Consider the following 72,089-nt stretch of genomic DNA (forward strand, 5'->3'; position numbering starts at 1 on the left):
CAAGGACAGACATTGTAATCTCATCACTTCACATCTGACTGTGATACCAGTCTCCTGAGGGACATCTCTGCCTCTGGTTTCATTCCCATTTGGATCCATCTTAAACACCAGTGCTAGAATAACTTACAGAACCAAGACCTCACATACGTCCAAACTGCTTACCAGGCTGGCTAGAACCCTTTTGCAATCCTCGTTTTCAGTCTCCCTACTAGTATGCCTCTTAGGGCAAGGATTTTGCCTTACTCATTTTATTCCTAATACCTGGGATAGTGCTGATCATTCATTCATAGGTTTTGCCCATTCAATTTATATTTATGGTGTTCAGCAAATATTGAATAAGTAAATAAATTATTCAATGAATGAATAAATCCATGACCTGACTTTTACCAGCTTGTGTCGTTTTTCTTTTTCTCACATGAATCTTTTGTTGAGAGAACATCAACAAAATACTCACTCATTGTTCCCTGACCACATCATGTACTTGCCAACCACCCCTGTGAATTTACCCACACAGTTTCTCCAGTTTGTCATGTTCTTCTCTCTCTTCTCTGATAATCAGAGACCTACATTTCCTTTAAGGCCAAGACCAAATCCCACCTTCAATGTGAGTGCTTCTCAGTTATCCAAGGCTTCAGTGACCTACTCTCTCATCATCTATGATTTTTACAGTCTGTATCTACTCAGCACACATTTTATATATATTTTCTTTTAAGTATATATTATCTTTTAAGTATCTCCCCAGTTAGTATTTAAACCCCTTGAATTCAGGAATCCTGTTTTATGTCTGTTTTTATTTCCAATACCTAATCTAATACTACAATAAATATAAGTTTCTAAGGATGGTCGGATTTTTTTGCATTGATATAATACATCATACAAAGTCTGGGGCTTCTTTAAACCTAATTGAGATTATAAGTGAAAAATTAAGCTCTTAAAATTAGAGAGTAATATTTCCATTAAATTTAATCCTAGTATATGTATACATTGTGTACCCGTATATCCATTTACCAGAATATACACAGAGCCACAATTACATCTGGCTGTTGTACTAGGTTGATGACCTATGGTCACTTTTCAAAGGCAAATATTATAGTGTATCCCAGGACACCTGTGTTCATAGGATCAGCCCTTTGAAACTATATTTGGATGTACAAGCTATTAAAAGCTTCTTGTACTGAGTGACCTTTCAGGCAGAATTTAGATCGAATACTCACACTGCTGCTGCCTGTTGCTGAGTGGAAGAGAGCAGAAAACCCTGGATTCAAACCTCTATTGGGTTTTTGTTTTGCTTGTTTTCTTTTTCATTTTGCCTTAAGAAGATGAACAATGAAACCACAACCCTGATATCCTTAAAGGAGGCAATGAAAAGGTTGCTAATGGCTACAGGGAGGGAGCAAGCATGGGTCTGCTTTTCTGGGAAGATGAGTAAGAGAAGAATGAAGAATAAAAATAAGCAAAGAACTACGGACATGCTAATTAGAATTCTTTCTCTGTTAACGTGTTCAGGTTCAAAAAATGTCAATTAATAATAAAGAAAAATCTACTTCCAGATGCTATAATTCCATTCAATTAATGCATGTGCTATATAACAGGTTTGCAAAAATAAGTAACGTGTGGTTTCTGCCCTCAAGGAGCTCACAGCCTTAGGAATAACAGAAGTATTCAAAAATGCTTACAATTTAATGTGACTGACATTATAATGGTGATGTTCCTAAAGGGCTATGAGAACATGAAGACAGGAATGAATTTTGCCTTTGACACTAGGAAAGGGAACCCTTCATAGAGGGACATTTAGGCTGGATCTGAAAGTGTGAGTAGGAGTTTACAAGAAATAAAAATACGGTAAGGAATTCTAGGCTGAGGAAACAGTACGTGGAAGCATAGAAGCTTGGAATCGCATACGGTATTCTGTCAGCAGCTAGATGTCTCATATGACTGGTGACTAGGATGTGTGAGAGAACTGGTAGAAGATGGGGGCGAAGGGCAAAGAGCCTGTTTCCTGCTGAGGAAATCCAACTTGGCTCCAGCAATATCACTGGGCAAGTCGGCAGCATAAAACGTATATAATAGTCAAATTATAAAATCAGAATTGTGTTTTAGAAGAATATCTCTGGAGAATGGATTGGACGTGAAAAGGAGGAATCAAGTTAGACTACTGTAATCCTAGGTCCAAGTGAAAGATGGCGATTAACTGGCTTACTGGAGATAGAGAGGACGGGATAGATTAGAGACACGCTGATGGAGAGAAAGGGAAAAAATGGTGAGTTATTCTGAGATTTCTAGTTCGAGGAATTGGGTAGATGGTGATGCCATTAACTGAGCTGGAGAATTGTAGTAGAAACGCAGATTTGCAGACATGTTGTTTAGGATTTATGTGGAATGATCAGGAATGCCTTTTGGTGAAAAGATTCCAAAGAAATGCTCCAATTGTAAACCTTTATACTGAATGACAAGCTAGAGTTTACCTCTAGGGTTCAAGCTGGAGATGACCTAAAAGCAATATCTTCTTAAAGGTCTAAAAGTTAATACAGAGACTTTGCCAGATATCATAGTTTTGACTTGCAGACAGAGATTACTGGCATATTAGGTCATGCAGGCCTATACTACAAAAATGCACATTTCGTACAGAGCCTTATCTATATGTAAATAGAATCCAAAGCAATGAGAAAATTCCATTGCCGAAATTTCTGAAGATGGGGTGCGAGAGGAGGGAGGAGGGACTTAGTAGATTCAGCTTAAGACAGTTGAATTTGACATCACCATCCAGGTGGAGATGTGCAAAACATAGTTGAATATACAGGTCTAGAGCTTAGGAGAGGGGTCGTACCTGAAGCTAAATTAGCCTTGGGAGAAAATAAAGACCAAGAAGAGAAAATGGTCAAGGATAGAACCCTAGGCAACCACAACAGTATTCGGGTGACTGGGGACATAGAAACTCGGGGAACTGGCTGTGTGCGTATCATTTCCTTCGTGAAAGACAATGTGGGTGGCTTCAGGCAAGTGAGTTGTGTGGTTCAATTCTTTGTGGTTCAGTTAGACATAATTTTGGTGCCACAGCGCCCTCTAACGATCAGGGCTGTTCAGAGCTACTCAGATTCCCCTTTTGCTGTTACACTGCTTAGCATTTCACTAACATCAAAAATGTCAATCATAGGAGACACATTGTATTACTTCTGTGTAAGGCCTCTTATAGGTATTGGGGGACAGGCATAAAGATGTCCAAGAAATAGTCTCTGATCCTCTCCCTCCAAGAGCTTACAACTTAGATCATTAAAAAGTAACTCTTTGAGACTCAATTTCTTTATCCGTAAATAGTAAAAATGACTGCTTTACTTCTAATGGTTGTTGTGAGAATCAAATTAAAGCTTGTATAAAATATTTTTTAACGTATAAAGTATGGTACGAAGACAAGACATGGCATGTAATTGAGGTAATTAGACAATTCACATGTTTGGCAATATAAGGAATGCCAGAACTAGGATGATGACTAGAGAGAACAGCAAATGGGAACAACTGTTCATAATCTTAAAATGTAAATAGCTACTCAAATTTGATAGTGGTTATAAACAATGTATTATAGCCTTATATTAAGACAGAACCTTAGTTTTGTGCCCTGACCTAAATTTTTTTTTTTTTAACATCTTTATTGGGGTATAATTACTTTACAATGGTGTGTTAGTTTCTACTTTATAACAGCCCTGACCTAAATTAACCCTTGATTCTTTTATCCTATAGAGTAGGCCACAAACTCCAAGCATTAGAAGCACAGTTTAAAGAACTGGACTTCACCAAGGATAATCTGACACAGAAATTTGAACATCATAGCAAGATTCTGGCAAACCAAGCTGCCCAAGATGAGCTGTGGACAGCAGTTCTGTCATTCAAGTGAGTATCCAATGAGAAATCAGTGGAATTTTGTGGTTTTGTGAGAGCTTGCTGTGGTCATTCTAAAATTGGGTTTCTTTTTTTTTTAAATAAATTTATTTATTTATTTTTGGCTGTGCTGGGTCTTCGTTGCTGCATATGGGCTATCTCTAGTTGCAGCAAGCAGGGGCTTCTCTGGTTGTGGAGCATGGGCTCTAGGCACGCAGGCTTCAGTAGTGGCAGCACATGGGCTCCGTAGCTGTGGCTCACAGGCTCTAGAGCGCAGGCTCAGTAGTTGTGGCGCACAGGCTTGGTTGCTCCGCAGCATGTAGGATCTTCCTGGACCAGGGCTCGAACTCGTGCCCCCTGCATTGGCAGGCAGACTCTTAACCACTGTGCCACCAGGGAAGTCCCTAAAATTGGGTTTCTTAATATGGTTCCAACAATGGATTGTGAAGAAGTTACATTTTCTTAAGCTCATTCATTCAAAAGAGATTAATTTGAGCACCTGTTTACTTGCCAGAACTGTGGTACACATCTCAGAGTCCCTTGCTTGCCAAAGTCTTACTAACATAGAGATGGATAATATAACTCCTCTGCCATGGAGAAACTTACAGTATGAGTGGCCTGAGATCTAAGCTGTCCAGTTTAGAGCAAGCCCTATTTCTTTTTTTTTTTTAAATTCTTTTAATAGTGTGTATCTGTTAATCCCAAACTCCTAATTTCTCTCTCTCCCCTTCCCCTCTGGTAACCGTAAAATTGTTTTCTATGTCTGTGAATCTGTTTTGTAAATAAGTTCATTTGTATAATTTTTTTAGATTCCACATATAAGTGATATCATGTGGCATTTGTCTTTGTCTGACTTAATTATGATAATCTCTAGGGCCATCCATGTTGCTGCAAGTGTCATTATTTTGTTCTTTTTTATGTCTGAGTAACATTTCTCTGTATATATGTATCACATCTTCTCTATCCATTCATTGGTCGATGGACGCTTAGGTCGCTTCGATGTCTTGGCTATTGTAAATAACTACTATGAACACTGGCAGGCCCTATTTCTAAAGTAAGCATTTTCTAAACTGCAACAGCTGGTTCTTACCTGAAAACTGGGTTCAACTCTTGGTGGGCATTGAACCAAAAGACAACCAAGCCAAAGACCGGGACAAGAAAGGATGTATTACTTGCAGCAAGTAAGGAAAACACCAGGGATCTTCCCCAAAGCAGCGTCTTCCCAAACAACAGAACTGGGGAAGTTTTAAGCTAAGGGTACATGCATAATCATGAAGGGGCTTGAATAGAGGAGAACTCAGCAGCGAATTGGGGCAAAGGTTGACAGAGTCCAAGCTTTAGTTGACTGAAGTCATAAGGGTCAGAAAAGGTCAACATCATTATTCCATCTTCCACTGGGTGGGGACCTCAGTTCCTGCAGAACTCAAAAGATATGTATCAGATTGTTACATATATCCCTTGAGGAGGAACTAGGACTCTTATCACTAAACTACTTTTTCTTGACAGCTTTTCCTTTGTCCCTGCATTCCCTCACTTACCATTAAGATCATGAATTACTGAGACCTGTTCAAGGTCAAGCACTGTGGCCAGGCTTAGATCACAAAATGGCTTAGGTCAAAAATGGCTTCTCTTGGGCTTCACTGGTGGAGCAGTGGTTGAGAGTCCGCCTGCCGATGCAGGGGCATGGGTTCGTGCCCCAGTCCGGGAGGATCCCACATGCCGCGGAGCGGCTGGGCCTGTGAGCCATGGCCACTGGGCCTGCGCGTCCGGACCCTGTGCTCTGCAGCGGGAGAGGCCACAACAGTGAGAGGCCCACATATCACAAAACAAACAAACAAACAAAAAATGGCTTCTGTTATGTCAAGAGAGCCATGCCTGGTTCTCTTTCTCTGGGGACCTCCTACCGTATCTGCTTACAGTTCTCCTAGTAGGTATATACTTCTTTGAATTATCCTAAGAAAATTCATTTTATGTTTGTATGTAAAGAGTTCTAATGCTTAAGAAGCTCTCCACATTTTTTGTAGGTTCACTCCAATGGAATTGAATATTTTATACAGCTACGTCATTGAAGTACTCATCCGCTTGCACACTCGTGTGCTTGAGAAGCTGCCAGATCTGGTGAGAGGTCTTCCCACCTTAGCCTCCATCCTTAGACGAAAAGTCAAGAACAAGCGCATTAGAGTTGTATGGGAGTCTGTTCTGGAGGAGCATGGGATGCAAGAAGAAGATATCACAGCACTGTGCACCTTCTTTGTAGCACATGGTAACAAGGCAGAACACTACATTGCTAAAGTAAGGCAAATGTATATAAAAGATGTCAATTTCATGATCACTAATATGGTAAAGAACCAGGCTCTGCAGGATGGTTTGCTAAAGGCCGTTCAGGTCATTGAGAAGGGAAAAGCAGTGAGGGCCCCTGAAGAGCAAAAGTCATCCCTAGAAGAGTTGATACCATCAGCCAAAAGCTAACCTGTTACCCTAGACCCAGAGATTACGCTTCTAGTAATTTATCTTGCAAATGGGAAAAAATACATACATGCAATTTATTACAGGGTTATTTTTATAGCAAAAGTGAGGAGAGTGTTAAATTATGATATACTGATACAGTGGATACTTTCTGTGTAGCAATACAAGAGAATGAAGAAGCTCTTCATGTAATCGTATAGTAATATGCAGTTATCACCAAGATGTGTTGTTTTAAAATATTCATTTCCAGGGCTTCCCTGGTGGCGCAGTGGTTGAGAGTCCACCTGCCGATGCAGGGGACACGGGTTCGTGCCCCGGTCCAGGAAGATCCCACATGCCGCGGAGCGGCTGGGCCCGTGAGCCACGGCCGCTGAGCCTGCGCGTCCTGAGCCTGTGCTCCGCAACGGGAGAGGCCACAACAGTGAGAGGCCTGCGTACCGCAAAAAAAAATAAAATAAAATATTCATTTCCAATATATATTGCTAAATGGAAAAAACGGGCAAAAACAAACATATAGGCTACTATATCTATAAACTTCATAAACTTCTTCTGGAGAAATACATTAAAAAGTGGTAACATTGGTTTTCTTAGGGAAGAAAACTGAGAAGCTAGGGATCAAATGTAGGAGGAAGTCATTTCAATGTTAATCTATTTGTACTTTTTGAATTTTGAACCATGTGAATGTATGTACTAAAAGCAATAAATAAATAAAACATCTAATATATTTTGTATGTTGATGTGCATTTTCTCTCTAGTACAGTTCCATAGTTACTTGTACTAGAAAGGGAATTCTCACACACTGACCATATATTTATAATTTAAAAAAAATTTATTTATTTGGCTGTGCCAAGTCTCAGTTGTGGCATGTGGGACCTTCGTTGCCACGTGTGGGATCTTTAGTTGCGGCATGCGAACTCTTAGTTGCGGCATGTGGGATCTAGTTCCCTGACCAGGGATCAAACTCATGCCCCCTGCACTGGGAGCGTGGAGTCTTAGCCACTGTACCACCAGGCAAGTCCTATTTATAATTTTTTTTTTTTTTTTTTTTTGCGATATGCGGGCCTCTCACTGCTGTGGCCTCTCCTGTTGCGGAGCACAGGCTCCAGACGCACAGGCTCAGCGGCCATGGCTCATGGGCCCAGCCGCTCCACAGCATGTGGGATCTTCCCAGACCGGGGCACGAACCCGTGTCCCCTGCATCGGCAGGTGAACTCTCAACCACTGCGCCACCAGGGGAGCCCTATAATATTTTTTGAATAAATGCCATGCACTAGGTAGTGTGAATAACAGAAACATTTTAAAATGTGGATCCTGCCCTACAGGTAAAAGTTAAACACTGACGCTTTATTTGGGAGGTACAAATTCAGGACAACCAGAATGAGTAACACTTTGGAAGGCTGTTATGTAGAGAAGGATGAGAAGTAATACAAGATGATGTGTTACCTTGCTGGCTCCTCCTTGACAATAGGTTGCTTGCTAGATCCATGCACTCAGTCTTGTCCTTCTCCAGACACATTGTTTAGAGACACCATGCCAAATAAAAAAAGAGAGAGAGAGAGAAACCATGTGTTGGAAGTGTTACTGAACCAAACTTGGTCTGTTTGCCCGCCATGCAGCAAAGCCAACCTACTGACATGGGGGTGTGTTGAAGGAAAGTGCAGCGTTTATTGCAGGGCACCAAGCAAAGAGAACGGGTAGCTAGTGCTGGAAAGACGACAGGAACTCCTCTGTGGCTTCCAGAGAAGGGTTTTAAAGGCACCTTTTGATGTGAGGGTTGCAGCTCACGGATTTTCTTTTGATTGGTTGGTTGTGAGGTAACAGGGTGATGTTTCCGGAATCTTAATCATCAACCGATTTCTACAAGTTTAGGGTCTAGTGCTTATGATCAGCATGTAGTCACCATCCTCCACCTGGGTGGGGTGAGCCTTAATTTCTTCAGAACAACTCAAAAGATATACATCAGATCGTTTTGTACATCCCTTGAGAAGGAACTAGGAGTGTTTTATCACTGAAGTATTGTTTAACCTATTATTAATTTTTCTACTCGGCTGCTTTTCCTTTGTTTCTGCATTTCCTCCCTTCCCTAATTTGTAACGGCTTGAGTCTGCTCTTTGGAACTCAGGGAAGGGCTAGGAAACAAAAGCCTTTGTTTCCTACAAGAAACAGGAAACATGGAGGGGCCTTTGTAGCCAGAAGGGCCCTGCAGGGTCCTGCTTGGTTTCAATCCCCCCTTTTCTTTGATACTCCTCAATCCTACTGGAACAAAAAAGGGAATAAAGTTTTCTACTGAGAGGTTAATCATAAACTTGGCAGGGAAACTCGATTTTAGAGGGGCTTGGTTTCAATAGGAAGAAGGAAGGAAAATTTCTCTGTTGTGCTCACAAAGTCTACTGTTTTCAATTGGTCAAAATTGGCTCTGTGGGGAGTGACCCCCTCATACTTCCAGGATGCATCATCTAAGCCCTCCTAGCAGCCACTGGGAAGCCAGTGACTGCATTGTTCAGTGCAGTGTTTCACAGGATCCCAGAAGTGGCAGGAGAAGCCAGAGATTCCAGAAATGCAACTGGTCAGCCCCAGGCAGAGGAAAGGACTGTGGGTCCGCAAAGTAAACGAGGCCAGGGAAATCTGAGGAAGCACATAAAATGTATCCATTACACAAGACACAGGTACCGGAAAATAGAAATCAAAATGCAAGAGTTAAAATAAGATTACAAAAAACCCCATAATCACTAGGCAATATACAAATGAGTGAGTTCAGAGGAGGGGTATCATTGTGTGGTGGAGAAATATCTCCTAGAGGAAGTGCCTTGAACTGATCCTTGAAGGAGGCAAAGCCATGAAGCAACTCATTTAGGATGAACTGAGATTTCAAGCAATGACCCCAAAACACAAGATTTGTATGACAGTGAATAGATCATAACTGAATGTTTAAAAGAATAATAGGAGATTCCACTGGAAAAGGAGGTTGGGATCACATTAGGGAGCCTGGAATTAAGGGATTGATACTATGGACAACTGGATGACAACCAGTTTTTTGAACTCGAGTTAAAAAAAAACGAAACTTCCAAAGCTCTCTAGAAAGGATCCACACCTCCTAGTTTTGCCTTCATCTGTAAACCACTCATCTCCAGCACCTAAATGACCTCAGCAAACCTAAAAGACCTTAATGACTATTTACATGCACAGTGACTTTCTTTCCTCTTCGTCCACAGCTATTTAGCATTTCCTCAGAAAACTCAGACCTGTTTTTTTTCCAAAAATTTTAAAATTGAGGTAAAACACACATAACATAAAATTCACCACCTTAACCATTTAAAAATTTTTTTATTATTTTTTTAAGACTAGTCAAGTGCAGTAGTGAGAACCACCTTAACCATTCTTATGTGTACAGTTCAGCAGTATTAAATATTTACATTCATAAAATTGTGCAACCATCACCACCATCCGTCTCCAGAACCTGTAAAACTGAAACTCTATATCCATTAAATAATAACTCTACTTTGTCTCTATGAAGCTTGGTTCTTAAGTACTAGAGATCACAGTCTTTATATAATCCCCACCGTTTTCTTAGCCAAAATCTACTTTTTCATACAACTCAATTCAGTAGGATCAGTTGTCAGTAAAAGAACTCAATACCAAAGTAGAAAAACTTATTCCAAAAGCATAAAAAGATGAAATATTTTCCTTTTGACTTCCTTTGTAATTCTGACTGCTCTAGACTGAAATTTAACAATAAAGTAGTTAAGCCCAGGATCGTGGCAGCAGCACCAAAGTTTGATTCCCAAGTGCCTGTTAAACTGCAGCAAGTTTGTGGATTCTCTGACCACAGCCTTTCTCGGAGACGCTTTTCCAAGAACTTTGGAAAGCGACCTAAGAGGCTTAGTTACAAATTAACGAAAACAGAAGTGTATTCTGAGGAGTACTGACGAAAGAATTTTTTAAACTACTATTCGGTTTTTAGTTTGTTTTGAGGTTTCCCATTTTCTGCCCAGACACTAACCTTGCGACACTGCCGGGCTTCCGCAGCCTCCGGAAGCAAGAATCACGCGGGAAAAGTGGAGCCGCAGGGGTTGCGACGCAAGGGGAGGGCCCTCTCCAGGGGGCGGGGCGGGCGGCGCGCGCGCAGGCCCGGAAGTCCCTCCCGGCCAAATGTTAGCCGTCTCTGCTCTTGGTCGGTTCTGTAAGGTGGGAGGGGCCGTTTTGGCGGGCAGCTGTGACGTCACTAGCCCTTGTCGGTTTGCTACAGCACTGCAGCCAAGATGAGGCTTTCTGGCTGACCGGAGAAAGGCGAGGGGTGGACTCAGAGCCCCGGGAAATGCTCGCTTGCGGCCCCACAGCAGCGGTAAGACTGGAGTCCCGCTCCAGCAGAGCCCGGCGTCTGGGGGGAAGCAGCGTTCTTTCTCGAGCGGTGGCCTGGTGGTTGCGCGCCTAGGCGGCCTCGGGCTTGGCTGCCTGGAACTAAGAGAGCATCCTCACCTGGTAAGAGGGAGGAGGGGAACTTGGTGCGAGCCTCCTGCGGCGCCAAAGAGCCAGAGCCCACCGTTCTCCTTGCCGCAGCGGTTGTTAACGCCTGGGAGCAGCCAAGGTTCATTTGTTTTCTTTCCGGATGTTTGTCTTAAAAATGGACAAATACACCGCCTTCCAGGGTCGTACTGTTTACCTTGCCAGCAGAACATCTTTTTACTTCAAGACGTTTGATACTCCCAATCTCTGAATTCTGGTAGGCTGCTGAGCATAATATTTAAACACAAAACTGTTAATTTGCTTTTTCCTTACTTGGGCTGGAAATACGATTCTTTCTCTTTCAGGTGTTGATGTTGAATATGCCTTATTAGCATATTAAAATGGCTGTACCCAAAGACGCCATCCCTTCCTTGTTGGAATGCCAGTGCCAGATCTGTGTGGAAATCCTAATTGAGCCTGTGACACTCCCTTGTAACCACACGCTCTGTAAACCATGCTTCCAATCGACTGTCGAAAAGGCAAATTTGTGCTGTCCCTTCTGTCGCCGCCGGGTCTCTTCGTGGACTCGGTACCATACCCGAACAAATTCTCTTGTCAATACGGAACTGTGGGAGATAATTCAAAAACACTATACAGAGGAATGCAAGCTGAGAGCCTCTGGGCAAGAATCAGAGGAAATTGGTGAGTAAAACCCAGCGCGTTTGTTATCTAAAATCAAAAATCCTTTTAAAAGCCAATCACCACTAATCCATTTTTTTAAATTAATTAATTATTTTTTGGCTGCGTTGAGTCTTCGTGGCTGCGTGTGGGCTTTCTCTAGTTACCGCGAGCGGGGGCTGCTCTGTGTTGGGGTGCACGGGCTTCTCATTGCAGTGGCTTCTCGTTGCGGAGCCCGGGCTCTAGGCGCACGGGCTTCAATAGTTGCGGCACGCCGGCTCTAGAGCACAGACTCAGTAGTGCGAGGCCTTCGTTGCTCCGCGGCATGTGGGATCTTGCGGACCAGGGGTCGAAAGGGATCGAACCCGTGTCCCCTGCATTGACAGGCAGATTCTTAATCACTGCGCCACCAGGGAAGCCCCTAATCCATTTTTTTAAAGAATAAAACAGAAAGCCCGGTTAGTGTTTGTCTAAATTTTTCAGGGGTATTTGGGTTTTATGGGTCCCAAAATGTTGATTAAGGTCAGTGGCACGATTTTGTTCATTGTCACAGCGCAGGCTGTATTCAATTGATATTTGCTGGATTAAAAATGGAAAGAAAAAACCCAGAACAAAAGAATTGCCTGCTAGAGTCTTAAGTCATGTGAAAAGTTATATAGTCACAGATGAGCAGTAGTGTAGTATAGCAACAGCAGAAGTAAGGAAACTACTGGATTCTTGTGTTAATATCTTTTTCACTTTAAATTACTTTCTCTAACTTACTTGCCGTGCATCGCCATTCATTTAATTCTTCAGCTTGCAAGTGTTAACAGTATACAAGCTCTCTCTGCTCCCTGGCGACAGGCCAATAAATCAGAGACGAGGTGTTGAGGAAAGGAATACGAGTTTATTTGGAAAGCCGGCAGACCAAGAAGATAGCCGACTAAAGTCTCAAAATAACCATCTAACCGGGTTTGGATGCCAGTTTCTTTTATAGCACAGAGAGGGGGAGGAGATGAGGAAGTAAAGTAAAAAAGCCATAAATTTTGCAAATATCCCAGATGTTTCCTTGAGCAAAGGCACTTTGGTTTAACATTCAGGCAGAGAGGCAGGGTTCCCCCAGGCAAGCCATTATGTGTAGACAGTATCCTTTTAGTGAACAAAAGCAACAGGAAGCAAAGGTTAAAGTAAAAAACAGATCCTACATCTAGTCTGATTTGCCTCTTCCCTGTTACACTGGGAGCCTAAAATAGCTTTCTGTGGCCAGTTCCATCTAGTTCATCCATTTTTATTCATAGCTCTCCACAGTATGTACTATTCATTATGCTCCAAACTGAACACTGGACTCTAGCAGCCTGATCACTCACGTGATCAATAAGTCATGCGGTGTTTCATGTTTAGGCTTTGAATGTGGTGCTTATGCTCTGGTCTACTTGCCTTATTTTGGAATTCTTTTTATTGTGGTAAATAAAATTTGCCATTTTAACCATTTTTAAGTGTACAGTTCAGTGTTGTTAATTACATTCACAATGTTTTGCAGCCATCACCACTGTGTTTCCAAAACTTTTTCATTACCCCAGACAGACTCTTCAACCATTAAGCAATGACTCTTCCGCTCCCCTCCCCCTTTCCGGAGTTTCTAATCTCTATGAATTTGCTTGTTCTAGGTTTTTCATATAAGTGTGTTCATTCAGTATGTGATCTGTTGTGTCTGGCTTCTTTCACTTAGCATAATGCTTCCAAAGTTCATACAAGGTTATATCAGTACTTCTTTCCTTTTTAGGGCTGAATAATTTTATGGATATATTTTTTTCACTCATCCATTGATGGACATTTGGGTAGTTTTCATCTTTTGGCTGTTCGAACAGTGCTGATATGAATATTCATGTACAAGTATTTGTTTGAATATGTTTTCATTTCTTTTGTGTATATATCTAGGAGTGGAATTGCTGGTGATTCTATGGTGATTCTATGTTTAGCTTTTTGAGAAACTGCCAAACTTTTCCACAGGTCTGCACCGTTTTACATTCCCACCACAATGTGTAATGGTTCCAATTTCTGCACATCCTAACCAACACTTGTTATTTTCTGGGTTTTTTTTTTTTTTCTTTTAATTTTTTTACAGCCATCCTAGGAGGTGTTAAGTGGTAGCTTAGTGTGTTTTTTAAATTGTTGGTAAAGTATACATAACAAAATTTACCATTTTAACCATTTTTAGGTGTGCAGTCCAAGGTATTAAGTACGTTCACATAGGTGTGCAACCATCACCACCATCCCTTTCCAGAACTTTTTCATCTTCCCAAACTGAAACTCCATACCATTAAACAACAGTTCCCCAATTCCTTCTTCCTTCAGCCCGTGGCAACCACCATTGTTACTTCCTGCCTCTATGAATTTGACTACTTTGGGTACCTCATATAAGTAGAATCATAGTAGCTGTTTGTGCTTTTGTATGTGGCTTCTTCCTCCCCTCCCCTCCCCTCCCCTCCCCTCCCCTCCCCTCCCCTCCCCTCCCCTCCCCTCCCCTCCCCTCCCCTCCCCTCCCCTCTCCTCTCCTCTCCTCCCCTCCCCTCCCCTCCCCTTCCCTTTTCTCCCCTCCCCTCCCCTCCCCTCCCCTTCTCTCCCCTCCCCTCCCCTCCCCTTCCCTTCCCTTCCCTTATCTCCTCTCCTCTCTCTTTCTTTTTTCCAGGAGGGCAATTGGGCAGTTTTTTTAAAAATTGAAGTATAATTGACTTACAGTATTGGTTTCAGAGGTACAGCAGTGATTCGATATTTTTATACACTACAAAAAGATCACCACCTTCTTTCACTTAGCATAATGTCAGAGTTCATCCATGTTGTAGCATGGGTCGGAATTTCATTCCTTTTTATGGCTAAATAATGTTTCATTGTATGTATTTACCATGCTTTGTTTATGCATTCATCTGTCAATGGATCTTTGGGTTACTTCCATCTTTGGCTTCCACCTTTTGGCTATTGTGAATAATGCTGCTATGAACATTGGTGTACAAGTGTCTGTATCCCTGCTTTCAACTCTTTTGGGTATGTACCCAGAAAGGAACTGCTGGATCACATGGTAATTCTATGTTTAATTTTTTGAGGAACTGCTATACTCTTCCATAGCAGCTATACAATCTTAAACACTCCCACTAGCAATGTGCAAGGGTTCCTTTTTAGGATATCTTGGTCATTTGTTACTTTATGGTTTTGTTTTGTTTCATACAGCCATCCTAGTGGGTGGGAGATGCTATCCCATTGTGGTTTTGATTTGCTTTTCCCAAATGACTAATGATATTGAGCATCTTTTCATGTGCTTATTGGCCATTGCATATCTTCTTTGGAAAGATGTTTATTTAGGTCCTTTGCTCATTTTTTAATCAGGTATTTGTTTTTTTGTTATTGAGTTGTTAGTATTCCTAATATATTCTGGAGTTAACCCTTATCAAATATGATTTGCAAATATTTTCTCATTTCATAGGTTGCCATTTCACTTTATTGATTGTGTCCTTTGATGGACAGAAGTATTTAAGTTTGATGTAGCCCATTTGTCTATTTTTATTTTTGTTACTTGTGCTTTTGGTGTCATCCAAGAAATCATTGATAAATCCCATGTCATGAAGCTTTTCCCCTGTTTTCTTCAGGAGCTTTATATGTAGTTTTAGGTGGCCGTTCGGTAAGTATGACTAAAAAGTGGTGATGGGTAATTAACTGTCATTGTATAGAAGTGTCTTGTGTAAAATGTTTGAGGTTAAGGTGGTAAAGATAATAACGTAAGTGGTGGACAGTTACAATTTGTGGCTGCACAACATCTTATGTTTTGATAGTTTCCTACCTAAGGGTTCTGTCTTCTCCACGAAATTACAGGATTCATACTTCCCATCTCCTAGGGTCAGGCATGTGACCTAAGACCTGGATTTAGAAGTAAACAATATGAATATGTAGCAGTGAGCAGGAAGACTGACCTGCAAGCCTGGTGACAGAGAAACCCACTTCTTCAGGGGCAGCACCGCTTGGACTTTTGGAATCCAGGTCTGAGCAGCAGCGGAAATGGTATTTTTGCTAGAACAACTCTCATGGTGTAATTGGGCATTATTGCTGGTTACATACCTTTAGGACCTGGGTCTCAGGCCCACCCAAAGATTATTTCTATGTTTGATTTCTATAATATGCTATTACTAGGCAGACCTGTTTGATAATTGATAGCAAGATTAGTTGCAAGTAGGAGACCTTCAGAGATGTGGGAATCTCACATTGGTTGTAGCAACTGTTTGGGTTTGATGGCCGTGAGGATAAAATTAGTTACAGAGGATGTGACTTTAGCAGTCCAATATCATGCAGTGATGAAACAGTTCCTTAAGTTATTACCTAGAATAAAGTGCCCACTTAAGGAGAGGCTATGGATGCTTGCCATGGGTTTGTATAGAATTCTTTTTTCCCCCCCTCCATTACTCAGAAATTTTACTTAAGTAGAATTCTTTCTTAAGGCATTAAAAAACCCAGGAAGTTTCTGTGATTTCCCTAAGAGAGTTTTCTCATCTTTTGCAGTCATAGGCTGATACTGTCAAAAACCAGAGCCTGAGCTTGTGAGTTGATGAATTACAACATAAATTGAGTTTAAAATCTCACTAGATCTCTTATAAAAGTTAAAGGACTTAGTAGGGAAAAGAGTGGGACCATAAAATTGGACAGTGACATAGCGCTGATTTGGGTGACTAGTACCTCAGACCCCACTTCTGAACTAAATTCTCTCACTGTTACAAATTTTGATCAACTATGTGTAAGAGACACAGCAACAAATAATGGCTTAAACAAGGAAAACATCTTTTCTCAACAAGTTCAGAGGCAAGCAATCTAGGACTTGACTCATGTGGATGTCATCAAGGAACCAGGTTCCTCCCCGTTTTTTCCCCCCTCCATCCTTAGTATTGGCTTTTGTCCTCGTGGTCACAGTACAAATGCTGTGCTCCCGTATTCCAGCATGGACATGGAGGGAAGTGGGTGGCGTCTCTGTTACAAAGGTAAAACAGCCACAGATAAAGAGTTCTGCTTGTTTTAGCTGGACACATTTTCTTGAACACAGTTGAGGTTCTTTTAATAAGGAAGCAAAGAAGACTGGGTGTGAAATAGGAAACTAACAGAGTCCATCATAATGTCATTCTTTAAAATCAGCCTTCATGATACACAGTGTTATTATCTGTAGTCAGTCCAAGCCATTGCATGTCACGTGAGCACATCTGTTTGCTTTTCTGTGAGTGCTATTTAAGTTTATTTTTTAAAATTTCATAGCTTTATTGAAGTATAATTAATGTGCAGTAACTGAGTGTATTTAAAATTTGCAATTTGACAAGTTTTGATATGAGCATCTTTTCATGTGCTTTTTTGCTGTCTGTCTCTTTTGGTAAAGAGTCTGTTCAGATCTCAGGCTCATTTTTTTCTTATTGGGTTGTATATCCTTTTTTTTACCGCACCCCCCACCCCCTGTGCTGTGCAGTATGTGGGATCTTAGTTCCCTGACCAGGGATTGAACCTGCCCCCCTTCATTGGAATCGCAGAGTCTTAACCACTGGACTGCCATGGAAGTCCCTAAGTTTTTAACCCATTTTGAGTTAATTTTTGTATATGGTGTGTGGGAAGGGTCCAACTTCATTCTTTTACATGTGGATATCTCGTTTTCCTGGTGCCATTTGTTGATAAGACAGTTATTTTAAAGTTTTTGTTTAGTAAGTCTGATGTCTAGACTTCCTTAGGGATGGTTTCTGTTTCTTTGAATTGTCCAAACGTTCTTGTTTCTTAGTATGCCTTGTGGTTGGTTTTTTGGAGAAAATTGAACATTTGAATATTACAATGTGGTAACTCTGGGAATCAGATTCTTCCCTTTCCCTGGGGTTTACCATTTTTTTGATTGTTTAAGGCTATAATAGGCCATTTGTTACTGAGTTTCCCAAACTATTTTTGCAAAGACTGTGTTCCTTAATGTGTGTGATCACCGAGTCTTTGTCTTAGTTTGTGTTTGGTTAGTGTTTTGACAGATTTCTTTGAATGTCAGGAGCTGAAAAAACAAGAAAAAGAAACAAAACAAAGAAGCACTTCTCTGTCTTGACACATTGGCTTGGTGCCAAGGCTGTCCTTCAGCACTTAGCCAGCCTTGAATTGAGCCTGGGATCAGCCCAAGGTGAAAGCTTAGGGTCTTCTCAGATGTTTTCTGAGCATGTGTCTTGCCCTGAGTCTGCTCATTTCCCTCCAGAACCAGGAACAAGTGTCCCAATCTGAGAACGTGAGTTTCCCTCTTAAAGACTGCCAGTATGCTGAGGAGTGTGTGGGGCAAGAACAAGTAAAGTGTCCCCAAAATTTTCCTACTGCTTTTTTTTTTTTTTTTTTTTTTTTTTTTTTTTTTTGCGGTACGCGGGCCTCTCACTGTTGTGGCCTCTCCCATTGCGGAGCACAGGCTCGGGACGTGTAGGCTCAGCGGCCATGGCTCACGGGCCCAACCGCTCCACGGCATGTGGGATCTTCCCGGACCTGGGCACGAACCCGTGTCCCCTGCATTGGCAGGCGGCCTCTCAACCACTGCGTCACCCGGGAAGTCCCCTACTGCTTTTGAGATTGGCTTTTTCTTTTTCTTTTCTTTTAAACATTTAATGTTATAATTCACATTTACTCGGGTTTAGAAGAATAAGAAAGGTACAACACTAGGATCTCCATAGAGATATATCTTAGACAAACCACTAAAAAACCCCATTGGAAACAGCAAGACATTTTCTTTTGAAGTTTTCTATTTTATTTTATTTATTTTTTATGCAGCAGGTTCTTATTAGTTATCTATTTTATACATATTAACTTATATATGTCAATCCCAATCGCCCAATTCATCCCATCACCACCACCCACTGTTCCACTTTTCCCCCCTTGGTGTCCATATGTTTGTTCTCTACATCTGTGTCTCTATCTCTGCCCTGCAAACTGGTTCATTTGTACCATTTTTCTAGGTTCCACATATATGTGTTAATATACTATATTTGTTTTTCTCTTTCTGACTTACTTCACTCTGTATGACAGTCTCTAGATCCATCCACGTCTCTACAAATGACCCAATTTCGTTCATTTTTATGGCTGAGTAATATTCCATTGTATATATGTACCACATCTTCTTTATCCATTTGTCTGTCAAAGGGCATCTAGGTTGCTTCCATGTCTTGGCTATTGTAAATAGTGCTGCAATGAACATTGGGGTGCATGTGTCTTTTTGAATTATGGTTTTCTCTGGGTATGTGCCCAGTTAGTGGGATTGCTGGGTCATATGGTACTTCTATTTTTAGTTTTTTAAGGAACCTCTGTACTGTTCTCTATAGTGGCTGTATCAATTTACATTCCCATCAGCGGTGCAAAAGGGTTCCCTTTTCTCCACACCCTTTCCAGCATTTGCTGTTTGTAGCTTTTCTGATGATGCCCATTCTAACTTGTGTGAGGTGATACCTCATTGTAGTTTTGATTTGCATTTCTCTAATAATTAGTGATGTTGAGCAGCTTTTCATGTGCTTCTTGGCCATCTGTATGTCTTCCTTGGAGAAATGTCTATTTAGGTCTTCTGCCCATTTTTGGATTGAGATGTTTGTTTTTTTAATATTGAGCTGCTTGAGCTGTTTATGTATTTTGGAGATTAATCCTTTGTCCGTTGATTCGTTTGCAAATATTTTCTCCCATTCTGAGGATTGTCTTTTCATCTTGTTTATGGTTTCCTTTGCTGTGCAAAAGCTTTCATGTTTCATTAGGTCCCATTTGTTTATTTTTGCTTTTATTTCCATTACTCTAGGAGGTGGATCAAAAAAGATCTTGCTGGGATTTATGTCAAAGAGTGTTCTTCCTATGTTTTCCTCTAAGAGTTTTATAGTGTCCAGTCTTAAATTTAGGTCTCTAGTCCATTTTGAGTTCATTTTTGTGTATGGTGTTAGGGAGTGTTCTGATTTCATTCTTTTACATGTAGCTGTCCAGTTTTGCCAGCACCACTTTTTGAAGAGACTGTCTTTTGTCCATTGTATATCCTTGCCTCCTTTATCATAGATTAGTTGACCATAGGTGCGTGGGTTTATCTCTGGGCTTTCTATCTTATTCCATTGATTTGTATTTCTGTTTTTGTGCCAGTACCATATTGTTTTGATTACTGAAGCTTTGTAGTATAGTCTGAAGTCAGGAAGTCTGATTCCTCCAGCTCCGTTTTTTTCCCTCAAGACTGCTTTGGCTATTCGGGGTCTTTGTGTCTTCATACACATTTTAAGAGTTTTTGTTCTAGTTCCATAAAAAATGCCATTGGTAATTTGATAGGGATTGCATTGAATCTGTAGATTACTTTGGGTAGTATAGTCATTTTCACATGATTGATTCTTCCAATCCAAGAACGTGGTATATCTCTCTGTTGGTATCATGTTTAATTTCTTTCATCAGTGTCTTATAGTTTTCTGCCTACAGGTCTTTTGTCTCCTTAGGTAGATTTATTCCTAGGTTTATTCCTATTCCTGAGAAGAAAGTGTAATCTGCTGTGTTTGGATGGAATGTCCTATAAATATCAATTAAATCTACCTGGTCTATTGAGTCATTTAAAGCCTGTGTCTCCTTATTAATTTTCTGTCTGGATGATGTGTCCATTGGAGTAAGTGAAGTGTTAAAGTCCCCCATTATTATTGTGTTACTGTCAATTTCCTCTTTTATATCTGTTAGCTGTTACCTTATGTATTGAGGTGCTCCTATGTTGGGTGCATATATATTTATAATTGTTATATCTTCTTTTTGGATCGAGCCCTTGATCATTATGTAGTGTCCTTCCTTGTCTCTTGTAACATTCTTTATTTTAAAGTCTATTTTATCTGATATGAGTATTGCTACTCCAGTTTTCTTTTTGATTTCCATTTGCATGGAATATCTTTTTCCATCCCCTCACTTTCAGTCTGTATGTGTCCCTAGGTCTGAAGTGAGACTCTTGTAGACAGCATATATATAGGTCTTGCTTTTGTATCCATTCAACGAGCCTGTGTCTTTTGGTTGGAGCATTTAATCCATTCATGTCTAAGGTAATTATCGATAATTATGTTCCTGTTACCATTTTTTTAATTGTTGCAGGTTCGTTTTTGTAGGTCCTTTTCTTCTCTTGTGTTTCCCACTTTGAGAAGTTACTTTAGCATTTGTTGTAGAGCTGGTTTGGTGGTGCTGATTTCTCTTAGCTTTTGCTTGTCTGTAAAGCTTTTGATTTCTCTGTTGAATCTGAATAAGAGCCTTGCTGGGTGGAGTAATCTTGGTTGTAGGTTCTTCCCTTTCATCACTTTAAATATGTCATGCCACTCCCTTCTGGCTTGTAGAGTTTCTGCTGAGGAATCAGCTGTTAACTTTATGGGAGTTCCCTTGTATGTTATTTGTCATTTTTCCCTTGCTGCTTTCAATAATTTTTCTTTGTCTTTAATTTTTTTCAGTTTGATTACTGCATGTCTCGCCGTGTTTCTCCTTGGGTTTATCCTGCCTGGGATTCTGCGCTTCCTGGACTTGGGTGGCTATTTCCTTTCCCATTTTAGAGAATTTTTCAGCTATAATCTCTTCAAATATTTTCTCGGGTCCTTTCTCTCTCTCTTCTCCTCTGGGACCCCTATAATGCGAATGTTGTTGTGTTTAATGTTGTCCCAGAGGTCTCTTAGGCTGTCTTCATTTCTTTTCATTCTTATTTCTTTATTCTCTTCCATGGCAGTGAATTCCACCATTCTGTCTTCCAGGTCACTTATCTGTTCTTCTGCCTCAGCTATTCTGCTATTGATTCCTTCTAGTGTATTTTTCATTTCAGTTATTGTATTGTTCATCTCTGTTTGTTTGTTCTTTAATTCTTCTAGCTCTTTGTTAAACATTTCTTGCATCTTCTCTATCTTTGCCTCTATTCCTTTTCCAAGGTCCTGGATCATCTTCAGTATCATTATTCTGAATTCTTTTTCTGGAAGGTTGCCTATCTCCACTTCATTTAGTTGTTTTTCTGGGGTTTTATCTTGTTTGTTCATATGGTACAAAGTCCTCTGCCTTTTCTTTTTTTTTTTTTTTTTTCTGTGAATGTGGTTTTTGTTCCACAGGCTGCAGAATTATAGTTCTTGTTTCTTCTGCTGCCTGGCTTCTGCTGGATGAGGCTGTCTAAGAGGCTTGTGCAAGCTTCCTGATGGGAGGGACTGATGGTGGGTAGAGCTGGGTGTTGCTCTGATGGACAGAGCTCAGTAAAACTTTAATCCTCTTGTCTGCTGATGGGTGGAGTTGGGTTCCCTCCCTTTTGGTTGTTTGGCCTCAGGCGACCCAGCCCTGGAGCCTACCCAGCTCTTTGGTGGGGCTAATGGCCGACTCTGGGAGGACTCACGCCAAGGAGTACTTCCCAGAACTTCTGCTTCCAGTGTCCTTGTCCCCACGGTGAGCCACAGCCACCCCCCGCCTCTGCAGGAGACCCTCCAACACTAGCATGTAGGTCTGGTTCAGTCTCCTATGGGGTCACTGCTTCTTCCCCTGGGTCCCAGTGCACACAGTACTTTGTGTGTGCCCCCAAGAGTGGAGTCTCTGTTCTCCCCAGTCCTGTCGAAGTCCTGCAATCAAATCCCGCTAGCCTTCAAAGTCTGATTCTCTGGGAATTCCTCCTCCCGTTGCCGCACCCCGAGGTTGGGAAGCCTGACGTGGGGTTCAGAACCTTCACTCTGGTGGGTGGACTTCTGTGGTATAAGTGTTCTCCAGTTTGTGAGTCACACACCCAGCAGTTATGGGATTTGATTTAATTGTGATTGTGCCCCTCCTACCATCTCATTGTGGCTTCTTTGTGTTTGGATGTGGGGTATCTTTTTGGTGAGTTCCAGTGTCTTCCTGTTGATGATTGTTCAGCAGTTATTTGTGATTTCGGTGCCGTCGCACGAGGGAGTGAGCACAACTCCTTCTACTCCACCATCTTGAACCAATCTTCCTGAAGTTGCCTTTTTCTTGGTTCACCATTTTCTTGGTTGCTCTAAACCTTTGTTTTCCAGAGTTCTGGAAGTGTTGGCTCTGGTAGTTTCTCCTTGCTTTTTTGACGTTTCTGTGGAGGGATGAGAGCTTGGAGCTGCCTGCTCTGCCATTTTGCTGACATCACTCCACCCTGCCTTCTCTTTTTAAAAAAAAAAAAAATTATTTATATATTTATTTTTGGCTTCATTGGGTCTTTGTTGCTGTGCGCGGGCTTTCGCTAATTGTGGCGAGCAGGGGCTACTCCTTGTTGCAGTGCACGGGCTTCTCATTGTGGTGGCTTCTCTTGTTGTAGAGCATGGGCTCTAGGCACGTGGACTTCAGTAGTTGTGGCACACGGGCTCAGTAGTTATGGGTTACAGGCTGTAGATCGCAGGCTCAGTAGTTGTGGCACACAGACTTAGTTGCTCCACGGCATGTGTGATCTTCCTAGACCAGGGCTTGAACACGTGTCCCCTGCATTGGCAGGCAGATTCTTAACCACTGAGCCACCAGGGAAGTCCCACCCTGCCTTCTCTTTAAGTGTTTACCACTAAAATTGCTATTGTTTTCAAGAGTGCCTTTAGGCTTGAACTAATTCACATTCTGTTCCAAATAAAGTCATTTTCTTTGAGGGAAATCTTTGGAGCCCTCAGTTCTTACGGCCTGTCTCTTTCCCTTGGCAAAATCTCTGAGCCACTGCTCTGGAGCTGGAGGCAGAGACAATGGCTTACCTCTCTCTTTAGGAACAGGCCAGTGGACAGGCATGGTAGTCTATTCTCCTTGGCTTGCCTCTCCTAGAACCCTTGGCCCTATGAGTGAGCTGTGATGAGTGCATTGGGGCCCCGTTATTGTTCCACATTATGCCTGAGTGGGAAGTGGAGAGAAGAGCAGAGCCCACAGTCAGCTCCACTTAGCTCTGCAGCACTGAGCTGGAAGTGATAAGAAATGCTGTTATGCTGCTCCTCCTGGAGGGATGATGTACCCCTTGACTGGGAGCTAGGGAGACAGGGAGCCCTGTCTTCCTGTCTTGACACACCCACTTGGAGTGGAGCTTCCTTCTTGTTGAGTTAGGGAGGGGGCAGAGCAGTTGTGGCTGCAGTGCCACAGATTCTCACTTTTCTTGCTGAGATTTAGTAAATTTGGTGGGGTGGGGGAAATACTTCTTTTGCTGTGGGCTCTTAGGACAGTTTTCGGGAACTTTATTCTACCAGATTTTTTATACCTTTCTCCAGTTATGGTTGTTTTGTTGAAGAAAAAGTCTGCAGATCTCCTTACTCTACGATTCTGGAAGTTGATCCTCTTTGCTTTGTTTTTCATGTAAATTTTATTGACAGGTACATGCAAAAGTGTACAAATCATAAGTCTACAGTTCAGTGAATTTTCAGAGTGAACATGTCTGTGTAACCAGTACTACATTCAAGACCCAGAACTTTGCCAGAACTCCTGAATCCTCTCTTGCAGAATCTATTCACTCACCCGTTCCTGTAACTGTTGATTTTATTCTGGCCTGTAACACCATGGATCATATTTGCTTGTTTCTGAACCTTTTTAAAAATGGAATCCTGTACTCTTGTGTGGGGTTTCTTCAGCTCATGGTTAGATTGATGAGATACATGTGGTTATGGTTTATTTTCATTGCTACATAGTACTATGTTGTATAAATATTAAATAGTGAAAGCAATGAAAAATTCTGTATCCTGTTAGGCTGTTATGAATAGTGTTACTGTGAACATTTTTATACTTGTATTTTGGTGAACATATGTCTACATTTCTGTTGGATGTAGAGTGGGATTTGGGGGTCATAGAATGTGGATAAAGAGTTAAATCTTTTCCTGTGCTATATGAAAATCTGTCCTTTGATGAAATCTCTAGCTTTGTTTCTCCCAAAACAGAATGAGGGTAAGAATGTCAATGATGTTACTAGGTAGCAAGCATTGATTGTGGTAAAAATTATTTCTGATTGACAAATTACGTCTTTATTGGGAGGAATGATAATGCTGATTGGGATACTATGCTTTGTGCTTCTCTTGAGTGTAGTGACCACTGTAACTGGGCATTTTTCTTGTGGGGAACCTGTGCCTGTATTGTTGCCACAAGAGATGTTGGCTTCTGTGGGGTAGGGGTTACCTGGCTTGCTGGCTTTCATGCTGTTAGATTGATGCCAAACGTGGCCTTATGGTCATTTTCTGAGTTTGAATGTTTAATAGAACCTAAGACTATCCCTTGGTGGGTATTACAGGTAGGGTAAGCCTTAGGAGATACTGCCAAGCAGTTTTCCAAAATGGTTTTACCAATTTACGCTCCTACCAGTAGTGTACGAGAGGTGTAGTTACACCTTGCCAACCCTTGGTTTTTGTTTTTGTTTTTATTTCCCTCCCTCCCTTCTTTCTTTCCTTCCTTCCTTCCCTCCTTTCATTGTAAAAGAGATTTTGGTAGTATGCTTACATTTTTTTCAGCATGTTATTATGAAAAAAATTTTAATATAGAGAAAAGTCGAAAGAATTCTATGGTGAACTCTCATATATCCATAACCAGATGTGGCAATTAACATTTTGCTATACTTGTCATATATCTTTTCATCTATCCATCCATTGATTTCCTATTTTTTTATTTCATTTCCCCTTAAATATACATATAAGTATATATATTATTTGCTTTGTTTTGTTTTTTGGTTTTTTTAATATCTTTATTGGAGTATGATTGCTTTACAATGGTGTATTAGTTTCTGCTTTACAACAAAGTGAATCAGCTATACATATACATATATCCCCATATCCACTCCCTCTTGTGTCTCCCTCCCACCCTCCCTATCCCACCCCTCTAGGTGGACACAAAGCACTGAGCTGATCTCTCTGTGCTATGTGGCTGCTTCCCACTAGCTATCTATTTTACATTTGGTAGTGTATATATGTCCATGCCACTCTCTCACTTTGTCCCAGCTTACCCTTCCCCCTCCCGTGTTCTCAAGTCCATTCTCTATGTCTGTGTCTTTATTCCTGTCCTGCCCCTAGGTTTTTCAGAACCCCTTTTTTTTTTTTTGGATTCTATATATATGTGTTGGCATACAGTATTTGTTTTTCTCTTTCTGACTTACTTCACTCTGTATGACAGATTCTAGGTCCATCCACCTCACTACAGATTAACTCAATTTCGTTTCTTTTTATGGCTGAGTAATATTCCATTGTATATATGTGCCACATCTTCACATAGAAGTATACATATTATTAAAGATAAATATTAGCTTATAACTTTTTTCTTTCATTGTAAAATTTACATATAATTGAAATGTACAAATCTTAATTGTAACTCACTGTGTGTTCACATAAGTATAACCCTTTGTAACACAAACCCCTATAAAAATGTAGAACATTATCATCACACCTGAAATTATCCTCATGTCCCTTCCAGTTAAGCCCTCCCTCCACCCCACAAACGTCAACAATTGTTTTTATTTTTTCCCACCATAGATGAGTTTTGTCTGCTCTAGAACTTCATGTAAATGGAATTCTATTAGTTTCCTAGGGTTGCCATAACAAACTACCACAAATCAGGTGGCTTAAAATAACAGATTTTATTTTCTCACAATTCTGGAGGCTAGGAGTCCAGACACATGTTCTCTTGAAGTCTCTCGGAGAGAATCTGTTACATGCCTTTCTCTTAGCTTCTGAGTGTTGCTGACAGTCCTTGGTGTTCTTGGCTTGCAGCTGCATAACTCCAGCCTCTGCTTTCATAGTCACATGACATTCTCCCTATGTGTCTGTACAAAGTCATATCTTCTCTTTGTCTCTCTTTCAAGGACACCAGTGATATTAGATTAAGGGCCCACCCTTCTCCAGTATAAACTCAGTTATGTCTACAACAACCCTATTTCCAAATAAGATCACATTCTTGGGTACAGGGGTTAGCACTTAAGCATATCTTTTGGGGGCACACAATTCAGCCCGTAACAGTAATCATACAGTGTGTATTCTTTTGTACACGTTTCTTTTACATAGTATAATGTTCCAGATTTATCCCTTTGTGATTATTAGTAGTTTATTTCTTTTTAAGTATTGTTCTACTATACTTTTTTTTTTTTTTTAATCTTTCTTATTTTTTTGGCTATGCTGCACAGCTTGTGGGATTTTAGTTCCTCCACCAGGGATTGAACCCAGGCCTTCGGCAGTGAGAGCGTGGAGTCCTAACCACTGGACCGCCAGGGAATTCCCTTGTTCTCTGCAGCCACAATTTGCTCTCCTCCCTCCCTAACTCAACAAGAGGGAAGCTCCACTCCAAGTGGGTGTGGCCAAGACAGGAAGACAGGGCTCCCTGTCTCCCTAGCTCCCAGTCAAGCATCCCTCCAGGAGGAGCAGAATACCAGCATTTCTTATCACTTCCAGCTCAGTGCTGCAGAGCTGAGTGGAGCTGATTGTGGTCTCCCTTCCTCCATCCACTTCCCTTGTTGGTTCTCCAGTTCGTGGTCCCTCAGCTGTTTCCAGCTTTTGGCTATTTTGAATAAAGTTGCTGTGAAGATTCTTGTACAAGTTTATTTTTGTGGTCATATGTTTTCACTTTTCTTGAACAAATACTTAGGAGTGGAAGTGCTCTGTCATAGAGTAGGTATGTGTTTGGTTATAAAATAAACTGCCAGGTCATTTTCCAAAGTGGTTGTATTATTTTCTAATCCCAGCAACAACATATACAAATCCTGGCTTCTGCTCATCTGCGTTAGTTAGTTTGGGCTGCTGTAACAAAGTATATGGAGTGGGTCACTTAAACAATAGATTTGTTTTTCACAGTTCTGGAGCTGGGAAGTCCAAGATCAAGGTGCTGGCCAATTTGGTTCCTGATTTGGCCCTCTTCCTGATTATGTTCTCATATAGTGGAGAGCTAGCCAGCTCTCTGGCCTCTTATTAGGGTGCTAATCCCATTCATGGGATCTCTACCCTCGTGAGCTAATTAGACCTCCCAAAGGCCCCATCTCCAAATACCATCACATTGAATTAAGATTTCTACGTGAATTTCGAGGGGACACATTTGGTTCACTTACAGTATACTCACCAACATTTGCTGTTACCTGTCTTTTTAATTTTAATCCTTCTGATGGATTTGTAGTAGTATCTCATTGTAGTTGTAATTTCATGTCCCAGGTAACTAATGATATTAAATCTTTTTTCATTTTTTATTGTCCGGCCACTTGTATGTCTTCCATTGTGAAGTGCCTGCTTGAATCTTTTGCCCCTTGAGTTTTATCTTTGTATTATTGAGTGTAGGAGTTAAGTAGTGATATGTATCAGTACTTTGCCAGATGTGTTTTGTGAATATTTTCTGTGGTCTGTGGTTTGCATATTCATTTTCTTTCCTTTTTTTTTATAAATTTATTTTTTATTTATATATGGCTGTGTTGGGTCTTCGTTGCTGCACGCGGGCTTTCTCTCATTGCAGCGAGCGGGGGCTACTTTTTGTTGTGGTGCAGAGGCTTCTCATTGCGGTGACTTCTCTTGTGGTGGAGGCTCTAGGCGAATGGGCTCAGTAGTTGTGGCTCACGGGGTCTAGAGTGCGGGCTTCAGTAGTTGTGGCACACGGGCTTCATTGCTCTGTGGCATGTGGGATCTTCCCGGACCAGGGCTCGAACCCGTGTCCCCTGCATTGGCAGGGGGATTCTTAACCACTGCACCACCAGGGAAGTCCTTAATGGTGTCTTTTTTTTTTTTTTTTAAATTTGCTTATTTTATTTATTTTTGCGGTACGCGGGCCTCTCACTGTTGTGGCCTCTCCCGTTGCAGAGCACAAGCTCCGGATGCGCAGGCTCAGCGGCCATGGCTCACGGGCCCAGGCGCTCCGCGGCATGTGGGATCTTCCCGGACCAGGGCACGAACCCGCGTCCCCTGCATCGGCAGGCGGACTCTAAACCACTGCGCCACCAGGGAAGCCCCTTAATGGTGTCTTTTGATGAGCTGTAATTTTTAATTTTCATGAAGTCTAATTCATAAACTTTTCCTTTTATGGCTATTACTTTCTGTGTCCTATCTAAGAAAACCCTAGGAATATGAAAATATTCCTCTTTTTTTCCCCTAAAAACTTTACAGTTTTAGCTTTTATGTTTAGGCTTATGGTCCATTTCAAATTAATTTTTGAATAGTGGATGAGATAGAGGTTAATTTTTTCCTTATGAATATTAGTTATTCCTTTATCACTTGTAAAAGCTTTTCTTGTAAGTGTGGGTCTATATTCCACTGACTTTTTTAAAAAATATTTATTTAGTTTATTTATTTAGCTGCACTGGATCTTAGTTGGGGCATGTTGGATCTTCGTTGTGGTGTGTGGGATCTAGTTCCCTGACTGGGGATTGAACCTGGGCCCCCTGCATTGGGAGCATGGAGTCTTAACCACAGGACCACCAGGGAAGTCCCACCACTGATTGATTTGTTGATTCTAATGTTTAAATCACAGTGTCTTCATTACTGTAGCTTTATGGTAATGAGATGACCTGGGCCATGAGACCCTTTACTGGAGTGCTTGTGCCTGGACAAACATCTCCTCAACCAACAGAATAAAACAAAAACTATAAGGGACTAAAAATAATAACTACATTCATGGGCATTTGGGGCAAATTATGAACAATGAAACACAAAAAGGCCAAAACCCAACTGCCACTTTTGAGGTGCCAGGAGCAATAGCAATAGCGTGCTCCCTGCACACAGCACCACCAAGGGGGTGGGCAGACCACCTAAGCCACCCCTCTGGCCCAACCCACCAGTCCACTCCTACCCTCACCCCATCTAAGGACCCAGCTTGCGCCCCTTGGGGAGCGAACGGGGGGCACCTGTTACTTGTTCTTGCTCCATTGTGCTGTAGCACAAGTCCCAGTAAAGGCTTGCCTGAATTTCTCATCTGGCCTCTTACCACTTTCTGTTGATTAAAGAGTCCAAGAACCTAGGTCAATAACAGTAATAGTTCTCCAACTTTATTATTCTTTTTCATGTTTGCTTTGAGTATTCTAGGTCCTTTCTATTTCCATGTAAATTTAAAAATCAACCTGTCAGTTTCTACTGAAAGCCTAGTGGGAGTTTGGGGTTGCATTGAATCTATAGATCAATTTGGGGAGAATTGACATCTTAACAATATAGAGCCCTCGTACCCATGAAAATAGTATATTTCTCTACTTATTTAGATCTTTATTCCTCTCAGTAGTGTTTTTTAGTTTTTCAGTGAGGATGTATTACACATTGTTACATGTAACGTAACAGAAAGATATATTTAAGTTCTAACCTCTAATACTTCTGAATGTGACCTTATTTGGAAATAAGGTCTTTACAGAGGTAATCAAGTTAAGGTCATTAGGATGGGCTGCAATCTATTATGACTGGTCTCTTCATAAAAAGGGGAAATTTGGACACAGACACACACACACAGAAGGAAGATGATGTGAATTCACACAGTGAGAAGACTATGTGAAGACAGAGGGTTGGAGTGATGCGTCTGTAAGCCAAGGAACACCAGAGATTGCTGGCAAACCACCAGAAGCTAGAAAAAGCCAAAGAATAATTCCTACAGGTTTCAGAGGGAGATTGGTACTACAGAGCAAATTTAATTTAATTGGGAGTAGAAACTGTTTCCTTGATGATGGAAGCGGAGTCAAATTGAGGGATGGAAGAATAATTTTATAAACAGCCTGATTGTTCTAGTTAGATTTTATTATTTGTTTTTATTTTTGGTCCAGTATTGGACATTTAGTTCTTCAATTAACTTGGATTTTTCTTTCAGAGTAAAATAAAAAATATGGGGATAAATTTCCTTTAGTGAATCTTGACTTCTTAAGAAGAACACTCACCGTAAGAAAGCAATATTAAGTACAGTGGGAACATTTAATTTCAGTAGTTTACGAGAGAAATTTTAGAGCTAACTAACACAAATGAGTGTTGTGAGGTACTTCAAACAGATGGCACTGACTGTCATAGTCGCTTCTAGTCTATAAAACGGATTTTTTAAGATTTGTCATACTCTTAGAAATTGTTTAAGAAACAGCAAATAATTGCTGCATTTAGATTATTGGAAGCATATTAAGGCAATTTAAATTTGTTGTGTTTTTGGTTGAAAAAGTTACTGATCTTAGTTTAGATTTACCTGTGTACAAATAAGTAAACATTAAAAATCTCAGTAGTTCTATTAAAAAAAATTTTTTTTTTTTTGCCCCACCGTGTGGCTTGTGGGGTCTTAGTTCCCCGACCAGAGATCAAACCCGCACCCCCTGCAGTGGAAGCACAGCGTCTTAAGCACTGGACTGCCAGGGAAGTCCCCAATTTTTTTTTTAATTACAATGCTCTGCTTACTATAGAGTGAGTAGTTAAGCATCTTCTGTAAATTGCATGTTCCTTTCATTTGCCCATTACTGAAGTGTGTTTTTCTTAATCTGTAGAAGTTCTTGTTATAGTCTGCATGTTAATTGTCTGTTGATTTCTGTATTTGCAAATAATTTCTCCCAGTTTGTTGTTTTTAACTTTGTGATGTTTGTCATCATATAAAAGTATTGTTTGGGTATTTCTTCTGTTATTCAGGAAATCTACCCTATCTTAAAATTTTGAATTTATCATTTATATTTTCTTCAGTCATTTTTAGTTTCCATTAAATTTTTTAAAATTCACCTGCAATCTGAGTATTGTGTAAAACAGCCATCTTAACTTTTTTTCCCCCAGGAATTGAAAGTTCCTGGGGAACCACACTGCTTGGTGAATGATACATCCTCATTGTATACTGTTTACCTAATCAAACAACAGTCTGCTTGTTTTCCAGAGCTGTTTGGGGGATTTTCTTTTTTTTTTAACTGTTTCTTGATGGCTGTGCTTGTACCACGCCTTCTTCATTTAATTCTACTTAATTGTGTTTCATATCTAATACAGTAAATCTCTCTTCATTGTTCTTTTTCTAAATTATCTTAGCTATTTTTTATTGTGTCTAATGTGTAAAGTGATTTACTTTTTTCCTTTTTTTTGCGCGGCTTTTGGGATCTCAGTTCCCCTACCAGGGATTGAACCCAGGCCACGGCAGTGAAAGCACCAAATCCTAATCACGAGACCACCGGGGAACTCCCAAAGTGATTTATTTTTTATCAAGTTTTGTTTATTGTGGTAAAAATATACATAACATAAAATTTACCATTTTTGTTTTTTGGCTGCGTCGGTCTTCGTTGCTGTGCGCAGGCTTTCTCTAGTTGTGGTGAGCGGGGGCTACTCTTTGTTGCAGTGCACAGGCTTCTCATTGCAGTGGCTTCTCGTTGCGGAGCATGGGCTCTAGGCGTGTGGGCTTCAGTAGTTGCAGCATGTGGATTCAGTAGTTGTGGCATGCAGGCCCTAGAGCGTGCAGGCTTCAGTAGTTGTGGATCACGGGCTCTAGAGCGCTGGCTCAGTAGTTGTGGCGCACGGGCTTAGTTGCTCCACAGCACATGGGATCTTCCCGGATCAGGGCTCGAACCCGTGTCCCCTGCATTGGCAGGCGGATTCTTAACCACTGCACCATCAGGGAAATCCCCATTTTAACCATTTTTAAGTGTACAGTTCAGTGACATTAAGAACATCATATTGGTGTGCAGCCATCACCACCATCCATCTGCAGAACTTTTTCATCTTACACAATTGAAACTGTACCCGTTAAACAATATCTCCTCAATTCCCCCTTCCTCTAACTAACCCCTGGCAACCATCATTCCACTTTCTGTCAAACTTGATTACTCTGGGTACCTCATATAAGTAGAGGACAAAGTAGGTATTTATGCTTTTGTGTCTGATTTCTTTCACTTAGCATGGTGTCTTCAGGGTTCATCCGTGTTGTAGCATGTGTCAGAATTTCATTCTTTTATACAACTGAATAATATTCTATTGTATGTATTTACCGTATTTTATTTATCCATTCATGTTGATGGACACTTGGGTTACTTCCACCATTTGGCTGTTGTGAATAATGCTGGCTATGACATGGTGTATAAGTATCTGTTTGATACCCTACTTTCAGATCTTTTGGATATGTATCTAAAAGTGGAAATGCTGGATCACACGGTATTTCTATGTTTAGTTTTTTGAGCAACAGCCATACTGTTTTCCATAGCAGCTATACCATTTTACACTTCCACTGACAGTGCACAAGGATTGCAGTTTCATCTCCTTGCCAATGCTTGTTATTTTGTTTGTTTTATAGTAGCCACTCTAATGGGTACAAAGTGTATTTCTTTGTGGTTTTGATTTGCCTGATGACTAGTGATGTTGAGCATCTTTTCATGTGCTTGTGGGCCATTTATATACACCTTTTTTGAGAAATATGTGTTTACTATTATTGTAGAATTACTTTTTAAAACTTACTTTATTGTTATGTTAATGGCTTCTAGAGAAAAGGCGAAGTATATGTGTTCATGTGCCATTTTGAACCAGAAAACCTCTGGCCTCTCTCTCTTTTTTTTTTCAAAGGATCCTTTGCCACAAACCTTGGTCTTTATTTATTTATTTATTTTTTGTGGTACGTGGGCCTCTCACTGTTGTGGCCTCTCCCGTTGCGGAGCACAGGCTCAGGATGCGCAGGCTCAGCGGCCATGGCTCACAGGCCCAGCCGCTCCGCGGCATGTGGGATCTTCCTGGACTGGGGCATGAGCCCGTGTCCCCTGCATCAGCAGGCAGACTCTCAACCACTGCGCCACCAGGGAAGCCCTCTTTTTTTGTTTTTTAATACTTATTTATTTATTTTATTTATTTATTTATTTTTTTGGCTGAGGCAGGTGTTAGTTGTGGCATGCGGGATCTTTAGTTGTGGCATGCAAACTCTTAGTTGCAGCATGTGGACTTTTTCCCTGACCAGGAATCAAACCTGGGCCGCCTGCGTTGGGAGCGCAGATTCTTGGTCACTGCACCACCAGGGAAGTCCCTGACCTTTTTTTTTTGTATTTGGTTAATTCCAGGGAACATAGATTCCTTTCTTTTCTTTTCTTTTAATTTTATTTATTTATTTTTTGGCTGCATTGGGTCTTCGTTGCTGTGCACGGGCTTCCTCTAGTTGCGGCAAGTGGGGGCTACTCTTTGCTGTGGTGCGCAGGCTTCTCATTGTGGTGGCTTCTCTTGTTGCGGAGCATGGACTCTAGGCGTGCGGGCTTCAGCAGTTGTGGCGCATGGGCTCAGTTGCTCCATGGCATGTGGCATCTTCCCGGACCAGGGATCGAACCCATGTACCCTGCATTGGCAGGCAGATTCTTAACCACTGCACTACCAGGGAAGTCCTGGCCTTTCTTTTAAAATGGAATTCCATTAAAAAAATATTGCTATATCTGTTAATAATTGTATGTTTATTTTAATTTTGCATTTTTATATTAATATAGGTTTAGTGGAAGATCAAAGTTAGCCATAGAATTCGGTGTTGCCTATAATGTAATTTTCTTTCTTGATCTGAAACAGTTGATGACTATCAGCCAGTTCGCCTATTAAGTAAACCTGGGGAATTAAGAAGAGAATATGAAGAGGAGATAAGCAAGGTAAGTACTAAATAGTTGCTCTTTTCTGGAAGATTTTTCTGCTGTGTTTACATTATGTGCTTATGTAAATAAATAGTATATATTGAAATGTTAATAATTTTAATGTGCTTTATAAAGGCTCTTTTTTTTACATGTGTTCAAAATAGTTTAAAACTAGCTTTAATTTATTTATACATGCTCTTCTTATGTGATAGTGATCTGTAAGCATTTAAGTATGAAGGAAATTTTTTTAATTTCCGGGAAGCTTTGAGCATAAAGGATGGGGAAAAGGTGGTAGATTATGGGTGTCTTAAGTCCATTTAGGCTGCTATATCAAAAACACCATAGACTGGGTGACTTAAACAACAAACATTTGTTCTTACAGTTCTGGATCTAGGAAGTGCAAGATTAAGGTACTGGGAGATCTGGTATTGGGCAAGGGCCTGCTTCCTGGCTTGTAGACAGCTGCCTTCTCACTGTATTCTCACATGATAGAGAGAGGAAGGGAGAGATAGATCATCTGTCTTGTGTGTCTTCTTCTAAGGGTACTAATCCCTTTCATGAGGACTCCACCCTTATGACCCTTACCTCCCAAAGGCCCCACCTCCAAATATCATCACATTGGGAGTTAGGGCTTCAATATATGAAGCTTGGGGGGCACAAACAATGCATTTAGGTGAGGAAAGCATAAAGGGCTAATTGTGAAGTACCTAAATATGAAAAGAGGGAGTGGTGCTTACGGCCTTTGAACTTCACTAGTACTAGGAAAGCCCTAGTACTCCCCCTACCCTGATTAATGTAGAGCAGTGTTGTTCAATAGAAATATGGTGTGGGTTCATATATCATTTAAAATTTTCTATTAGCCACATTTTTTAAAGATTAAAAAAATAAAATCAGATGAGGGGCTTCCCTGGTGGTGCAGTGGTTAAGAATCTGCCTGCTGACGCAGGGGACATGGGTTCAAGTCCTGGTCTGGGAAGATCCCACATGCCGCGGAGCAACTAAGCCCGTGTGCCACAACTGCTGAGCCTGTGCTCTAGAGCCCGCGAGCCACAACTACTGGGCCCATGTGCCGCAACTACTGAAACCCATGCACCCTAGAGCTCATGTTCCGCCACAAGAGAAGACACCACAACGAGAAGCCCACGCACCGCAACGAAGAGTAGCTCCCGCTCGCCACAACTAGAGAAGGTCCACGTGCAACAACGAAGACCCAACGCAGCCCAAAATAAATAAATATTTTTAAAAAGTATTTTAAAAAATGATGAAATTAATTTTTATGTATATTTTATTTAATCCCGTATATCTAAAATATTTTATTATGTAATCAGTATAGAAAGTATTGACTTTTATTCTTATTTAGTGTGCAATTGTGTATTTTGTACTTATAATACATCTCAATTTGGACTAGTCACATTTCAACTACTCAGTAGCCACATGTAGCTAGTGGCTACTGTATTAGACCATGAGAGCTCTAGAAGAACTAGTAAATAATTATGATAGTTAATTGTCAGCATATTGTCTAGACGATGTTCTTAAGTAAGAGTTTTATTTATTTATTTTTTGGCTGCGTCGGGTCTTCTTTGCTACACACGTGCTTTCTCTAGTTGTGGCGAGCAGAAGCTACTCTTCCTCGTGGTTTTCAGGCTTCTCTTGTGGTGGAGCATGGGCTCTAGGCGTGCAGGCTTCAGTAGTTGCAGTGCTCGGGCTCTAGGGCATGCAGGCTCTAGAGCGCAGGCTCTGTAGTTGTGGCACACGGGCTTAGTTGCTCTGTGGCATGTGGCATCTTCCCAGACCAGGGATCGAACCCGTGTCCCCTGCATTGGCAGGCGGATTCCTAACCATTGCACCACCAGGGAAGTTCCTTAAGTAAGGAGTAATTTAATCTTTACAACAGTATAGTGAGAACAGGTTTTTTCAGGATGCTTTTGAGTACAGGTGACAGAAAAGTGTAATTCACTGGAATTCCAGAGGTTAATAGGGGCTTCAGGGTCGGTTTCATCCAGAGCTCTAGTTCCATTTCTTTGCTAACTTCTGTCAGCTGGCTTTATCCTCAGGCTAATAACAAGGTAGCTGCACATTTCTGAACCTCAGGTGCATATACAACAGTATGCAGAGGAAGAACCAGCTGTCTCTTCCAGTGGCTTTCCTTTAAGAGCAAGAAGACTTAAAAGTTCCTTAACAAACCTTTACTCATGTCACCTTCACTTGAATTGGGTCAAGGACTTATTCTTGAGTCAAATTCTTTAGATGTCTAAAGTAGTTGTTACATTATTTCTTTCAGGAAGTATAGTTCAGATGCCCACAAGCATGGCCTTAGGTCCTAGATGCTGAGTTTGAGTCTCCCCGCTGCCAGTTACTGAGCTAAGAAAAGAAAGTTAGATCACTTTCTGATCTAGGAAAGCTTTTCTGTGTCTTTCCTCATCTGTAAATCATATAATGACCATTGTGGTTGTTTCTTCAGCAACTATTCACCCCTGCCCACCGTGTTTGGGGATTCATCCCAACTTCAGGGAAGGACACTGTTTGGTTTAAGTCAGTTTTTATCATTTCCATTCCCTTGCTAGGGTTTAGTTCAGAAACCTATGCCAAAATTAGTCAGAACATGGCCTTCTGTTAACTGAGGAAAAGTATCACCTAGAAAGACTTCCAGAAATGTGTGACAGTGTAATGGAAAATGTGATAAGGACCGAAATGTGGAAGGATGAGACTTTGATCAAGGTTTCATTGGACTGACTGGGGAAGGCTTCCTGAAGGAGACTTCCTGAACTATTCTACAGGAATTTGCCTCTCCAGATTTGTACTTCATTTGAGAAATTTTAATTCCTGCCAATTTATTCTTTTTTTTTAAATTTTTCTATTCTTATTAAGAAATATTGGGACTTCCCGGGTGTTTGAGAGGGAAAGAATCCACCTGCCAATGCAGGGGACGCAGGTTCGATCCCTAGTCTGGGAAGATCCCACATCCTGTGGAGCAACAAAGCCTGTGCGCCACAACTACTGAGCCTGCGCTCTAGAGCCCGCGAGCCACAACTACTGAGGCCACATGCCTAGAACGCGTGCTCCACAACAGGAGAAGCCTGCACACCATGACAAAGAGTAGCCCCCCCTCGCCACAACTAGAGAAAGCCCGCACACAGCAACGAAGACCCAACACAGCCAAAAATAAATAAAATTAAATCTTTAAAAAAAGAAAGAAATATTGCAAGTATACTAAAAAGTTCAGAGAAGGATTGTTCTTTATTAATCATTTTTAAGGTGGAGGCAGAGCGACGAGCCAATGAGGAAGAAGAAAACAAAGCAAGTGAAGAATACATACAGAGATTACTGGCAGAGGAAGAAGAAGAGGAAAAGAGACAGGCAGAAAAAAGGCAAAGAGAGATGGAAGAACAACTGAAAAGCGATGAAGAGCTGGCAAGAAAGCTAAGCCTTAATATTGTAAGTTTTAAGAAAGAACTTTGAAGTATTTACATTCCTATTGCTTTGACTATGTGAGTTTGAACAATCTAAAAAAGGAAGCATTCACCATAACTAGAAACTATTCCTGACATATTTGCTCTACTTAAAGCAAAACTTTTTTGGCATACTGTTATATATTTGCTCTAATCCAAGTATGCTTTAAAAAAAACATTTTTGTATGTTGTTAGTAAATTCAGTTATGCAGGAAAGCTATTCAGTGGAAAATGAAAGCTCCATTCCCCGCCCGCCCCCCGCCCCCACTTCTCCACTCCTATTCCTATTCCATTACATCAGTCTTTTTCCCCAAAGGTTAGTTAGCACTATTAACAGTTTCTTATAACTTTTTTTTTTTTTTACCTAAAAAGGATGTGTGAATCACACTGTTTTTCTCCTGACCTTTTTCACTCGCTATTTCTTAGAGATTTTTCCTATTATATTACTACATAGAGTGTATAATTCTTTTGTAAGAGTGGCAAAATATTCCATTGTATGGATGCAGATCACTTTTTGAAATTGAAGCACATTAAATTTTTTTTTAACTTCTTTTTTTTCCCTGACCACGCTGTGTAGCTTGCAGGATCTTAGTTCCCCAACCAGGAATCAAACCAGTGTCCCCTGCAGTGCAAGCGCAGTCTTAACTGTGCTTCCCTGGACCACCAGGGAAGTCCCTAAATTCTTAAATAACATATTAAACCTGGATTTTGTTATCTTGTTGTAGTTAAATTACTGCCCAGGGGACAATGAATTAAAGAAAGGATGATAAAACACATACTGTAAGACCAAAGGATACAGTGGGACCCAGTGATTTGAAAGAACCTGGCAGAATCACTTGTAGTTCTTTTAAAATACTGAATCTCTGGGGATGGGATTTAGGGAATACCACTCCCAGAGGCATCTAGGGAAGTCTGATGTACATTCAGGTTTGAGAGCCTCTAAAAACAATTCCTCTGCTTTCAAACAACAAATATCTTAAAATATACTTAACAAAATGAAGTATATCCAGAATTGGGTTGTGGTTTTTCCCCCCCATTTTTGAGAGGCCTGCCATTCATAATAATATACCCAAGTTTTAGATTATGTGCCCTTTTTTTTTTTTTTTTTTTTTGTGGTACGCGGGCCTTTCACTGTTGTGGCCTCTCCCATTGCGGAGCACAGGCTCCGGATGCGCAGGCTCAGCGGCCGTAGCTCACAGGCCCAGCCGCTCCGCGGCATGTGGGATCTTCCCGGACCGGGGCCCGAACCCGTGTCCCCTGCATTGGCAGGCGGACTCTTAACCACTGCGCCACCAGGGAAGCCCTATATGCCCTTTTAAAAAATATATTTCCTTTTAAAATTTAAGTGGAATAGCTTTGGAGCAGTACACAATTGAGAAATTAAATAAAAGACATAGACCATGGAACTTCCCTGGCAGTCCAGTGGTTAGGACTTGGCACTTTCACTGCCGTGGCCCTGGGTTCAATCCCTGGTTGGGGACTAAGATCCTGTAAGCTGCACAGCGTGGCCAAGAAAAAAAAAAAAGACATAGATCAATAGAATAACAAATGGGATAGGAGAGAAAATATATCAGAGAGGAAAATCTGGGGTCAACTTTGTCTTTCAAGAGTTATTGTTTTAATTCTTCGTGTTTTTACATGGGCTTATAAGAGCAGATCTACTGATATTTTAAAATAGTTTTTCATTTACTTGTAAAAGTTTGGTCGTCCTAGGCCAGATGTCTACCACCACCAAGTATATTAATTTTTCCAATAGTGTAGTAAGAAACTTATGAGACTGCCATGAGATAGCAAGTAAATATTGATGATATTTATTGGTATGCCCTTAAATCCCCAAATTAAATTATTTAACGTAAAATAAATTTTACACCAGGTATAGCCACAGCTCTGAATTTTTCCCTACAGATTACGGTAGTTATAAATATGAAATTATTCATTAGAAAAGTTAGCAGAAATTATCAGCTAACGAGGTTAGTACCATCATGCTCTTTGTGTTTATAATATAGAGTAAAAATGCAATGTAGACCAACTTAGATAAACTTTATCTTGTTTATATTAATTTTTTTCATGGTCAGTATTATTCAAAGGATATATAGAATTTAATAATTCCTGAAAAATTCTATTGTGGATTCTGAATTGATTAATAGCTTATTTTATTTTAAAATTGTTTTATGCTTTTTCTGCTGTTGAAGAACAATTTCTGTGAGGGAAGTATCTTGGCTTCGCCCTTGAATTCTGAAAAATCTGATCCAGTCACAACCAAGTCACAGAAGAAAAGTAAGAACAAACAAACGAACACTGGAGATATTCAGAAGTAAGTGAATATAGTTTACTGCTATATCAAAATTTGGCCCATCAGCTCTGCATGAAAACCCTCCAGATGGTCTGAGGTTGATGTAAAGTGAAAATAAGAGAGATGCTCACATAGCTTAGATTCCTGGCTAGCATGAAGAGGGATGTGAAACCTTTTTTATCTTCATTGCTCAGGATTTCCATGTTGTTCCCATTTCCTTTTTCTCTTGATTTAGATTCAAGTGAGAATCTAGTTCCATATAAGGTCATCCTCATTGAAGGAGTTTACAGTTTGGCATCTAGATCATTACCCCACCCTCTTTTTCCCAGTTTATATATTACATTTCTTCCCCACTGTACAAAAAACATGAGTCAGGTAGTCAACAGTGGAGTGAATTTAGTTGCCCCAGAGTGCCCCTCTTAGCAGCAGGAAGAGTTGATGACTCTATGAGGATATAAGCTTTTCCATAGTAATTCATAGTTGAAAAAGTTTATCAACTACAATCTAGACTTCAAAAACATGTAAGGGCTTTTGATTCAGCTGGGTATGTGCAGGTAATTTGCTTCCTTTCAAAATTCATAGAAATTTAGGATTTTAGATGGTGGAAATTTGGGACAGGGAGATGGAGATAGATGGGAAGAGGGCAGCATTAAATGAGGTGGTTGCTATTAAAAGAAGAAATAGACGTGTAACATCAATATTGTTAATGCCTGATATAATGCAAAGTAGAAGTCGAGAAAAACCATTAAAAGAAAAGCAGGGATATTTCATATTGATATAATACTATTCTGCATAAAGGATATAACTCATGAATCTAAATATATATTTTGAAATATATAAAGATAAAACTTTACTAGAAATATAAGAATAAACTGATGAATTTAAAAGTAGAAATTGGAGAAACTGGTGGGTTAAAGGTACACAAAGTTAAAAACAGATAAGGTCTAGTCTCTGGAATATATAAAGAATTCTTAAAAATAAACAACAAACTAGATAGAAGTGATGGTTGCACAACTTTGTAAATGTACTAAATGTACGCTTTAAAATGGTTATTTTATTTATTTATTTATTTGCGGTACGCGGGCCTCTCACTGTTGTGGCCTCTCCCGCCGCGGAGCACAGGCTTCGGACGCGCAGGCCCAGCGGCCATAGCTCACGGGCCCAGCCGCTCTGCGGCATGTGGGATCTTCCTGGATCGGGGCATGAACCCGTGTCCCCTGCATCGGCAGGCGAACTCTCAACCACTGCGCCACCAGGGAAGCCCTAGCTTTGGTGTTTTTAAAATATGTTCACAAATCTTTGATATTTCTCCCTTCAAAAGGCTGAGCCTAATTCCCCTCCCCTTGAATGTGAGCTGGACTTAAGTATACACATAGAATTACCAGAAGGGACATTGTACACTTCAGAGAGGGGGACATTGTACACTTCAGAGACTAAGTCCTAAAGTGACTTTTCTCTTTTGGATTATTTGCTCTGGGAAAGTTAGCTGTCATGTTGTGAGCAGCCCTATGGAAAGTCCCACATGGTAAGGAACTGGGGCCTTCTGCCAACAACCAGTAAGGAAGTGAGACCTCCAGAATAGCCTTTGTGCATGAGCCTTGTTGGAGGGTGATCCTCTAGCCTCAGTCAGGCTACTGACCAGATGACTGACCAACATCTTGACTGGACCCTCATGAAAATCCTGAGCCAGAACTACCCTGCTAAGCTTCTCTTGAATTCCTGACCCTCAGAAACTATGAGATAATGTTTGTTGGTTTAAGCCACTAAGTTTTGGGGTACTTTGGGTAACCAACACAGTAGTCATCGTTGCTGGTCAGTGGGGAAAGGAGGTGCTTGTCAATAAATGCCTGTGGGACAGTGGATAATATGTGGGGAAAATTAGCTTGGACCTCTATTCATACTATCTATAAAAATTAAGGCGAATTAAAGACCTATTAAAAAGACAAGGGAATTCCCTGGCGGTCCCGTGGTTAGGACTTGGCACTTTCACTGCCGAGTTCAATCCCTGGTCCGGGAACTAAGATCCAGCAAGCCGTGCAGCGCAGCATGCGTAAATAAGTAAGCAAGCAAATATGTAAATATATACATATATACATAAAATAAATCTTTAGGAAGATAACAAAGGAGGATATCTGTAGAGAGGGATGCTTTAAGGAGCAAACCAAATAGACTATAATAAGATTTAAAATGTCTTTATCAAAATACCTTTAGGGAATGAAAAGATAAGCTGCCCTCTAAAAGAAGATATTTCAACTTATTTACTGGAAAAAGTTTATTATTAAAGAATACCCACCTATTTGTGAGAAAAAGACAGAACTACAGAAAAAGAGGCAAAAACTTTTGACATCACAGAACACGAAAGCTGAAGGCCAAAACATGTGAAAAGATTGAACTTTATTAGTAATCAAGGAAATTTCAATTTAAATTACAGTGAGGCAGACATAGAGAACAGACTTGCGGTTGTCAAGGGGGAGGGTGGGTGGGGAAGGGAAGGATTGGGAGTTTGGGATTAGCAGATGCAAACTATTATATATAGGATTGGTGAACAAGGTCCTACTTGGAACACAGGGAACTACATTCAATATCCTGTGATAAACTGTGATGGAAAAGAATATATATATATATCTGTATAACTGAACCACTTTGCTGTACAGCAGAAATTAACACATTAGCACATTGTAAATCAACTATACTTCAATAGGATTTTTAAAAAATTACAGTGAGGTCATTTCACGTATACAAATATTGAATTATTATGTTGTATACCTGATACTAATATAATGTCATATGTCAATTGCACCTCAATTAAAACAGCAACAAAATAATGATGAGGTAACATTTCATACTCACCCTATTGGAAAATTAAACTTTCTGGCAATATTAAGTATCCTAGAGGATAAGAAGCACTTAAACTATAGGTGGGAGTGTAAAAGGTTGATGCTCTATGACTGGAGTGTAGACACTAAAACCCCAGAAGACATGTGCAGGAATGTTTCCAGCAGTACTGTTAGTAACAGTAAAGAGCCAGAAGCACCCACATGTCCAACAGTAGACCAGAATACTGTTACTTTCCAGCAATGAAAATGAATTCTGGCTAAGGAAAACATGCCTGATTCAGGAAGGCATGTGAAGAAGTCAAGTTGTGGAAAGATACATGTAGTATGATTCCATATACGTAAAGTTCAGAAATCATGCAGTACTAAGCAATAAAGTGTTTAGGGGTACTAGTGTGTGTTAAGACTATTTTTAAAAGCAAGACATAAGACTAACACATTATAAAACAACTATACCCCAATAAAAATAAAATAGACCAAGGGAAAAATAAATAAATAAAAGCAAGAGATAAGAGCATCTTAGGATAGTTGTAGCCTGTCAGCTGGGGCACAAAGAGAAGGCCCCATAAAGAATTTTAAAATCAGTGATTTTTTCCCCTTAAACTGAGTGATAAGTGTACGGGTTTTTATGATAATATAAGATTTTAAAACTTTTTAAAGTATATATATATTAATGTTAAATGTAACTTCTGGAGAATTTTTACATATGTATAAACCACACTCCAGATTAAGATACAGACTGTTTCCAAAAGGTTCACTCGTATCTTTTCCCAGTCAGTATCTCCCTCCCTGTAACTATGATGTATTAGTCATCAATTTTATACACATTAGTGTATACATGTCAATCCCAATCGCCCAATTAATTACATCACCACTACCACCACCCCTTACATATATTTTGTAACTATTTTCTTGTAAACTATTTGTTTTTATGAGGTAGGCCTATGTATATAGTTTTTTATAAAGATCTATAAGACATAAGTGAAAAAAGGAAATCACAAAAGAATATGATAGCTTTAAAAAAAGATAGTATGCAGTATATAGAAATAATTTTTTAAAAAATTGGTTACATATGAGGAAGCAAATAGGAATGGAAAGGGATGATGACACATATTTCCTACATGTATTCATATATTACTTGGTTCTTATAAATAAACAATATCCCAGAGAGTTCACAAATCTTCACCAATTATGTTACATGGGTATCTGATCACACTTTGTTTTGTTTTCTGCTTATGGATTTCTGAACAACTATTAAGCTGTAATAATTCTATGTTGGTTTTAATATACTTGGTTACTAATATCTAACATTGGCAGAAGGAATTCTTCAGCTTTGGGAAACAAAAGTAAAATGAGACTAAACCTGGACTCCTGTTTTATCAACTGAGAGGTAGTTCTTATTCTCATAAGTTCTCAGAGTAAATATTTAGGTTGATGCAACTAAATATGCGGTTTGGATACTATTTTGTCTATAAGGGATATTTATTCTTTATATGAGATCTTTGTCTAGATTTTATTTTAATGTTATATGCTACACGTTGGTGCTTTGGACAATGGAACTTACGATTTTACATATTTGCAATCAGACATTTTTCCATTGTTTTCTTTAATTATAAAAGCTAGCTGCTCTTTGAAAATCACCCAAAGTTACCACCACTTGAAGACAGCCAACATTTGTGCCATTTTTGAGCAGAGTTGTATGTGTTTGGATTTTTTTTAACAAAATCCAAAAAAAAATATTTAAAAAATATACCTAACCTCTTATAACCTGTCCTTTTATTCCCATTTCTTTTATGTTTTCCATTATATTACAGACTTAATATTTTTAGTGGCAAACAGCCCATTAAAGATGCTTAGATATTTAGAGATGTGCTCTTATGCTGATACATTGATAAATCTTTTATATCTCTAAGTAGATAGTTGATATAAAATATGTATATAATAAAATCTCTATACCAAAATGGTAAAGAATCTAATCATAGACCATTTTTCAAATAGAGATAAAAAATGTAGAATTACTGGCATTAAAAAGAAACTAACATATTCCTTCTCCTGACTTGAAATGTCAGTTCCATTACTTTGGGGAAGACTGTATACAGTCTTACGTTGTTTTGATGCTAGTACCTACCCGTTTAAATTCTTTTGAGAATTAAGGAATAATTTAGATTTGACTTTTACTTCCTTTTCTGCTGTTTTTCACTAAAATATATCAATACTCAGACTTCTAAGTTTTCCTCCAGAAATAGACCAAAATACCTGAGACAGGGAGATGAATTACACTCTTTCTGATAAATCAGCCAAGCAGCAAGCCAGACAGCCTTCAGCATAAATAGCTAATCTGGCTTTATTATGTTGGATACATGCCACTTGTGTTTCAAAGCATTCAAATTTTGGCAAACTTTTTTTTTTTTTTTTAAGGTATTTGTCACCTAAATCTCAGCCTTGGTCAGCATCACAGTCTGAAGTTGTACAAGAAGACAGGGAAGACTCCATGTCTAAGGTATGTGGATGCTAAAGATGTTCTTGGCTTGGCAGTTTTATTAATGCTATAGAATGTTAATACTTGCAGTTTCCTAACTTTTTTTAAGTCACTATAGTAAATGGAACAACCTTTCTTAGTCACCTTAGGCTCACTTAGGCTAGGAGTCAGCAGACCTTTTCTCTAAAGAGCCAGATAGTAAATATTTTAGGCTTTGTGGCCCACATGGTCTCAGTCACAACTGTTCAATGATGCTGTTGTCATTTGAAAGCATCCATAACGATATATAAACAAATGAGCTTGTCTTTGTTCCAGTAAAACTGTACAAAAACAAGCACCAGGCTGAATTTGGTCCATGGGCTGTAGTTTGTACATCCCTGACCGAGATCATCAGACTCACAAAACTAAATAGGCTACCCCTGGTACCAGCTTCACTTAAAGGATTACACAATGGTAAACAAAGCGTGCTAGTAGGGTAGCATCAGACATCAGGCGTATCTGTTCAGCAAGAGTCCTCACTGCAGAGCTCCTAAGTGATGGCCTGGAAGTGAGACCATGCAGAGGAGTGTAGTAACCACCCAGACTTAGAAGTCCCATGCCCCATAAGAGTAAATTATTTACTGTAACAACTCATGGGTGTGGCTTCCAGGGGTCTTGGGAAGGAACACAGCCAGTCAAAGAGTTGTAAGTCACTTACAGAAGGCCTGAGCTTTGGCTTCCTGCAAGGTATTTATAGATCACTCCTAGTTCTCCTAGTACAGATGCAGTTCACCAGTAAGGGTCATTTTTACCATAAGCTATGTGGCCTAGTAACACAGGTGACATTTCACCTGTATCAGGCTTCCAGGAAAATAGAACTAGGAAAAGCCAGCTGACACCAAGGTCAGTTTCCTACATAGAAGTTTTATTAGCCCTTTACTCACAGGTTCCTAAACTTTTTTCAGTTTAGCTAGGTGGTTTTATAGCACCTAACATTTAATGGACGTTTATGTGCCAAATAATGTATTTATTTTCTTTAATCTTCATCACAGCCACCAACTCTATAAGGTACCCTTCTTGTGCCCAATTATAGTTGAGAAAACTGAGGCATGCAGAGGCAAGAGAATTGCTCAGTGTCCCTTAAGTAGAGGTATTAGAGGGAGAATTCAAGTCCAGATGGTCTGGCTTATGCTGGAACTAAGGATTGATGGGAGAGGCATTGTAGGCTGGGATTTTTTTCTCCTATCCTGGTGTTAATATTCACAGCAAAACTAGGTAAGCAACCTAGAATTTGTCCAATCCAAACTACATTGGTTCATAAAAAATCTTATGAGGAATGATAAATGCAAAGCAAAGTAGGTAAAAGAACAGATTTAAGATCGCAAACAAGGAGGAATTTTTGTTTTGAAGCAAGTTCTCATTGAAGCCTTTCTTTTTTATTTATTTCATTTATTTGGTTGGTTGGTTGGTTGGTTGGTTGCGCTAGGTCTTAGTTGCAGCATGCCTTAGTTGCGGCTCGCTGGCTCCTTAGTTGCAGCATGCATGTGGGATCTAGTTCCCTGACCAGGAATCGAACCCGGGCCTCCTGCATTGGGAGCGTGCAGTCTTAACCACTGCGCCACCAGGGAAGTACCGAAACCTTTCTTCTTAAGGCTTTCTCATGGTCAAAACTAATCCTAGGTCTTAACTTACCCAAGACCTGTAAGTGAGAAGAATTATACTGGCTAAAGCAAGGGTTCTTAACCTAAGGTCTGTGGGTAGAATCCACAGAGTACATATGAACCTAGATATAAGGAAAAGTTTATCTTTACTTCCACCTGACCTCTCATTTTGGCATTTCCTTTAGTTATGAATGTAGGCAGCAAACCAGTAAACCATAATACTGTTAACAGTACCTGTGACTTTGTCACCAATAGGTAACACTGGTTTTTAATCACATTACATTTGTTGCAGATCTCTTGAAATATCGTTTATACTCATCCCTCCTTCAGTGTTACAAATTATTAGACTTGCCACTAGATCTTATTATTTAATGTATTAATAGATATGCATTATTACATCATAAATTGTAAGATTTTAATAATTGTGTTGCAATATAAATTGTTCCGTATGTATGTATTTATTTTTGGCTGTGTTGGGTCTTTGTTGCTGCACGCGGACTTTCTCTAGTTGCAACCAGTGAGGGCTCCTCTCTGTTGCGGTATGTGAGCTTCTCATTGCAGTGGCTTCTCTTGTTGCAGAGCACGGACTCTAGGCGCGTAGGCTTTAGTAGTTGTGGCGCACAGGCTTAGTTGTTTCGCGGCATGTGGGATCTTCCCAGATCAGGGCTCAAACCCATGTCCCCTGCATTGGTAGGCGGATTCTTAACCACTGAGCCACCAGGGAAGTCCCCCTATGTATTTATTGTTATGTTTAAAAATATTATTCTCAAAGAGGTCTGTAAGCTTCACAAAAATGCCAAAAGGAGGAGGGTTTGTGACACAAAAAGGGATTAAAAATCCCTGGGCTAGAGGAAGTTTGTAAGATGAGAAATCAAGTCATGGTGCCAGCTCCTGGCCATATATAGAACTAGTTTGTGGATTTTAAACTGTAGGTCTTCATGGGAGTGAAAATGAAGAAATACCTTAATCTAAATTGGCACACAGAATAAAAATACTATTAAGAATTAATATATCTTATTAGTAATAATAATAATTACCTTATAGTGACAACTCAGCTTTGGTATCAGTGTAATTAGACTTATGTATTACGACTTGATGTTTTCCCCTGGTTCACTCAGTGTTTTTCTGTTCTCTACAGGAAACTGACAGCAGTGATGTGAAGAGCCCTACATGGCAAGACACAGAAATTGAGGAAGATATGCCAACACTTTCTCCTCAGATATGCCTTGAAGTTCATGAACAAGGTGCACAATCTTCAGTGGAGTCACCTATGCCTCAGTTATGTGCCAGTGGTAAAGAATGGTGCCTTGAAGGAAAAGTCAAAACAAGACCAAGCAATCATGAAAAAGAGTTGTGTGTCATAAATCATGAGGGACCTGAAGCCAGAGTTCCCTACTCTGGAGAAGCTGCAGTTAAGCCTTGTGGCAAAACAGAGAGTCGGTGCACTGTATCAGATATGACACAGATAATTAGAAATAACACAGTTGAGACAGAAAATGAAGAGTCTCACCTACTGATCAGTAAAGATATCTCCAAAAGAAAAAACCAGGAATCTTTGTCTGAAGCAGTCAGGGATCCATGCTTTTCTGCAAAAAGAAGAAAAATGTTCCCCAAAGCTTCCTCAGACCAAGAAGAAACAGAAATCAACTTTACCCAAAAACTGATAGATTTGGAATGTCTACTTTTTGAGAGACATAAACAAGAAGAACAGGACAGGTTATTAGCACTACAGCTTCAGAAAGAGGTGGATCAAGAACAGATGAGGCCAAACCGGCAAAAAGGATCCCCAGATGAATATCAGTTACGTGCTACATCCTCACCTCCAGACAGATTACTAAAGGAACAAAGGAAGAATTCCAAAGATAGAAACTTCAAAAGACAGACTAATCTAGAGCATCCAAAACCTAGGAGAGGCTCAAAAAATGAAAATTGGCAACCTTCTTTTAAGATCCAGTTGAAACGTTCAGTTAATGGAAGAAAGATAACAAATTCTACTAGAGATAATTGTAATGTATCTAAAACTCCTCATTCCCTACAGCCTAGTAAGTCACAGAAAAGTATTTTTCAGATGTTTCAGAGATACACAAAGTAGTGCTTGGGTAAGGGGAGTGTTGTATAATCTAGTGAAGCTCTGTATCATAGATTCTTTTTAAATTTTTCATTAATTCTGCTCCGTGGGCATACTCACTGTCCTTAATTAAAGGACGGTGTGATTACAGGGGAGGAATATACAAATGTGTTTCTGCCAAACTCGGTTGTAAGCAAGAGTCCCACTCCTTTCCTTTTTTAATCACTGGTGTACTAAATTTAAGTTGACAGTCCTTATGGATATAAAAATGCCTTGGCCAACTCCCAAGAAATCTTCATTTCCATGCATTTCCCCCCATATGCATGTTTTGTGGCCTTCACGCACCTTTTTGTACTGACTAGTAATCAAAGCAACATTATAATCTACCAAGTAGCTAAGGAATCCAGGCAGGGTTTAGAATCTAAGTTTTCTTGCAACTTTCCCATATATTTGCAGAGCACTTGAAGTCCATCTTTCATAACACTAAAGTAATCTAATTTCCATGTCCACTTCAATTACTTTAAGTATTACAGCATTTTTTTTTTTTGACTTAAAATGGGTCAGGATCAACGTGAAAGCAGAAAAATCAGAGTTTTCTGGAAAATTAGGACTTAGTTGACAGAAAGGAAACTAGACTCTTGATGCAAAAGTAGCTAAGCTTGGGATGAGGCTGAGTGGGGTAGATTGACAATTTGGAGGCCTTGAAACTGAGTGGATGATCAGACAACTGGGTCCAGGCTGGAGTAGCAGGTGTAGTTTGGCAAAGTATTCTTCCTCGTGCTTTCTTTGCTAGATGGCACAGAAAACATTTGGGTTTTAACAGCTTTTCATACCATACTATCTAATCTGCTATTCCAAAAAAGTGGAGGGGGGGGGGAATTTTCTGTAGGAGAGTTATGTCGCAGTATCCTATGTTGTAGAACCTGACTAATCATGTTTTTATTTCCTTATGTTAACCTTTGTATTGATACTGACTTTTATTTGTGTTTATGGACAAAAATAGAAAGTATGATATTTGGGTTTTGCTCTGTCTTGCCCCTGAAAGTTAAATCAGAAGGCTGCGATTTCATTTTGTGAAATTTAACTTGGAGACTATTAATCTTTTGTTTCATTAATAGGAACAACTTTGAGCAAACAACTGTTTTAACAGCATTGCTGCTGATATCTAGTTAGCCATCCTTTTAAGGTAATAATGCAGTGAACTGTCCTAGAGCTAATAATTCTAGCTTAAATTTGTCAGTGTTTTTATACATAATTAAGATTTTTTTCCTCCAAATTTTGTAACTGAAATTCTGTAATCTTTGCATACTTGATGGCGTCTACTTCAATATTGATTGGGTAATTATGGGTAGAATTCTGATGCTGATTTAAATTTTCGTTTGCCTTTTCTCAAAAGTGATTGTCCCCTGAGTAATGATTGTGCTGAAATGTAGTTAGAAACTAACCAAATTTGTCTAAAATGTATCTTTTCATCAAACCAATATTTTTTAAGACCAATTTTGCTTTACATTTTAGTGACTCTGCAAATTAAAAGTTATATAATTAAATCTTCCTGGAATAGTCCATGACCAAAAAGGGGGGAAAATAGTGTAATGTATTTAGGATTTACATATATAACCACTCATTTGTCTGTGAAGAAGTCTTCCTGACTAAAGTTGGTTTTAAGATAATTTTTTTTTTTTGCGGTATGCGGGTCTCTCAATGTTGTAGCCTCTCCCGTTGCGGAGCACAGGCTCCGGACGCGCAGGCTCAGCGACCATGGCTCACGGGCCAAGCCGCTCCGCGACATGTGGGATCCTCCCGGACCGGGGCACAAACCCACGTCCCCTGCATCGGCAGGCGGACTTTCAACCACTGTGCCACCAGGGAAGCCCATAAGATAATTTCTCAATTAGTCCTTCTGATACTACCACGTATGCATTTTTGTGAGAAACTAGTAAATGTTTTGTGTCAGTCATTAGAATTTACTGATACTTTCCTCCCATTTTTATGGAAGGGATATGAGTGTGTTTAATTTCTCAGGGAGTGCTAAAACTATGCAGAGGTTGAGAATCTGAAAATTAAAATAATTGTTAAAAATTGAAATGGACTATGTGTTTTTCACAGTTAAAAATAAGAATTAACACATGAAAATAAAAAGTTCTGCATAACAAAAACTACCATAAAGGAAAATTGGAAGACATGGCAAACTTGCGAAGAAATAGATACAACTCATCACAAAGAGCTTATTTCCTTTATATAAAGTGTCTGCCAATACTTTTAGAAAAAGACCAACAACCCAAAAGGAAAATTAGAAGTTTATTTCCCCAAGAAACATAGTTCCCAGGAAAGGAAATATAAGTGGCTCTTAAATGTGTGAAAAGATGCATAATATCACTTATACTAATACTCATACATTTTTCCACCCTTCAGATTAGTAAAGGTGTTTTGTTTTGGGGTTTTTTTTTTTCCCCAGTCTCGGCAAGCATGTGGGTAAATAGGCACTCTTATATGTTGCTTGGTATGTATAGAAACTTTTAAAGCCCTAGAGAGGTAACCTTGGCAATCTACCTCTAGGAATTTCTTAAAGCTGTTTTCACATATATGTAGAATGGCATGCATAAAACATTTTTGTTTGGCATTGTTTGTAATAAGCTTAGAAACAACCTTAATCATATCAAGAAACACTAAATAAATGATGGTAAAATAGAATACTATACAGCAATTAAGCAAAAAACCCACTTTACTGATACAAAAAGAACTATAAGATATAGAGTTAAACAAAAAATACAAGACGTAGAGTAGTGTACATAGTGTGCAACCATTTATCCAAAGAAGAGAAATATATATTTAAGAGATAAACAGTGTTGCCAGCAGGGAGAGAAACTGGGTGGCTGGGAGACAGGAGTGGAAGAATGACTTTTCTCTATATGTTCTTTTATACTTTTAAAATTTTCAATCATATTGAATATATCATCTCAAAATTTAAATGTTCTTAAAATATTACAAGATTAAGGATACTTAGACATCTCAACCTATACCACTCTAGACAGTGCTTTTTTGCCTTTAAATTCTAAGAATCATAGGAAGCTTTTTCAGTGCAAAAAAAAAATAACGCAAATTTTTGGAAATAGTGTTGTGAATGAATTTGAATATATTTAGCTTTAATATACTATTTTTAAATTATTTGAAAGCAAAGCTTATGCTTTTCAGGTAGCAGTGCTGCAGACCTGCAGTCCTGCTGAGAACAATGAGAAAAGCCAGATAAAAATGTAAAATTTTTACATTTAAAAATTAAAATGCTTTACTTAAAAGCATCAGAAAGCTACTGAAACAATGAAGACTAACTTAGGGGCTAAGATTCTAGAGAGGGGAGATTTGAGAGGTAAACTGATGTTTGCAACCACTTTTTTGTTTGTAGCATGTGCCTATTCTGAATGCAGGACGAGAATCAGGGCTGCTGCTGGTGAACAGAGAAACCGGCAGAGCTCTGGGCCATCTCATGAAGCTAGAGTGACAGTATTGGAGACTTGAGGGTCATCAAACACAAGGTCGGTTTTCCCATCAAGATAACTGCAGTTTTGAAACTGTTCAGAGCAGAGGCTGAAAGGCTGAAAACCTCTGAAAAGCAGAGGGGAGTTGTCGTCAGGCTCACACTGCTGATGAGACAAGAACAGAGTTCAGGACCTACCGGGGAAGGAAGCCTGTTGAACACACCAGGGCCTCAATTGAAAGCCCTAGCACAGAAGTCTGCAAACTGCATCCCAGGGGCCAAATCTGCATGCCGCTGATATTTATAGGGCCTGTGAGCTAAGAATGGTTTTAAATGGCTCTTCGATTCCTTAGTTCACATATAAGGAATTGAATGATGGGACTAGTAATTTGTGCATGAGTTTTGGACCACCAAAACAAGGGCATGTCGTGCAGGAGGGAAGAAAGAATAATTTCCTTCTTAACTTGGTCTCTACCTGTTAATCTCACTTTCTTAATCTGTAAATGGGAATCAGTGTAACCAAGAGTTGCTATCAAGAGTTAAGGGTAGTGGGACTTCCCTGGTGGTTCAGTGGTTAAGAATCCGCCTTCCAATGCAGGGCACACGGGTTCGATCCCTGGTCGGGGAACTGTCACACATGCCGCGGGGCAAGTAAGCCCATGTGCCTCAATGAAAGATCCCGCATGCCGCAAGAAAGATCCTGTGTGCCGCAAGTAAGACCCGACACAGCCTAATTAATTAATTAATTAATTTTAAAAAAAAAAGAGTTAAGGGAAGTAATAGAGCACCTGGCACAGGCCCTGACTCAAAAAAGAACCTTAATAAGTGATAGTGACTTTCTCCTGGCTATCCTTCAGCCCCACTACTCCATCACTCCCACTTTTGGGAGAGTTTCACTTTATCCAGTGACTTTGTGTACCGTAAGTACCCACGTGTGGCATCCAGTAAATTGCAAGTTACCTTTTGTCTACTCATGAAGACTACTCACCTCTCCCCTACCAGATGTATCTACAGCTCCATGTCACAAGAGACCCCTGCCCATAAGTTCCCCTGTGTCACAGTTCCCAGATTGCAAGAGACTTTGGCCTCAGAAGAAACCATTTCTCAGAAATATTTTGTGGCTTCCTCAAATTCCTATACAAGTTGTACACATTTGGTATGGATAAAGGTTTGTAAATCACTGCAGACTTTGAAATGGGGAGTTGGGCCACTACTGTATGTTTGCGCATATCTTAATTCCTGTGTAAAGATCTTAATAAACAACCATGACTTCAAGTTTTGAGTCAGTTTTGTTCTCCCCAATATATATTTCCTTGTTTTGGCAGGACTTGGAGCAACATGGACCCTGAGTTCAACTTAGGGGACCGTTCTCTTACTTTACATTTCACTTTACGTTTCTCTTCAACTTGGCTTTTGTGGTCCCAGGCTGCTGCAGTTAGGCTCTACCCATGAAACTAGTTGAATCCAGAAGGTTTTCTCTCAATTGGAGATCATAAATTGAGTTTGCCCATCTTTTGTATCATTCCTCTTCATTTCTTAAGACCCATAAAAAGTTTGGGTGTCTCTGTTTTTTACTGCAGGATTAGAATCCCACTCCCTTGTCAGTTTATACTAGACAAATGTAGATTATACTGGATCTGTTGCTTGGGATCCACTTAAGAAAGCAACCAAAATAGGTATTTCAACAGAGGAAATGCAGTATAGGAAATTGGTTAGACAGGTGTTGAAACAAGGGAACACAGATAACCCAAAGATGATAACTGCAGGAAGTGGCTACCACCCTCAAAGCTGGGAAACACACAGGAAAGGTTTTGGTTACTAGAATGTAGGTGCTCAGGATTATTTTGGAGAGCGGGCCCTGCAGACTTGGTGTTCAGACGTTTGAGAAAGAAACACCTCCCAGCTACTGCTGGTACTCTGAAAGGGCCTGGTGAGTCTGGTTCTAGAAGAGTTGAAGGCATTTGGAAGCTGGGGTCAACTGCCACTGCTGGGGCAACACTGATAGGAACAGCAAAAAAAAATGTCCCTTTTTCCCTTCCCTTCTAGTACCTCTTATAGGTAATAGAACTTAATAGGAAGCTTGCTGGCAAAGGAGTCTGGGAGAATCTGGAAAAGTGTTTTTTATATCCCAGCGGAGTTTAGAATGGCAGGCGTGAGAAGACAGGCAGGAGCTAAGAGATAAGAGAGGGGGAAAAATAACAGCAGAGAAGTTTTCCGTAAATAGATTCTAGTACAAAGATGTCTTGAAATCTCTAAGGCAAAAACTTGGAAAGTTCCTATCCTGTTAAGATGGAGTAATATATGTGGGAAATTATGCTTAAGCACAAATGCCCAGAAGAAGCAAAACCTCATAAAGGATCTATGGAAGAAAACTGGAGAACCTTCCCAAGTACGTGTAGAGAGCCCTGCCAATTGTTCAGTTCCTGTATACCCAAGTGTCCCCATCTCGACCAGAACTGATGATTAGAGAGTAAGGTTTGTGTGTGCCACTCTATACAGAAGCTAACAATCACCTAAAGCCACCATTGTCCCGAGTGCCTACAAAGCTTTCTAATTCCTCACCTACCAGGATGCCAAGAACCCCTCTGAAATTTCTTCTACAGAAAATTAAGGCCATCAGACATCATCGCTAAATTCCCAGAGATCCTAGGAGGGTACGCCCTAGAAATAATAGAACACCAGTATAAGATTTAAAGGAGGGCATTTTAGTAATTGGAATAGATCATAATGAAGCAACTCCAGAGTAATCCTAGATTGCAAAAAATAAGATGACAGGAATTATGTAATAATCTTAGCAAGAGACACTGAGATAATACCTAATCAGTTTGGTTTCAGTGTGACAGAATCTTTGTACTCCCAAAGAACTTGAAGTGCTATAGTTTATACAAATGTATTCTAAGTTCGTCGTCTTGAAAAGTGTTCAAAATGATTGTCCTTTTGGAAAAGCACCTTGTAAACAAAAAAAGGTACTTGATTCCTTCTATTGGAAAATGCTTAGAAAACTTATAATTAAAGCTTTTATTTGTATAAAGCTACAGATTACATTAGTTAACTGGTTTACTTTTAGAAGAAAAATATTTTTTTTGGTGCTGATTAGCACGTCACAAACCAAAAAGTAGATAAGAGGTCTAATTACCTAAGACTTAGGTCCTTGGTTGGGGAGAAGTGGCAATTTTAATGTTGCATAATAGCAAAAACTACCAAAAAGATGGGAACTGAACCAACCATGCCTCTTTTCTTTGGTTTAAAAAAATAATTTATGGGGCTTCCCTGGTGGCGCAGTGGTTGAGAGTCCACCTGCCAATGCGGGGGACGCGGGTTCGTGCCCTGGTCCGGGAGGATCCCACATGCCGCGGAGCGGCTTGGCCCGTGAGCCGTGGCCGCTGGGCCTGCGCGTCCGGAGCCTGTGCTCCGCAGCGGGAGAGGCCGCAGCGGTGAGAGGCCCGCGTACCGCAAAAAATAATAATAATAATTTATGCATCATGTATTTTACTGAAACCTTTATTCCAAATTTAGTGGCTTCTGGGGAGGGATAAATTAGGAGGTTAGGGTTAACACATACACATTACTATGTATAAAATAGATCACCAACAAGGACCTACTGCATAGTACAGGGTACTATGCTCAATATTCTGTAATAACCTATATGGGAAAAGAATCCGAAAAAAAAAATATATATATATATATATATATGAATTACTATGCTGTACACCTGAAACTAACACCACATTATAAATCAACTATACTTAATAAAATGTTTTAAAATATATTTTTTTAAAAATCTAAACAAATTTAGTGGCTTCTACATTAAATTATCTTTAAATGTCAAAACTTTATTTTGACACTTTAATTTTATGGAACGTGGTTTGTGTTTTTCTCCAGGGTCTTGAGAGCAGTCGCTACAGAAAACATTTATTTTAAATGAGGTTGAGGGTTTTTGTTGTTTTGGGTTTTTTTCCTCAATGTTCTAAGACCATTTGTATTTATTTTCTGTTTGCATTCTTTGCTTATTTTTCTATTAGGTTGTCAGACATTCTTCTCAGTTTCTAGGGCCTCTTAATGTTTTAGGAAGATTGACCCTTTTAAGTAATGAGTTACAAAAAATTTTCCCCATGGGAATGAGTCCCCACACACCTGGGAAAAGATTGATTGTTTGATAGCCATGGTAACAAGTAACCACCAGAACAGGTTATAAACCTGTCTAATCAATCAATGACAACTTGGTTCATTGAACACACCTCTGAAAACCAACCAATCAGTGACAGCCTCATGCTTTGAAAGCCAGCTAATCATCAGTTGTCTCAGGCCAGTAAACACACTTCCTGCACAGCCAACACCGTCACACTTCCCTATGAGATCTGAGGTTTTCTTTGTGCAGTGCAGTCACCTGACCACCAGCATACCTGTGCTAACCACTGGACTGCCAGGGAATTCCTTAGTCTTATATTTTGACAGCAGTTTGCCAGTTATCATTTGACTTTAATTATGAGGTGCTTTTTTTCCCCCCATGCTGAAGGTTTTGACCTTCAAATAGTTTAATTTTTCAATCATTTGAAAAAATGGATTTTTTTTGTTGAAAGAATTTTCTTCACAGCTATAAAGATGCTACCCTTTCTCCTCAAAACATGTATATTTTATATGGTTTTATTTTTTACATTTCAATATTTTTTTCTCATTTGATGTTCAACCTGGTGTAGGGAGTAAGGTACGGTCCAACTTTATTATTTTTTTCATTGTTTATTCAATTTCCCCAACACCATTTTTTTTAAGTCCATTATTGCCACTAATCCGAGAGCCTACTTATATGCTAAGTTTCCGTACATGTTAGGGTCTATTTCTGGATTTCCTGCTTTGTTCCATTGGCATGCTACCCACCTGTGCATTGATAGCATATTGTTTTAGTTACTGAAGTTTTATGATACAGCAAGTCACCTCTCATTGCTTTTTGCTTTCTCCCACAGTATTTTAGCTATTCTTGTTATTTTTCCATATCAACTCTAGAATCTCATTCTGTTGCTGTCAGTCTCTTACCCCCAGCCACTTCCTTTCCTTCATCACCAGTGGCTGCTACCAAGGGATACTGCCTCTGCTTTCTAAAAGGATTCCCTCTCTTAAATCTGCCACCACTGGACCTATGTAATTTTTTGACTTTTCCTTTCCACCTCCCCCGCCACCCTCTCCAAATGCTCTGCCTGACTCTGTTCTCAGATCTGCTCATCTGCTCAGATCTGTTCTCAGATCCACTCAGAACGGGGCCCTCACCTTCTGCAGATGAATGCTTGCTGATGTTCTTCTGAGATCCTACCTTTAGGACCCCTTGGCACTTCCCATTCTTCCCCACTGCACCTTTTTAGCTCCCCAGGTTGGTTATTCCGGTAAAAAGTGTTTGAGGCCATGCTGGAGAGCCTCATGCGTCAGGGAACTGTAAATGGGCTCTAGGAGCTAGAGGGTGGCCTCCACCCAACAGCCAGCAAAAAACTGAAGTTCTCTGTACTACAGCTGCAAGGAACTTAATTCTGCCAACAACCATGCAAGCAGGGGAGTGGGTCTTTCCCCCAGTGGAGCCTCCAAATGAGAACTAGCCCTGGCCAACACGTTGACTGCAGCCTGGTGAGACCCTAGCCGAAAACATAGCTAAACCGTGCGCAGACCCCTGGCTGAGATAATATAGGTGTGTCATATCAAGACATTAGGGTTATATTGTTGTGCATCAACTTAACTAATACAGGCCCTATGGCATGGACTGAGAAACCACCCAGCTTGAAATGGCCTTTCCTCCCCATTCACCGCCCCCAAAACACCTTCTCACAAGAAGTCTTGCTACTTTGTCCTTAAACTAACCCTAACTCACTAAACAGTATAACACATATCTTCTGATTGCCCCTCCTTTTCACCCTTGTCCTGGGAATGCCCCGGGAGGACTGTAACCTGTAAGGACTAAATCGGGGGGCTCCCTGACCCTCTGGTGTCTAGTTGAATTATGCCAAGAGGAGCCCTAGCAGGAAATCAGAGAGAGAGGGGAATACGATTGGAACATTTATCTCCCTGACTTCTCTGCAGGATCACCGAAGTCTGGCTGGCTATGCCCCTCAACTGGAAGTCAGAGCTCCTGTGAAGGTGCACCCTCCACACAGTCTCCCTCACAACACAGCCTCTCTTTCCAGGTTCTGGCAGCTGCTTCCTCCTCTCTGCCCCTCTGGTGCGGTGGGAACAGCTCTCTGGCATTGCTACAAAGAACCATCTTGTGCTTTCCCTACACCACGCCCACGCCTTTGTAAGTAATCCCTCTTCTCAAATTATCCAGTTTAACTGGGCCATCTATTTCTCGCCAGGCCCCTGACTGGTACTGTTAGCTACACTAAGAAGCATACCAGATATTAAAAGTCATGGAAATGTTCAAATATCTTGAAAACTCATTAAACAGTACTATTAAAATGGATGCACTTTTATTACATGTAAATTATACCTCAATAAAGTTGATTTTTAAAAAATTAGCCCCTGAAATGGACCCATACCCATTGGCTCCCATGGCTCACTTGATGATCCTTTGCATATTTCCCATGACACAAGAGACCCCTGCCTACATGCTCCCCTGTGACTCAAGAGATCCCTGAACCACAGAGAAAAATAGTTAACAGAGGAAAAAAAAAAACCCTCATGGCTTGCTCAAGTTGCTATGCTAGTTCTATATATTTGTTCTGAATAAAGATGTATATGCAAATATATATATATTTGTTTAATTGAAGTATAGTTGATTTACAATGTTGTGTTTCAGGTGTATAGCAAAGTGATTTATTTATACATATATATGCATATATATTCTTTTTTAGATTTAGATTTTTGGATTTAAATATACCTTAGGTAAAGTTTTTTTTTTTTTAATTTTTATCCGAATATAGTTGATTTACAACGTTGTGTTAGTTTCAGGTGTACAGCAAAGTGAATCAGTTATACATATACATATATCCACTGTTTTTTAGATTCTTGTCCCATATAGGTCATTACAGAGTACTGAGTAGAGTTCCCTGTGCTGTACAGTAGGTCCTTAGTAGTTAACTGTCTTATATATAGTACTGTGTAAAAGATATATTTTTTAAAGTTTGTAATGTTAAGGTACTGAGAGAACTGAACCTCAGCTGCATGTGTGCATCTCTATTTCTTCTTCCTGTCTGCAGATTTTAGGAAATGACAGCCTTACTTTTTTTAAAAAATAAATTTACTTACTTATTTATTTATTTATTTTGGCGGGCTTCTCATTGCAGTGGCTTCTCTTGTTGCGGAGCACAGGCTCTAGAGCACAGGCTCAGTAGTTGTGGCACACGGGCTCAGTAGTTGTGGCTTGCGGGCTCTAAAGCACAGGCTCAGTAGTTGTGGTGCACAGGCTTAGTTGTTCCGCAGCATGTGGGATCTTCCCAGACCAGGGCTCGAACCCATGTCCCTTGCACTGGCAGGCAGATTCTTAACCAGTGCACCACCAGGGAAGTCCCAACAGCCTTACTTTAAGTTTGGAGACTGTCATCTATTTCCTCTACTCTCTCCCTGCCATTCCTCATTTTAGTTATTTTCAACCAGTAGTTAGGAGGAAAAGACACCTATTCCCATGTACTATTATATAACTACCTATTGTATTCAAAATATTATTTATTAATTTCAATGACAGGTTTCCAGGCATTTCCAGGCATTTTCTTTGAAGAAAAGTTAAAATTCAGAACATTCCTGGAAATGCTGTTGAAAAATGACCTTGCCTGTGATGCTACCAGTATCTGCTCTCCCTCTCAAGTTACTTTCTCCAGAATTTCTGCTTTTCAAAACACCTTTCAGGTTTGTGCATCTCCAGGTTCTTGTAAATGTCTAGCAGGGCTTATTGTGGTAATGGGGCTCTAGGTGAGGGGGCTACAGCAGCAGTATCATGGAAGAAAGAGACTGTGTGGTCTTTTGTGTGTATCCTTTTATAACTTGGACATCAGTCAAGGACTGCACTATTAATATCACATGCTTTTTGGTATAAATATAAGTATGTTAATTAAATTCAGAAACAATTAAATTTCTCCACCCTTACTCTAAAGAAAAGAAATCAACTTATCATTACATATTTTTAAAGTCCTAATTGCAGGCATAAATGTCAGGGTTTGGGATTAAGGTAGTCTTATGAGTCACACTCAGGATTATAATTTATTCTGATATTAGCCTTGCTACAATGTGTGCCAAGAGCCTCAACCTATTCAATTTCATTCATCACCTCTAAATTAAGTCTTGTTTGGGGACAAGTATAGAGTCCCAACTAATCAAAATTGAAATATGATTGCATAAAGGTAAGACACGATCACATTCTCAAGAGCTAACATTTACTGAAAACTAACTACGGGCTAGGCACTGCACTGTGTGCTTGATATCTCATTTAATCCTTTCAACAATTCTATGAGGTAGACACTATTACTGTGCTTAGTTTACAGATGAAGGAAACGGAACCTCAAAGAGATTATTTGCCGAAGGTCAGATGGCAAGAATGAGGCCAAGTCAGGATTTGAATACAGGACTATTTGACTCTAGATACTGAACTCAGACTCACTCTTCTATTCTGTTCAAAAAGGAAATAAGCTAGGATCTGATTTATAATAAAAAAGGAAGGGATTGTGTGCAGTTTTAGGCGCCCAGTAAAGGGATGGCATGCCCCATTTTACAGAGGAAGAACGTGAGATCGGGGCAGGTGTCACTTCCCAAGGGCATTCTGATAGTAAGTGGAAAAGGCCAGGATTTGCATCCAGATTGGAGTCTAAGGCCCATGTTCTTTCAAGCAAAATGTGCTGCCTCGTTAAATATAAATTATATAAAATAAATATAAGGATTATATAACACCTGAAATTTGTAAATCGTACTTATTTCTGGTGATTAGAGCTGAGAGTATGGTAAGATTTCCCTTTTCCTACAGAGGGAAAGAGCGGTGGGCCTGGACTAGTCTCAGGACACAGTGAATGGCTGGTAGAGAAGAATAAACTGCAGAAGAGGAGGGAAGGACCAGAGAGATAGGTCGAAAATCAGCAGGTGTGGTCCCAGGAAGCCAAGAGTGAGACTGTTGTAAGAATGGGGAGTAAGGAAATGCCAAATTCCATTGAAAAGTCAGTTGAGATAAAGACTGATAAATGTCGATAGGAATTAGCTTTGAGGTCTTAGGTGACCCCAGTAAACGTGGATTGGGTGCACTGTGAGCAGAAATCATATTGGAGCGGGTTCTGAGGTGAGGGGAGAAAATGGAGAATTTTCTAAGATCAGATAGATGTGGATTCAAATTTTGCTTCTGGTTGGGCAGTCTTCTTAACCTCTCTGTTTCCTCAACTGTAAAACAGAAACAAAAAGATCTTCCTCACAGGGTTGTTGAGGATATGAAATGATATGGCAAGTGTGTGTCAGGATAGGTTTTTGGAATAGTAACCAATGTTTTACCTTGTCTTTGCATTATTTGGTCCTTCCCACATTTAGTCAGCTGGCCTATTGGACATTTATTCCTTCAGGAAAGATTCACCCAGGAAGAAGCAGAGGAAAAAGAAGTTCTATGCTTTTCAGTCTCAAAGTCTACTCCCCAAAGAGAACTCAACACAAGAAGTATATATTTGTAAGAATACCTGATGCTGAGTGAAGGGAATCAGAATTTGCCAACCCAAAATATGCTTCCCTGGTGGCGCAGTGGTTGAGAGTCCGCCTGCCGATGCAGGGGACACGGGTTCGTGCCCAGGTCCGGGAAGATCCCACATGCCGCAGAGCGGCTGGGCCCGTGAGCCATGGCCGCTGAGCCTGCGCGTCCGGAGCCTGTGCTCCACAACGGGAGAGGCCACAACAGTGAGCGGCCCGCGTACCGCAAGAAACAAAAACAAAAACAAGAACAAAATATGCTACTTGGTATAAAGATTATTTTAAGCTGAAGACATTTGAGATTCAACAGACACAGAAAAATAGTCTTCTCAAAGCCTCTTTATGTGACTCAAAGCAACAATGTCTTGGAAATAAGGCTGCCATAAATTACTCTTCAGAGCAGACCTACTCCCAGAAGGGAGAATACGAATAAAACCTACCCCAAATTCCTTCTCCAGGGAAATTTTACGGCCCTGAAGTAGACACGAAGACCACTCATACCTATATAGACAAAGATTATTATGACTTTTTTATATCCTGTTTATTCTCCTAAAACCCCCAGTTAAAAAAAAATCTTTCCAAAAAGTCATTTATCTTCCTGTAAGTGCCTTTCTCCCTCTCTTTTACCTACTAAGATGGTATATAAGCCCCAAATTCTAAGTACTCCTCTGAGTTACTCATCACTAAGTTTTCCTGCATTTATGTGCATTGCATGTGAAAATAAACTTTTTTTCTTCTGTTGAACTGTCTTTTGTCAGTTTAATTCTCATGACCCCAATAACTAAACTTAAGAGTAGAGGAAAAAGTTTTTTCCTCCCCTACATGAGTAAGACAGGATTCCCTGACCTCAGCCCAAATAAAGACTCTCTGGGCTGCTAGAGGGGAGAAGAAGGAGAAGCATTACAAGTTCAGGTGCAGTATGTGTCCCTAGAGAAGGAGACCCTTTGCCCAGATCTATGCATGTCTCAGAAACATATCCAAAACGACATGGAAATAGAGCAGACAACCTTAGAGCTTGCTTTGCCCCATTGTGGAATAGGAGCAGTAAGGCATTTCCTGTATGCTCAAGAGTGACACAGGCATGTAGCCCTGAGGACCTCTGGACCCGAAGGAATCCTGCAGATGGGAGCAAGGGAGAACCCTACAATGCCTGGGGGCCACTAAGCACCAGACAGCTGTGCCAATATCTCAAAGATGGTGGTATGAATAGATGACAACCAAGGACCACATATATCCCCTAGGGGAACTAATCAAGACACTCTAGAACTTAGGCACAACTTGGGTAAAACATGAGGAAACCAACTTAACTGAAACTTGCCATCCCAGATGACAAGGGCTCAGTAGAAATTAAATTAAATTATAGAAGAGTAAAGATATTGTACAACTACTTCTCATTCAAAATTAGTATCAGGGCTTCCCTGGTGGCGCAGTTGTTGTGAGTCCGCCTGCCGATGCAGGGGACGCGGGTTCGTGCCCCGGTCCGGGAAGATCCCACATGCCGCAGAGCGGCTGGGCCCGTGAGCCATGGCCGCTGAACCTGCGCGTCCGGAGCCTGTGCTCCGCAATGGGAGAGGCCACAACAGTGAGAGGCCTGCATACTGCAAAGAAAAAAAAAAAAGATTAGTATCAGCTTAAAAAAAAAAGATTAGTATCAGCCATTTGTGGGGCTCATCTAGGATGTCTTAGAATTCTGGGGTAACCCGTATCTGCTTAAAGACTGAGTACTAACCCTAGACTAGGATTAGAGCTGAGCCATCCTGAGACAAAGACCATGATCTGGTTGGAAACTTGGTGTGTAGAACTGATGTGACCCCTCAGAAGTCTCTGCTGATTTCAGAAATACCAGTGGACAGTGATGAGACCAAGTATGAAAGAGGCCTACAGAATGATTAAATTCCTTGACAGACACAGGGTGATTGACAAAAGAGGGCTCCTTGTTAGAGTTTGCATTTATGATTAAATTTCCTAAATCAGAGAGGAGTGAGGTCACTGTTATGGATTGAATTACATGCCCCTAAAAAATACATGTATGTTGGAAGTCCTAACCCCCAGTACCTCAGAATGTGACCTTATTTGGAAATAGGGTCATTGCAGATATAATTAGTTAAGATGAGGTCATACTGGATTATTTCAAGCCCCTAATCCAATATCACTGGTTTCTTTACAAGAAAACGGCCATTTGAAAATGCAGAGACACACAGAAGAACGCTGTGTGATGGGAGAGGCAGACATTGGAGTTATACAGCTCTAAACCAAGTGCCAAGGATTGATGGTGAAACCAGAAGCTAAGAGATAAGCAAGGAATAAATTCTGCCTTCGAGTCTTCAAGAGAGCATGATCCTGCTGACATCTTAGACTTCTAGCCTCCAAAACTGTGAGAGAATACATTTCTGTTGTTTTAAGCCTCCCACTTTGTGGTAATTTGCTGCAGCCCTAGGAAACTATTACAGTTATTATAATGCCCTTGTCCCAGGGGGAATTTCTAAAAGACTGAGCCTCTTTTTAGGAAAGGAATAGTAATTTCAATGGTACTAACCCCAGTTGCCAAAGTAGAGAGGCACTCAAAACCCTTCCAGAACTGGTGTACCTCTTAATCTGCTGTAAAATTGGTGGCCTGGATAGGTGGTGAGAAACTGAGTTTTGGAGGATGAAGCTAGTCTCTACAGTACTGTCTAGCCCCTGGCACCCAGGGGAGGAATTATTTAGGACCTTAAGATTGCTGCTAAGAGTTTAGGGAAGTGCAAACATTTCTCTCCCTGGCCCCCACCACTACTACTTTGTGGTAAAAATGGACAATTCCTAAATTCACAAAGAGAACCTACAGCTATTAATGCAGAAGCTAAGCGTTATCAGGCCTGACTTCACTGAACCAGTACCAGCCTGCTTACCCCTGGACATCTTGTTATGTAAGAGAAACAACTTGCTATTACTTAAGCCACTTGTAGTCAACCTTTGTTATTGATAACTTTTCCTAACTAATGCCAATGACAAAGTAGGAAACAGGATAAACAAAACCACAAACAACCTCAGGGTATGGGCAATACGTTTGGGAGATTAAATGATGGCTACCCAACCCCTAGACCACATAAATATTCCCTGGTCTGGAAATAATAAAAGTTAAACTGAGTTATGGAAAAAATAAAATTGCATTTTTCGTTATATGAGTTTGTACACTAAGATTTATACTTACCAAATGGTAGGGAATTCCCTGCTGGTGCAGTGGTTAAGAATCCGCCTGCCAATTCAGGGGACATGGGTTCGAGCCCTGGTCTGGGAAGATCCCACGTGCCGTGGAGCAACTAAGCCCGTGAGCCACAGCTACTGAGCCTGTGAGCCACAACTACTGAGCCCGTGTGCCACAACTACTGAAGCCTGCACACCTAGAGCCCGTGCTCCGCAACAAGAGAAGCCACCACAATGAGAAGCCCGCGCACCGCAACAAAGCGTAGCCCCGGCTCACTGCAATTAGAGAAAACCTGTGCGCAGCAGTGAAGACCCAACGCAGCCAAAAAAAAAAGATTTATACTTACCATGTGGTAACTGTCATCTGACTGAAAATGTTATTCCTGTCTTACCCTTTGAAGTCTTACTACCACTCTAAACAGTACTCATGGTCATTCTCGGAAAATTCACTTCTATTCCACATTTCTTGATAGAAATCACCATTCTTTCTCCTCCCAAACTTGAAGGCTTGAGATTGTCCTTCACTTTTCCCTCTTTTTCATCTCCTTCCCTCTTTTGACATCTGATCTATTATTTCTTGCTTTTCTTTCATCTCTCTCTCCTCTCCCACTCTCTCCCCACCCTCTTTGTCCACTTGCCTCCCTCTCTTTCCCCCTTTCCTTCTTGAAGCCTTCCATTATTGGGACTGTTGACATTTTTAGTACATTAACTCCTCCCCACAGTGGAGCTGCAGCTCCATCAAACCTGATCTGTGGAGGGAGGTGTTTGGACAGACTGTCCCAGAGAAAACGACTAAAAATGCTGGATACTATTTTAAAACAAACACAACTTCTTAAAACCATCAAAGAGATGACAAGATAGTGAGGAATTACTGGGCCAAAGCCAAAGAGAATGTGGAATCTCAGAAAGGAAGAGGGAGCTCTGAAGTCTCCTCTTTTCGAGGGCATATGCCAGATGTGGCAAACATGAGCTGCAATTTCACAGCCGCTTGGGGTCTAGAGTAAAGAAGTCAAAGGTCAGGGTCATGCAACGTGGGAAGTGGTATTAGTTTGCTCGGCCTTCCATAACAAAATGCCACAGACTGGGTGGCTTAAACAACAGAAATTTATTTTCCCTGCAGTTCTGGAGGCTAGAAGTCTAAGATCAAGGTGCCCATAGGTTTGGTTTAATTCTGAGGCCTCTCTCCTTGGCTTATAGCTGGCCACCTTTTCTCTGTGTCTTCGCACGGTCTTTCCTCTGTGCACGTGCATCCCTGGTGTCTTCTTTTGTGTCCACATTTCCTCTTAATAAAGACACCAGGCAGATTGTATTACAGCCACCCTAAGGACTTAGTTTTAACTAAACATCTCTTTAAAGTCCCTATCTCCAAATGCAGTCACATTCTAAGGTGCTTGGTGTTAGACTTCCAACACACAAATCTGAAGGTGACTCAATGTAGCCCAGGAGTACAGTATAAAACACTCCCATAACACTAGGCCCCCTCTGATGAGGGGGAACCAGAAGTAAACAACCCTTCCACCCCATGTCACCATGGGGCTGCCTGCGTGGAAGTTTGCCTGAGTGATGGGTAATGGGGTGTAGGAACTGTCTCTGAGAAGCCATAGCCCCAGGCCTGCTCTCACATGTTGATTAGCAGCCCCAGTTCATATCATCTGCATGGTTCAGAAAGCCTCATGAGCTTAGTTTAAATTGTTCCTGGGGCTTCCTTGGTGGTGCAGTGGTTGAGAATCCGCCTGCCAATGCAGGGGACACGGGTTCGAGCCCTGGTCCAGGAAGATCCCACATGCCATGGAGCAACTAAGCCCGTGCTCCACAACTACTGAGCCTGTGCTCTAGAGCCTGCGAGCCACAACTATTGAGCCCACGTGCCACAACTACTGAAGCCCATGTGCCTAGAGCCCATGCTCCGCAACAAGAGAAGCCACTGCAGTGAGAAGCCTGCGCACTGCAACGAAGAGTAGCCCCTGTTTACCGCAACTAGAGAAAGCCCACACACAGCAATGAAGACCCAACACAGCCAAAAATAACTAAATAAAATTAATTAATTAATTAAAAAAAAGAGTTATAAATTGTTCCTGGCATGGTAGTGTTGACGTAAAGCAAATAGACTGCCAGATATTTCTCCAACAAAGATGGGTTTATTCAGGATCACCAGAGAACTGCAACTGGGGGCCTGTGAATATGGTGAGCCATGTGTAAGTTCCCACACAGCAAGGGAAGGAAAAGATTTTATAGAGAGGAAAAGGAAGTTGGGAGGGCTAGAGTAAACAAGGAGTCCATGGCTTTTCATTGGCTGAGTCATAGCTAGGAAAGAAATCTTTCCTCTTCCTGTTGGGCTCTGCTATGGACACAGTGAATGAGAGCTCCCCCTTCTGGTCTCAAGATTCTTATTTAATTGAGGTTTCTATTTATTAATTTTTTACAGTAGTGCCTCTAAATGGTTGGCAGGAACAAAGGTAAATCTTCTTTAGAGAAATGTGATTTCATCTTAAACTTCAGAGAATTCCCATAAGTCATTTTGCAAAAAATAAGCACCTCACATTAAAAAAAAAAATCTAAGCATACACAGAGAAATCCAGTCACAGTGGATGAGAAACAGGATAAATAACAGACAGAATGAACAGACGTGCAAAGTCTTCAGATATTGGAATTACCAGACAAGGATTAAAAAATAACTATGATTATCATGTTTAGAGAAATAAAATACTAGCTTGAAAGCACCTGCAAGGAACAAGAAATGCTTTTTAAAAAAAATACCTAACTGGGAATTCCCTGGCAGTCCACTGGTTGGAACTCAGCGCTTTCATTACCAGGGCCCTGAGTTCCATCCCTGGTCGGGGAGCTGGGAATCCCACAAGCTGCACGGCGTGGCCAAGGAAAAAAAAAACCTAACCAGATTTGAAATATAAATAGAACTTATAGAAATAAAAAATACAATAATTAGATTTTTTAAGGTATTTCATATGTTTTAAACATACAGAAAATTTGAAAGAACACCTGTATACTACTACCTAGATTCAACAATTGTTAACATTTTATCATAGCTCTGTTATAGTTTTTAAATTTGCTGAACCATTTAAAAGTAAATTGCAGACATCATAATATTTTACCCCTAAATATCTTAGAATGCATCTCTGAGAAATAAAAACCACTTTTTCATAACTACAATGTTATCTCATCTAAGAAAATTAATAATTGCCTAATGTCATCTCATATTGAGTCTGTATTAAAATTTTCAGTTTGCAGAAAAAAAGTTTTCTTTTAAAAAAAAATCTCTACCTTTATTTCCCAAAGATGCCTTAAACTTATTTTATTTTATTTTACTTTTTGGCTGAGCTGCATGGCATGCAGGATCTTCCCTGACCAGGGATGGAACCCGAGCCCCCTGCAGTGGAAGTGCAGAGTTTTAACCATTGGACCACCAGGGAAGTCCAAAAAAAAGATATTTATGGCTGTTTTCTTTTCGTTTTTTGTTTTTTTATAACTAGGATCCAATGAAGGCATTGATTTTGCTGTTTTCCTTTTCACTCCCTTTTCATCTAGAACAATCCCCTTGCCTTCTCCCTCTTCCACTACCTGCCTGCCCCCGCCCATGACATGACATTTTGAAGAGACCAGTATGGTTGTCTTGTGAATGCCCATATTCCGGATTTGCCTAAGTGCTTCCTTATAGAGGCCTTTAACTTATTTCTTGATCTTTCTTGTAGTCTGGAAATTAGGCCTAGAAGTTTGCTTAACAATTTTGCCAAGAATGTGTCATAGGTGATGCTGTGTATTTCCTAACATATCACATTAGGAATATAAAATATCAGGCTGCCCCATTCTTAGTAATATTAATTAACTTTGATCTCTCGGTTGAGGTGATGATTGCCAGACATCTTCCCCAAAATGAAATTTAAAAATCCCTGGACAGTTTATCAGCTTCTTATAAAGTCAAACATGCACTATACAATCCAGCAATTCTACACCCAGGTATTTTCCCAAGAGAAGTGAAAACTTAAGTTCACACAAAAACTTGTACATGAGTTGATAGTAGTTTTATTCATAATGGCCCCTAGCTGGAAACAACCCAAATGCCCTTCAACTGATGAGTGCAAAAATGATTGTGGTACATGCTTACAACTGAATTATATTCAGCAATAAAAAGGAATGAAATACTGATACAGGCAACAACATGGATGAATTTTAAATGCATTATGCTAAGTGCAAGAAGCCAGACTCAAAAGGCTCTACCCTGTATATTCTATTTACATAACATTCTGGAAATAGCAAAAAACATAGGAACAGAAAACTCTAACCCTAAACCAAAATACCAGTTTTTTTTTTTTTTTTTTTTTTTTTGCGGTACGCGGCCCCTCACTCCGGACGCACAGGCTCAGCAGCCATGGCTCACGGGCCCAACCGCTCCGCGGCATGTGGGATCTTCCCGGACTGGGGCATGAACCCATGTCCCCTGCATCGGCAGGCGGACTCTCAACCACTGCACCACCAGGGAAGCCCCAAAATACCAGTTTTTAAATCTCATATTGAGAGACAGAAGTTTCCAATGACCAACATATTCCTACACCACTCTCCTGGTATGAAGGAACCTGGAAAGTTTAAGTATCACTCAGAAGGATTCTAGGTAAAGGTAAAATCAGAACAAAGGAAGTAGAAGAATATTTCATCATGCTCAGAGTGAAGCTTTATGAATGGAGCAGATTCTGACAATTACCTAATTAACACCCGTTCCCCTCCTTCTTCCTAAAAGCACCAGACTTTAGGGAGGTGTCCACCTTCCTCCACAAAGCCATATGCTTTACTAAACCAGTTATGTTTATCTCATATCCCTTGGCAGGGACAGCTTCAGGAACAGAATTGTGACTCAATTCAGACCGATGAATTTTGAAGGAAAGTCTCTCAAGGGACTTCTAGGAAATGTTTTCTTTCTCAATTAAAAAAAAGAAAAAAAAGGCAGAAGAGATAAGTTGGCTCTTCTTCCTCTGGATGTTATTGTATCTGGATGTGATGCTTGGAACTGCTGCAGCTTTCCTGCTAACAGCTCAAGACAAAGCTCAGACAGATGAGGGAAAGTCAAGAGAGAAGCAGGCCTGGAGCCCTGTGGTACTGGGCATAGACACTGCCCTAACTTTTATTATTTAAGCCAGCTGAGTAGGAATTTCCTGATAGAATACATAATACTTAATGCCTGTCCCACAACGTAATATACCTTTTTTGGTGACAGTAACACTCAGCCCACCTGAAAGATGAAAAAATAACTAGATATTTTTATTCTTTGGATTTTCTTTTTATATTTGCAGTATACACCACTCCTCAACCTTCCTGTCAGCTCCTTTTGTTTAGGTTCAAATCTCATCCCTTACATTACAGACAGTTCTAGTTTTAAGGTAGTCAAATTCATCACTTTTTTGCCTTTATGGTTTGTGATTTTATGTTTCCTTTAAGAAAATTTTTCCCTTCCTTGATCAGAACCTTCTGATCCACAACTTCAGGGCTTTCCAATCACCTTCTGGCCTATGTGAATGGCACCCCCTGGAGTACTAAGTGCATGGCATCCCCTCCTTGAGTTGTGCAAAGCAGTTTGACTTAAAGTCATTAAGAGAAGCCCCTATACATATGCTATTATGAAAATTGCAAAGTTTTGCTCTTCTTACTTGATCTTGAATAAATCTGTAATTTATTTTTGTATCTGATATAGGGTTAGGATCTAATTTTATTTGGTCCCAGGGTCATTGATTGTTTAGTCCACCTTTCCCTCACTGATCTGTAATGTTGCTTCTGTCACAGTGTCCATATACGTTTGTGTCTGTGTCTGGAATCTCTATTCTGTACTCTATTTGTCTATTCCCCACCAATACCACACAGTCTTAGTTACTGTACCTTTATAATAATTCTTGATATCTCGTAGGCAACACTTCCACCTTGTTCTTCTACTTTAAAAGTGTCTTGATTATTGTTGATCCTTTGTTTTTGAATTTTAAAATCACCTTATTAAAATACTGGAGAAATCCTGTGGGATTTTGATTGGAATTACACTGAATTTATTGATTAATGTATAGAAAATTAGTATCTTTATAACATTGGGTCTTCCTATACATGAATATAATTTAATTATTTAATTACATAGGCATTTAATGACTATCAATAAAGTTTATTATTTTCTTTATAAGACCTTGTGAATTTTTCTTGATCTATACTTAACGTATTTTATATTTTTAGTTGCTATTGTGAATGGGATTTTTTTTTTTTAATTTGTTTTTGACTGCGTTGGGTCTTTGTTGCTGCGTGCGGGCTTTCTCTAGTTGCGGTGAGCAGGGGCTACTCTTCGTTGTGGTGCACATGCTTCTCATTGCGGTGGCTTCTCTCATTGGGGAGCACGGGTGCTAGGCTTGTGGGCTTCAGTAGTTGTGGCACGCAGCCTCAGTAGTTGTGGCATGCGGGCTCTAGAGAGCAGGCTCAGTAGTTGTGGTGCATGGGCTTAGTTGCTCTGTGGCATGTGGGATCTTCCTGGACCAGGGTTCTAAGCCGTGTCCCTTGCATTGGCAGGTGGATTCTTAACCACTGCACCACCAGGGAAGTCCCGTGAATGGGATATTTTAAAAATTACAGTTCCAAACTATTTGCTGCTCATCTTTAGGAACACAGTTTTAAAATATGCATTTTAGTTTTATATCCAGAAATGTCCCTGAACTCTTTTATTGGTTCAAAAATTTGTGTTTGCTTAGATTTTTCTATGTAAATAGTTATAGAGTATATAATAACAATTTTTTTCTTCTTTAAAAATTTTTAATATATTCTTTCTTGTCTTACTGCTAAGGCTAGGACTTCTAGTATATCACTGAATAGAAATAGTGATAGAGTGCACACTTATCTTGGTTTTTTTTTTCTTTTTGCCGTACGCGGGCCTCTCACTGTTGTGGCCTCTCCCGTTGCGGAGCACAGGCTCCGGACGCGCAGGCTCAGCGGCCATGGCTCACGGGCCCAGCCGCTCCGCGGCATGTGGGATCTTCCCGGATCGAGGCATGAACCCGTGTCCCCTGCATCGGCAGGCGGACTCTCAACCACTGCGCCACCAGGGAAGCCCACTTATCTTGTTTTTGACTTTAAATGTTTTATTATTAGCTATAAAGCTGTTTACTCTGTGTTTTTAGTAAA

At 40.3% G+C, this 72,089-nt stretch overlaps 2 protein-coding genes across 8 annotated transcripts; both read left to right on the forward strand.

The window, feature by feature from the left end:
- Positions 1-1,319: 1,319 nt before the first annotated feature.
- SMCO1 (single-pass membrane protein with coiled-coil domains 1) lies at positions 1,320-7,381 on the forward strand (the record flags this gene model as incomplete). 2 transcript variants are annotated; one of them, XM_079923317.1, is made up of 3 exons in its annotated part: positions 1,320-1,369; positions 3,736-3,885; positions 5,898-7,381. In XM_079923317.1, the coding sequence occupies 3 exons, from the start codon at positions 1,320-1,322 to the stop codon at positions 6,340-6,342; spliced, it is 645 nt and encodes a 214-aa protein (XP_079779443.1). In that variant the 3' UTR covers positions 6,343-7,381. The 2 variants fall into 2 exon arrangements, with proteins under 2 accessions (XP_079779443.1, XP_079779444.1); XM_079923318.1 differs by lacking the exon at positions 1,320-1,369 and adding an exon at positions 1,400-1,425.
- A 3,169-nt stretch (positions 7,382-10,550) lies between these two features.
- RNF168 (ring finger protein 168) lies at positions 10,551-52,173 on the forward strand. 6 transcript variants are annotated; one of them, XM_079921335.1, is made up of 9 exons: positions 10,577-11,059; positions 11,148-11,484; positions 33,831-33,907; positions 37,145-37,324; positions 39,531-39,652; positions 44,884-44,965; positions 47,723-48,626; positions 49,771-49,838; positions 52,053-52,173. In XM_079921335.1, exons 2-8 carry the CDS (start codon positions 11,184-11,186, stop codon positions 49,797-49,799), a joined length of 1,695 nt encoding a protein of 564 aa, XP_079777461.1. In that variant the 5' UTR covers positions 10,577-11,059; positions 11,148-11,183; the 3' UTR covers positions 49,800-49,838; positions 52,053-52,173. The 6 variants fall into 6 exon arrangements, 5 of the variants coding, with proteins under 5 accessions (XP_079777459.1, XP_079777461.1, XP_079777458.1 ...); XR_013828313.1 differs by having other exon boundaries at positions 47,723-49,838; XM_079921332.1 differs by lacking the exon at positions 52,053-52,173 and having other exon boundaries at positions 10,577-10,818; positions 10,985-11,059; positions 47,723-51,948.
- The last annotated feature ends 19,916 nt before the right edge of the window (positions 52,174-72,089 follow it).

The sequence above is a fragment of the Stenella coeruleoalba genome (assembly GCF_951394435.1).
Source record: "Stenella coeruleoalba genome assembly, chromosome: 5".
Classification (NCBI taxonomy): Eukaryota; Metazoa; Chordata; class Mammalia; order Artiodactyla; family Delphinidae; genus Stenella; species Stenella coeruleoalba.

Coding starts and splice junctions, on each gene's coding strand:
- RNF168 (XM_079921333.1), top strand. CDS start 11,184: ATGGCTGTACCCAAAGACGCCATCCCTTCCTTGTTGGAATGCCAGTGC. Junction 11,485..33,830: donor GCAAGAATCAGAGGAAATTG/GTGAGTAAAACC, acceptor GATCTGAAACAG/TTGATGACTATCAGCCAGTT. Junction 44,966..47,722: donor GGGAAGACTCCATGTCTAAG/GTATGTGGATGC, acceptor TGTTCTCTACAG/GAAACTGACAGCAGTGATGT.